The sequence below is a fragment of the Rattus rattus genome, chromosome 5 (genome assembly GCF_011064425.1).
Source record: "Rattus rattus isolate New Zealand chromosome 5, Rrattus_CSIRO_v1, whole genome shotgun sequence".
Classification (NCBI taxonomy): domain Eukaryota; kingdom Metazoa; phylum Chordata; class Mammalia; order Rodentia; family Muridae; genus Rattus; species Rattus rattus.
This window is the reverse complement of record NC_046158.1, coordinates 143179580-143251264: the sequence shown is the minus strand read 5'-3', so window position 1 is coordinate 143251264 and position 71685 is coordinate 143179580. Positions and strand designations below refer to the sequence as shown.

Here is a 71685-nt window from a genome sequence, read left to right as displayed (position 1 = left end):
CGCCACCCTTGTGTCTACTATCTATGCAAAGGCCACTGCCACCCTCTCAGACTTTCCGCTGTGCCCTGCCGTCCTTGGTAGGAATGAAAAGAATGACATATTTTTTAAAAGAGATGTTCTGCTTTGAGGTTTGAAAGTATCGATGGAGTTTTGGTTAACAGGAAATTACCCAGAAAATCAAATCATCCAGGCTCTCCTTTGACTCCAATGTTCTAGTTCATCAAGGTTCCATTGTGTTTGTTCCTACAAAAATAAGTCTTCTGAAGACACTTAGACGCAAGGAGATGCCGCCTCATAATTTATTTGTCTTTGTTGCCGTTCCTCAGGCACTTTGGCAGAGATCGCAAGAGCAGACAAAGGGAGACGTGAGCAGCAGCCGGAAGACAGGACCAGAAAGGTTTCGGAAAACAGAAGCGCACGTCTTCCATTATGAGACAGCCTGATGCTGGGAGAGCATAAATTAACTTCAAAACCTCCCTCACAAAGGAAACAATGGACAAATACATCTCAGGTAGTTATCCCTTTTGTGCTAAAAACAAGTGATTTGGAGAAAAACCACACAGGGCTTGATAGGTTCATCTTAGTGTCCTTTTCTTTATTTCTTCCTGGTTTTAAAGTTTTAAGGAAAGAACAGAGAACAAGGAAGATGTCTCCGTCACGTCAACGAACACTCATTAGGTGTTTAGTATGTTGCCACTTTCTGTGACTTTTCCTGCTCTTAAAATTACTTTCTATGGTGAGAAGAAAACTTATAGATATCTCATTACTGATTCCAAAAGTGGCCCCAGGAAGGCCATTTCTTCTCAGTTTCTTTTCCTTTAAAAATCATTATGACTATATTTAGGGGTGCAGCTAGAATTACTGCACAGTGTTTTTCCCACCTTGAGCCCGAGTCTTCTGTGTGTATACAGGGCAGGGAGTCAGCTCCAGTCCTGGCTTGAAAGTAAATGGACATTAACCTAGAAGGAATCACAATGTTTCTGGGGATGGATATGGCTGAGCCAAAAACATCTTTATTCAATGTCACCGGAAGAGCTGAGCAAAGTTCCCCCACAGACCCCTTTGGGTTTTTGTCTTGCTATCTCATTTATGCTGATCTGTGTAATTTTCACATGAGCGCATTTAAATGGAACATTCTAGATGACGAAGTGAGACCCAGAAATAGTCGGTGAAAGCCGCAGCTCGTAAGCCACCGAATAGACTCGTAGATGGCTTGTGAGGCCTTACAACTTTCACCTCCGTCTTTACGAACGGATGAAAAGGCTCTTCTGGCATCTAGAAGATCCCAAATGTCTGCTGTTGTGTTTATACGACTCACAGTATAAAAGGTATCTCTGGGGATTTGGGAACAGAATTTAAATGAACTGAACTCTAAGAACATTCCAGAAGCTCAGACTCATATTTAGACTCTGCCCTCTGCTGCTCTTTCTTCAGAGAATGGCAGAAGACAGTTTCGAAAACACCTGTTTGTGGTGGGGGAGCAGATCTTGAGGGTTTGTGGACCTGCTTGGGATTCACTCAGTGCCTTCGCTGGCCGGCTTCACTTTGTTCAGCTCAGACTTTATTTAACATAGATTTTGGCTTTGAAAAGCTTAATCTTTTCAATTAGTAGCTGAGCTCTCCCCCGTGGAGATCATCCAATTAAAAATCCAATTCATAGGTCAGTGTCTCTGGCTCGTCTTTTATTTGGTGCTTATCAAAAATTGTCCACATCCGCCAAGAGGCTCACGGGGGGGAAAAGCACTTTAAAACGTGCTAGCTTTGGGCTGGTGCGATAGCTCAGCAGGCGAAGAAAGACACATGCCGTGGAGAATCACAACCTGAGTTTGATCCCTAAGACCCACATAGCGTGAGAAGAAGAGAATAGATCCTCACAAGCTGATCTAGAGGGACGGACACACACACACACACACACACACACACACACACACACAGAGCCCGGGAGCAGAGGCACAAACTGGTATCTTAGTAAGGAAACTATGGAGAGTCCAGAGCGTTTAACATTGCATCCACCTGTAGCCCACAGGCCGCAGGGCACCTGTGACGATGACGTTCTAGGGTCATTGTCCCAGTCTCCAGGCTCCTGACTGGGCTGGAACAGGTGACAAAGCTAGATGCTCCCCACTGGGGGCTTATAAACAACCAGAAAGCTCTTGCTAAGGTAACCCACTTCTTACAAGTGGCCAGGAAAGGAAAACTGAGGTGTCCTCTCATGGGACGCGTTTGCCACAGGGCATTAAACAGAGCCAGAGATTACTGTGGCCCTCAGCCAGAACACACCCACGAATGGGGCACGGGCGAGAGCCCTCCATCACCAGAGCCCCATTGTGTGGGCTCCGTCGTTATTTTATCTGAGAAAGGTAGAGCTTGTGGGGTGGGATACGCTACTGGCTTTACAATCAACTCTTCGGATATTACAGGTGGATTGAATAAAATGATCCGCTGCGGAGCAGCAGGGAGTCTAAAGGTTGAAATTGAATTGACTGCTACCCCAAACCAAGATGCTGGGGTAGGTGTGGAAGCTGTATTATTAATCACCACGGTGGGCTCTCCCTTTTGGTTTTCTACACAGCAAGAGGAAAGGTAGCTTTCAATTACAGACACATGAATTTCACATGAATACCTGGTGTACACATGCAGATGGCAGGAGTAGAGCCATCACCTTGTAAAAGGTGCAATTACAGAAGTGGGTGCCGTGGGGGGCGGGATGGACAGCTCACAGCTGTGGGTGTCACAGGGGCATGGATGGCTTGCCATCGTGAGGGTCCCAGTTGGCTGGTGCTCTGTGGATCTTCCCCTCCTTCCTACAAACTCCTGAAGTAGCTCTGACCAGCACATATTGAACATCTGCCTTCAATACAAGCACCTGAGGTGGCTCTCAGCCATTTTCTGCCCTGGAAGTCATGGGCATAAAGGGTAGATTGTGTCTGGCTTTGAGTGATATTCTGGAGGTCTCTAATGTCAAGATTAGTGTAGCATTGGAGAGCCTTTTCTAACTATGAGTTCTTCAGCATTGTGTGTCGCTGGAACCTTCTCTGTTAAGCTTCCAGACTTCGTCTTGTATACCTACAGATTACTGTGATGGAGTTAATTCTAAGAATGGATGTTGGTTCTCCTTACCAAGAAGGACGTTTGCTTTCAGAGAAAAGAGGAACTCTCTTTAAAATCTAATTTGAATCTCACCAAACCTCCCCTGGGCTTGAGGCTGGCTCCGAGTCTCCTCCATGCCTCAATCTCTCCTCCAGAGAAAGAGGGAAGCATGAGAAACACCTCCCAGGTTGACGGCATCCATGTGGAAACAGTTGTGGCCATTGACACCCTAAAAAACAAAACAACAACAACAAAAAAAAACCAAGAACCACAAAGGGTGTCAGTTAAGAATTCTATATTGTAGATTAACTAAAACTTATTAACGAAGAAAAATAATTCCTGAAATCTATTATAAAATAGCCACCCGTGTTTATTAGTTTATACATTAAGATGAGAAGCGTGCAAATCTGTTAGTTAATCCGTTTTGTACTAATAATACTAACAATGCTAAACACACTGCACATTTTTAAATAGAAAGCAACACTTTCCAAAACAATTTCATGAAAAGACAAACGCAGCCCACTGTGCTTGCACATGTATTTAATTTTTTTTCCTTCTTTCCCATTTCTTTATTTTACTTTATGTGTGCATGCATGCTTTGGATGCATGCGTGTCTGTGCCGTGTGTGTGCAGTGCTTCAGAGGCCAGGAGAAGATGCTAGATCCCCTGGAACGGAGTTAAGTGAGCTGCCGTGTGGCTGCTGGGAATTGAACCTGGGTTCTCTGGAAGAGCAGTCAGTGCTCTTAAACCCTGAGCCATCTTTCTAGCCTCCTCTCTTGAATGTCTGTTGCCTCTGGAAGGTGCCCCTCTGCATGGATTACACACTGGTTACTTCTCTGGACAAGTGGTGAATCTGCTTCCTGAAGGAGCTTGGGGTCGAGAGGCCACACAACTCCTTTAAAAATTTCTGTATCATTATTTGGGGGAGGGGGTGCACTGTGTAATAGGAAGTGTTAGGTCCAGGCCTTGGGAGGAGGAGCAGAGCTGCCCTTTGGACACAGCTGTTGGCCTCTAGGTTCCGTGATGGTGCCTCCACCATGTGTACACAATGCTGGCAGTTTAAGGGAGGTCTGGGCTCCCATATACAGCTGGGACAGCCAGTAAGCATCAGGACATCACTCTCGGCGATGGAGGTATCCCCCAGCAGTCCTCCAGGAGCTCCTTCACAGTCCTCCCACATCGCTGCTGTAGCATATTGGACTTGAGACTCATTACGCATCTGAGTGTTTGTTTAAAGACTTGTACTCCCAACTGAGAGCAGCTCCAGGACTGGAATCCACTCCCAGTGGACCAGCATATCTCTGCCCATCCTGAGAGTTCCAGAAACCCCCTGGCCACCAGATAGCTTCTTCCTTGGTTTGCCTTGTGGAGGAGTCAAACCAGATGTGCCCACAGCAAACAAATGAAGCAGGTGCATTGAAGAGCTAATGAAATGGCCAAGGAGCATGGGTCTCTCTCGCCTAGCTTGACTCAACCAAAAATGGTGGGCAGTTTATCAAAGTGACTTGCACCTAGGGGTACATCTGGAAGCCAAGCAAAATAGTCCCTCCCTTCCTCCCCCTTTCTCCCCTTCCTTCCTCCCCTCCCTCCCACCCATCCTCTTCTTCTCTTCCCCCTCCCCCTCCCTTCTCCATGCACCCCCCATCTCTCTCCCACGGACCATTTGTTCTCCAGACTCAAAGCGCTTCAGAGCACCTCACATGTCTGCAGGTGCCAATCAAAAAGAAAAATAGAAGAGGGGTGAAAAGTCACATTAGAATTCATAGAAGAAATGAGATTGTTTTTGAAACACCAGCAACTGCATTTCTTTGTTTTATTAGCATAAGCAAATTATTAATTCAGCCCAGACAAGGCATAGATCTTTGTCACATAAGACACCATCCATCCCACCAGAGACCTTCACACATGGGCATGATGATAATATCTCCCTCCATTTGCATAATTCTTTGCACTTTTCTCGGCCCTGTCATATACTCCATGGATTTAACTCTGGTAACTATGTGGAATAGAGTTTTTGCCCTAGGTGAAACCTGCAAGAAAGCACAGGGGTTTTACCTCATTACCGCTGTGCCCCCAACGTGAGCAAACACTTCAGATTCAGCCAGTAGCACCTCAGGAAAAAATGCCATTAATATTTAACAAGTAACATTTTTATTGCATTCCAAAACTTAAACTTTTTTCTCTCTCTCTCTCTCAGAACTGGCTTTGGAGAATGCAGAAATCTGGGCCTAACTTGGGGGAGTGACCTCGTAAATATGCTTCCTGGTTCATGGGACTGCTGTTGGCGAGGTGCCTCAGCACACAAGCACATGTACTGGTCCTTTGATTCTGATGTTGCTGTGTGTTGCAGACAGACAGACAGACACATACAAGAAGGTCCCGGTGTATCCTATGATCCACTTCACCTGTCCACAGGTACAGGTCTACTTAGGTCAAGATACAACAGACCTCCAGCTTCCAGAAGGCTCCCTCGTGACTCTCTCAGCCCATTACTCAGAGATAGACATTTTCTGGCTGTCACCATTGCCACAGATACACACACTTGCAACACACACACACACACACACACATCCTTCCTTTTCATGTGTATGTGTTTTTGGTGTGCAAATCTGTGTTTGCATGTGTGTGGATTGTGTGCATGCATGTACATGCTAGTGGAGGCCTGAGATTGATGTTGGGAACTGTCACTGGTCCTTTTGTTATGCTGTTGCTGTGTATGTGCAGACACACAGACACCACTGAGGGCTCTCCCATTTATCCCTTGAGGCAGGAGCTCTCAGGCAAACACAGAACTCATGCATAGGGCTAGTTTTGCTAGGCAGCGTATCCTGGGTGGGGAGAGGTGCCATCTTGAATGTCCTGGGCTGGAATTACACCCAGGTTGTCACATTAAGCCTCTATTTACATGAGTGTCTGGGAACCTGAACTTTGGTTCTCACATTTATCTGCCAAGTGTTTAAACTGCTGCAGGCTGGGCTCTGGCCTGGATTAACAGGAGACAGAAAGCGGAGTGGCCATCTTCATCTCCACCTGCTTCCTCGTTGTGGACACAACCTGACTGACCACCTCGCTGTCCTGCCTTCCCTAACTGGACAGTGTGTACCTTCAGACTGTGATCCAAAGCAAACCCTTCCTTCCTTAAGCTGATTCTGTCATATGATTGTCACACCAGTGAGGAAAAGTAGCTCATGCAGATGGATTTCCACGCACCTGGCTTTGGAAGCCGCTTACAGAGGTGTGTGGACAGTCGTCTGGGTGCCACGGGAGATCCTCACCAAACTGGATGCCGTGGGAAAAGTTGTGCAAAGGTCAAGGAGGCCTCTGCCTCCACCCATCTGTCCTTGGGACCCCGCAACCCAGCCCTTCGGGGCAGAACTCTCTGAGGAAGCAGCAAATCCTCCTCATCCTGTGTAATTTTGGAAAGATCAGGAAAGTTCTACAAAGGAGGATTTGGTAGCTGAAGTTGATAGCAAAGGAAAATAAATGAATTAAAGAAAATAATCATCACTTCTCCAGCATCAACACAGTCCAATTCCATGATAATTCAACCCAGACAAAGAGAACGTCAAACCCAGCCCTGGGCCACTCCATCTGGACGCTGTGATACTGACGGCAGCAGACCCTTGAAGATGGCAGACCCTTGAAGATGGAGGGGAACCTGACAAAGAACCCAGTTCTAAGCACCAGCACTGGCTGAAAAGTTAGGCGATACCAGAGTAGGCCCAGGAATTGGGCAAGACTGAGCCCAGTCTGTCTTTCCTCAGCAGTGAAATGATTTGGGGTGTTGACTACCCATTTCTCAACCTTTGGTTTCCTTGTACATAAAAATGAATGGGAATGTTCTCATCGCCCACAGCTAAAGACACTCAGAACTCTGGCACTCAGCAGCACTGCCCAACAAAGTCAGTGTTTGTTCTGACTTCACAGAACATAGCTCCATGGTCCCTCTGGGGAGTAGCCACTTGCTAGTCGGGTGATGCTGGAGCCATTGAGGTTGGTCCACAGTGACACGGTTGCACACGTTTCCGCCCATGGGACATGTTTACTGATGTACACAGGATGGTGGGAAAGTCTACAGCATCACATAGAATGAGTTGCTGTGGGTGTGTGATGAGCCCCCTTCCCATAGCCAGATCTCTGTAGAAATAAGGAAGAAACAACAAGATGTTCAAGCTGCACACATAAGGAGATCAGGGAGCGGTGTCTCAACAGCGAATGCATATTTTCTCAGAGTCTGTTGTCACCTAGCTAGTCAATGATGGCCGCTTCTGAGACTGGGAGAGGCAGGACCATGTGCTAACCTAACGTAGTAGTCACTGATCTGTAGCCACACAACCATCTGGGATGCATCACGATATACCAGGAGATTTCACCTTCAAGAGCCCTGGGACTCTCCTCTATTAGTGGCAAGTCTCCCCTAAAACATGCTGGTCTTATATTCCTATTCCTGACTCCATTCAGTGAAGCCAAGACTAGAGGAGGAAGGGGCAACCTCTATCAAAACCTTGGACATGGGAGCCAGCCTGTGGGTGGGCAAGTGGGCATGAGAGGAGTGATGACCAAGTTACTGTGGACAGAAAGAGAGTGAGAACTTGGGTGGTGCGGTCACTAGTTTTTGTTGGGTACATGCAGGGCTAGGAGAGAGGGGACCTTCTGAGGAGTCCCTGTGGGTCAGGCTGGAGGCGCCTGAGGACATGGGGACACAAACGTATTAGAAAGGGGAGGAGGTGCATGCTCAAGCAGCCAGGATCTTGGAAGGACATGTGTGTTTTTACTTGCACTGGGGCGAGGGAGCTGTGCTTTGAAGATGCAGCAAGGGGAATGTGTGAGAACTCAGGGCTCTGGTGGAAAGTTGGCTTTCCTGATTGGAAGCAGCTGTGTGCCTTTGACTTCTTGGAGGAGTAGAAACTTTGGTGTCTTTATGGAGTTAGAGGTTACTCCAGATGACTTCCTGCCACCCGGACTGGATCATAACCATTTTTCAACTTGCTCAGGCATCCAGAACTTACACAGGTTCTAGATGGTAGCGGAACATCCCATCCCTCTAAATCAAAGGCACAATGTTTCTCTCCCCTGCAGCACTTTGACGATTGAATTACCCTGAGAGACTCTCAGCATCCAGGCCCTACAGATGTGTTTCTTTTCTTTCCCTCAGAGCAATTTGGGTCACTCAGGCTTCTGAGCAGAGAAATTGCCATGTCAAGTTCTCCGTGATCTAATTCTCTGGAGCCCCAGGGCAAACAGAAGCATCTTGAAGGGTCTGAAGGATTGCTGGATAATAATCAGGTTAGGAGACAATGCTTTGAACTTCTCTGGATGCTCTACTTTTCTGTCAATTAGGGTGAAATAGAGCACCTTCCTTTGAATGATAGATTATCATGTATGTACATGTTTGAGCACGTGAATTTGTACATGAAGGCCAGAAGTATGTGTGAACAAGTATATGAAGACCAGAGGCCTACTCAGGGTTCGATCCTTGGGTGATACCCATCTTTTCCATTGAGACAGGGTCTTTCGATGAATCCCACCAAATAGGTTGGCTCTGTCTTCTCAGAGCTGGTATTACACGCACACCATGTTCAGCCATTGATTTGATTTTTTCTTTTGCACTTTTATGTATGTGGGTTGGAAGATGGGACTCAGGTCTTCACACTTGCAAGGTAGTCTCTGTTGGCTGGGCTATCTCAGGCCAGTCTCTACTCATTGGGCTATGTCCCCATCCTCCAGGGTTCAATTCTTTAGCAAATTATTTTAAAATCATCTTATATTTACAAGGTAAGTTGTAGAACCAACACGGAACTCCCAGAAACTTTTCATCAGTTTCCTCTGCTGATAACATCTGTTTCTCTGGGGTGGATGTGTCACAGACTGGATAGAACATTGATTCATCCCTGTTGACTGAACCATACAACTTCTCTGTCTTCCACTCGTTTTCTCCTAATGTCTTGAGTCTGGTCTGGCCTTCATTTGGTTGCCATATTACATTTAGGTATAATGTCTCCTTAGACTTAGCTAGTCAGTGCCTTCAGTTTTGGATTTGACTTTTTGTTTTGTTTTGTTTTTATTTCCTTTTTTGTTTCATGACAGTGTTAGGCTTTTGTTGCCATTACACATGACCCAGGGGGCCTTTTAAAGGGGCAGAGGTTCATTTTGGCTCACATTTTAAAGTTTTCAGCCCATAGTTCTCTGTCAATTAGAGTGAAATAGAGCACTCTGAATGATAGATTACCATGTACATATACGTTTGTGTGTGTATGGGCCATTACTGTGGCTCTGTAGAGAGGCAGAAGGACATCACAAAATCCCTTACTTCATGTTGAACAGGGAGCAGAGATGGAGACATGAAAAAGGCAAGGGTAAAGGTCATAGGACATGTCCTGGTTATGAACTCTGTCCCTCAACCAAACCCCCACCTCCTTACTCCACTGAATCCTTATCACACGGCCATGTTAAAAACCAGTCAAGGACCCATCTACTGACCAATTCAGAGATTTCCTGAGTTAGGTCTCAGATTGGATCTTGGGACCAAGCCTCCAGCCATGAATCTTTGCACGGAAGTGACCTTGACAATGGCATGACCTTGAACATTCTGAGGTAGTATGGCCATCTCTTTTATGCACTTTCCCTCAGGTCAGGTTTTCCTGGTGTTTCACCACAACTGACGGGTCTTATAGTTTTTAGGGAAGAAGATAACAGAGGGGACACCTCCCTTCATGCTGTCAAAGGTATTGGCCTTGATTCCACTGGGTCACTTTGGAGACATGGGGGTCAGCATGAAGGGAGCCAAGAAGAACACATGCCCAGTCCACGATGCCTGGGGGTGGGGGATAAAGCAAGAAGGTTTGAGGGATTTCTCACCTTTTCAGGTGATAATGTCAGCTTCAGTTTCCCACAAAGACAAACCAGACTGAGTGCTGTCCTCAAGGAACCCGAAATCGGGGGCTCGATGGCGTCTTCACCTCCATCCCAGCAATGCTCCAGTCTCTCTGCTTTGTTCAGCAGCTCCTGAACAATCGTCTCTGCTCAGAGCAAAGGCTGAAGCTCTTGGCACCCGGGGTGTGTGGGAAACCAGAATATGAAACAGCATAGCAATTGCTGGCCAGGGATGAACAGCCCAGAAGACAAAAGGCAGAGGATTAGAATGACGGGCCCAGCATGCGGTGGGGACAGCAAGCCACAAGAAGGGAGACCCTTTGTGTAGCAGAACGACTCTCAGGAGGACAGTGAAGGTCATCCACTGCGGCTGTCATTAACCTCCGGGGCCACAATGGAAGGATCCATGCCAAGCAGCCCAGTTTCCACTTTTCTTGGTGCAGAAACAAGCAACTTTCCCACCAGGTCTCCTTCCGCCTAAGTTGAAACCCAAGGCCTCTGCTACATACCAATATGGAGGCAAAGTCCTAGCCCCTCCAGATACACAAGTCATGCAATATTCTTGGAAAGCATGAGACACATATAAAAGTCACTTTGCAAAATAGGAAATTCTGTGCAAATGAGAGTCCCTAAATGGAAGGACAGGAGACCTCGTCATCCTGACAGCCACTCACTAGGGTGGTGTGTCAGACCCTCAAGTCATCGTGATTAGAAGGTGCTCTGCAGGGGACATATCTCTATACTAGAGTGGCCATCAGAACCCAACCGACAAGTCATGCTCTACCTTCACCTATTGTAAGAAGTGAAGGATCTTTAAGTGACCAGCCTCCTCCCAAGACATACAATCTGTCTGACTACGTAAACTTCAAGTCCAGTGTGTCTTCTTTCAGGAGATAGTCCAGTGACTGTGCTTCACCACAACAAACTTCACTCTTTCAAAGGCATCGAAGTCAGGTGCTGCACTGCACACTTTAACCCCAGAACTTAGAATTCACTTCTCAGACCACTGTGGAAGGATAACCAGCCCCATTCCAGGTTTCTTGGTGCAGAAACAACCCTTTCTTTCTCACAAGGTCTTCTGCAACCCAAGTTGAAATCCAAGACCTTTGGATTTCATATAAATATGAAGGCAAGGTTCTAGTTCTCCTGCTGAAGAAGGAGGCTTGCTGTGAGTTTGAGGGAAGCCTGGGCTACAGAGTGAGACAAAGATGTGTAAACAGTTGCACTTGTAGGCTCTCCTCTGCTCACAGTAAGACAACAGCCTGGTAACAAGCTGATGTAAACTTGGTGGGGTTTGGAGTCCCCTGGGAGACCTGCCTTAGCTCACTTGTGAGGGAGTTTCCAGAGAAGGTTAGCCTAAGAGGGAGGACTCATCTTGAGAGTGGGTTGGTATCAAGCACAGACCACGATACCTGCACTGACCACAGGAAAAAGGAGAAAGTGAGTGGACCACCAGTGCCCTCTCATCTCCCTTTACTTTCTGAGGCTAGAAGTCTTGTGGTAACTGCCCCACCCGCCATGCCATGAGATAGAACACTTTCCTTTCCTTGGGTTGCTTTTGGTGGGTGTTTTCCTTCAGCAACTGGAAGAGTAGCTAATACTCATGAGCCAGAAGCTTCTAAGTTGCCAACCAATCCTCTTAGCTTAGCCTTAACTCAGAATACTGACATATTTTAGCCTCAACATGGGCAAAATGATCTCTCGCCAGGATATTACTTCAAAGGCTGTAGTGCAAGCAAAAATGGGGGTGGAGAGATGATTCCGGGGTTAAGCGCATTTGCCACTATGTCAGGAAGAAATGCGTCCATATGGCACAGCTCACAAATGCCTGTAACTTCAGCTCCAAGAGGCCCAGTGCTCTCTTCTGGCCTCCAGACTTCTGGAACACCTGCATACATGTGATCACATATGCACTGGCATGTAAACACACACACACACACACACACACACACACACACACTAAAAAGTGACACGGAGTACTTGTCTGGGTGCTTGAGGTACACTTCCTAATGAACAGTCTACCTCCAAATGCTTTAAAACTTACCTCATTCTCACCGTTGTCACCCAGGCCTTTGCTTTTGGGGTCTCTTGTTCTCAAGAACTCAAATGAGATTGCTTGAGGTAGAAGCAACAAATATGCAATCTGCCTTTTCCCTTCACAAATAACTATTTCAAGTCAAATTTTCCTATTTGTTAAAGAAGACCTCATGGTGTGTCTGGAATTGTAAAAGAGACCAAGTTCTTGTTTATTGGTGAGGGGCGGGCAGAAGAAAGACCCAACAGTGTTGCTGACCCAGTCTCTCAGGACTTGGGAAACTCTCCAAAGCTGGTCAGACATTCTCTCAGCTCTGCACTCCTCACCAGGGCTGCACAGAACATCTAGACCTGGCTTAGCAAGGCACAGTGCATTGCATTTATTCTTAGTAAGGCACAGTGCATTGCATTTATTTTTGACACTATTTTCCAGGGAAAGGTCCAAACCCTAGAGAGACACTAGCCAGTTGTACTGTGTGTCTGAGACAACAGGAAGACGCAGGGCCAGCTTCTGATGAGAAACAGAAGCTTCTTGCCTGGGTCAGATGGAGCCTTCAGGAAGACACGGCACACAGAAGGAAGGCTGATCTTGCATTTTGGTTGCCTGATGACGTGACAGTCCTTCCAAGCAGAGTTCCCGTGAGGATGCCAGGCACACCGACTTCATAGGTTATCGTCACAGATGGGAGTGGCTGGGCACAGCAAAGTCTCTTCTGCCTGAGTTCGCCTGGGTGGTGCTCAGTCCCTGTCTTCCTAGTTTGTGTACCCAGATAGCAATGCTCAGTAAGGCTTTGCTATCTAACCATTAGAAGCTGGAATGGACCAGGGTCCCGCACCATTGCGCAGAGACGTTGGGTCAGATGCTTCCTTGTTCTGTTCAATGTGAAGTGTTCACGGCATCCTGGCTCTCTGCCCATGATATTTCACCAGCCATCAATGCCAAATACACAAGGATATGGCGACACAAAGTGTGTTCTGATGTTGTCAACTGTCACTAAAGGAGCAAACCTGTCATACAAGGATCCCTGCAGCATGTCGCCATGAAGAACTTCCTGGAACTAGGGAGATAGCGAGGTTCTTGCCGCACAGAATGAAGACCAGAGTTCAGATCTCCAGCACACACATAAAAGCTGCATGAGGCAGCACAAAGCTATGTAATCCCAGTACTGGGGCGGAAGACACAGTATCAGTCTCTGGTGAGCTCCCATCTCAAACGATAAGCCATAGAGAAAGACAGCAAATGTGGACATGTGGCTTCCACATGTGTGCACTCACATGTGCACAGACAATGGACACATTCTCACGTGTATACCACACTCACAAAACATGTAATCTCCTCACCATGTTCCCAAAACTCCTATGCAGAGGGTGCTTGCCACATGATGGGTATGGGGACCAGAGTTTGGATCCTCAGACTCCTTTGAATGCTGTGTGTGCCTTTGCAGCTTACTTATGGTGAGAGCACTCAGCTGTGCAAGCTTGCTGGCTAGGCTGGTCCCATCCACTGGGCCAGAGGACAACTGAGAGACTGCCCCAAAGAATGAGGTGGCGAATGACTGAGGAAGATTCCTGATGTCGACCTTGGCTTCCAAAGCATGTGCGACACTCAACGGCCCCTCCATACCCCTCTCACGCAACCACATGCATGCAAACATGCATGCACACATGTATACCACATACATGGGGGGGACCAGTAGATTGGATTCCATCACAGGAAATAAAATCAAATGAGAGGCCATGGGGCAGGAAGGGCACATCTTGCTCCACTCTTACTTAACGGCTCTGAAGAGTGTTGCCATTGCCATATGCACGAGCTGAAGCTGACCCAGTCACTTGCCTTCTTGAAGTTTCTGAGAGATACATTGGCCTCCCTTGTCCCAGGCTTCCTCATCATTCCCTGCTGGCCCACCTGAACTCACCTCCTTTTGGTCTGAACCCTCCCCACCATGGTCTCATTTAGACCGTGTTTCTCTCCCAGAAATGGAGGGGTTTGAAGGGGGCAGAAGTTTGCTTGTCATCTTAATAGCCTATATTTATTTGGAACGTCACATTCCTCTTGAGAAGACAAATTCTTTCTGTGCTGAAGGTATGCAGCAGGCTGTTTATAACGGGTCCTGTAATTAATTGGTTGCTGTCACTGGGCGCGTGTCTCCCATCCTCTGATTGGAATGTGTGAAAATCTCAGACGGGCCCTTGCGAGGCGGATGTTTCTGTCATGTTCATCTGAAGAGAGCAGACCTTTCAGGCTAGATCTTCAACACCTCGTTTTTAAAACAAGGTTTCTGGCATAGGTGTTGTCTCCCTACACAGCCCCATATCCTCTTTGGAATCTGGATGCTTCTGAAGGCCCATTGCTCTCCAGAATGGGTCCCAGTGGATCTGAGAATTACTGTTTCCCAAAGTTTATTTAGACAACCTCTGGCCTGCTTTCTGCTTTATGTAAGTGTTTTCTCCTGAGCCCCACGCCTTGTTTTCCCAAGCGTCTAAGGCTACTGCTCAACATGGTCTTACTCAGGATTCCATTGTGGGCCAGAACAAAGGCCCTGAGTCAACACAGCCTTAGCTGAAGCGAAAAAGCAGCTCCAGGCCCACCCAACCTTTACCCACAATGCTTTTCTGTTTCTCAGAAAAGTCTTGTGAACATGGACCCACGGTGAAAGACAATCTAAACATGTCATAGCCAACGGCGCTTGTTCTCAGTGTAGAGTTTAATCTCATCACATCCACTTTGCAGAGACGCTTCCTGGATCCTCCAACTTTCCAGTAATCATTCTGTCCCCCCTTCACCCGAAACACAAAGTTTGGGTGAAGGAGCAGAAAGGGCAGTGGTCAAAAGGAAATGTCACGGGCAGTCCTGTGCGCCCCAGTGACAAGCCAAAAGGTTGACTTTAAATTAATTGAATCAGTCAACTCAGGAAGACAGAAGCCCTGGAAAACCAATTACTCGATATGCCAGCTCTTTAAACTGATCTGATCAAATCAGTGGGTGAGCCCAGGTCCTGCCTGGAGGAACCCATGCAAACATCTATTTTGTAAAAACTGACATTTTTAAAGGAAATCTGAGGGACAGATACAGAATGGTTAAGTCAAAAAAAGAAAGTGTAAATAGCATAGAATCCTTTTTCCCTGCCTCTGCCAACTCTCTGGAACAATTTGTCATTTAATTTCTTTGAACATCAAAAGAATTCCTTAACTTGAGATATTTTTCCAAAAACGTTATTAAATGACATATTTATTCCAAACAAACAATGAGCTGGAGGGAAGGCCTTCCATTATATATGTACCAACTAGGATGTGAATCTCAAATTCCCCCCAAAAGCCGGAGTCTTCTCTGCTTTCTTCCCCTTGACTCCTCTCTCCCTTGCTTCTTTCTTCCTTAAAAGATAGATTGCAGGCACATTAATGCTCACAAGAGTATGTGCCACTGTGGCTCCTTTAAAGAGTTTTTTTTAAATTACATTTACACACGGGATGAAGGACATATGCCACAGCTCGCTTGTGGAGGTCAGAGGATGATGGCCTGTAGGAGTCGGGTCTCCTTCCACCAGCTGGGGTCCAGGGACCACAGGTCACAGCCAGAGTTGATAGCAAGCTCCTCTACCTGCTGAGTCATCTAGTCTGCCTTCCTCACTTGACTTCTCTAGGTTTAGTGATAGCCAACTGTATATTTTCTTTGGGGGAAAAGCATGTCTCCAAGTTCTTTGCCACTTGAGAACTTTTGTGGTTACAGAGTTTTGGAATCTGTCTCATGTGGTGGACATCACCTCTACTGGATACGCGACTGCAAACGCCTGTTCTGTGTCTCGCCTCTTCGCTCAGTTTGAAGTGTCTCCCAGTGCATGGGGCTTGGAGTTGACATGGATCCTGTTAGCTGTTTCTGCCTTTGTTGCCTGCACGCTTTCTTCTAAGAGACTTACGTCTTCAGTTTCATAGCTCTTGTAGTATGTCAGACCTTTGATACAATCTGTGCTCATTTTCAGCGTAATGCTTTTATTATTTTGAGAATTTTATGCACAAACGCAATGTGTTTTGAACATATCCACTCCCGTCCCTCCCAGATACAATACTACCCTCAAGCCCTACTCCTTCCCAACTTTCTGCCCTCCTTCCTTCTTTATTAGCCCACTTGCTCCAGTTTGTGCTGCCCAGACACTCTTGGTTGTGGCATCAGGGTTGACCTACCAAGAGTCACATACCCTCAAAGAAAACGGATTCTCTTTCCTGCAGAACCCATTAACTATTAACAGCTCCCGGGCTAGGGATGGAGGGTTGTGAGGACTTCCTACCTCCAGGATGGGCTGCTGCTTGGCTTGATCTTGTCCAGGTCTTACACAGCTGTGGTGAGGTTGTGAGTCTAGCTGCCCCTCATAATCTGGAGTTGTTGCTTCACCTTCCTCCTCTTCAAGCTCTGACTCATACAGTCCTTCAACTCTCTTTTCCTTGATGGTATTTGAACACTGGGGGAGTGTGGTGGGCACAAGACAGATGTCGCATCTATGAATGAGTACACCGCAGCCACTGTGACCCGGTGTGGGTTTCTTCATTACCCACCATTTACAGCACCAAGAAGCTTCTCCGATAGAGTCTGAGAGTGAAGCCAATCTGTGGCTCTATAGAGGTAGATTGTAAGTGTGGTTTGATTATATATCCACTTAGCAAAGTAAAGGTAGGAGAGTCTTCCCTGGGGCTTGTGAGCTCCCCAACCATGGGCTTTTGGGCAGATTTACAGTACCAGGCATGGGTTTCCTCCCATGGAACAGCTCTGAAATCCAGTCCGGAAGTGGTTACTATAATGGTCTGAATGAGAATGGCTCCCATAGGCTAATATATTTAAAGGCTTCACCCCCAATTGGTGGAACTGTTTGGGAAGAGTTAGGAGGTGTGGCTTTGTTGAGGGAGAAATGTCAGCAGAGGTGGGTGTTGGGGTATCAAAAGCACATGCCATTCCCAATTGGTTTATATATAAGCTCTTAGCTATTGCTTCCGCACCATGCCTGCTGCCTGTGTGCTGCCATGGCTTTGGCCACAATGGGCATAGACTCTAACTGGAACTATGAGCCCTCGCATTAAATGCTCTCTTTTGTAAGTTGCCTTGGTCATGGCATTTTGTCATAGAAAAGTAATAAGAATTTAAGTATAAACAGAACTAAAAACTGCTTTAAAAATAACGAAGACATATTCTTGTAATGTTCATGCCACTCTTGTAACGATGAGCATACCTTGCCACACTGGTCATTACTATAACTCAAAGGTTGAACTGATTCTGGTAGGTGGTGTCAGTAAAGGTCCAACTTCATCCTCATGCACATAGATATTGAGGTCTCCCACCATAATCTGTTGGAAAGATTGTCCCTTTTCATTGAAAATTCTTGGCACTTTTATCAAAATAATTCACTCATCTATCTCTTCAAGCCTTATTCCTTTTGTGGTTTGTACCCTAGGAACTCTCACCATATTGAGATTTCCTCTTTTGCATTCTCCACTTCATGGATCCCAGAACATCTCCACATCCATCTAATAATGGTACTACCTTATCATGGACACTGAGAACAGTGCATGCTTTTCTTGTGATTTTGTACCTCGGTGTCATTGAACACGTTTCCTGCTTACTTGCTAAAGTTAATCTCGGTCAGTGTCCACAGGCAGTATCAGCCCACGTTACCTGTGGAGTGTCACAGCAATCGGGATTTGGTACCCGGCATGCTGTGGGCAGACGATGACCCATCCCTCAGCATCCCTTGGGATCATAGGCTTTATCTAGTGACTCCTCTAATTCCCAAGGCTGTTAAAGTCTCTGTATGCTCAAGTCTTTCATACACAATGGCACGGTAATTGTACGTAACTGATGTGCACCCTCTTGCCTATTTTAAGTGGTCTAGATCATACTACCATCTCACACAGTGTCAATGCTACATAACTTGTTGTCATTCTTATTGACCGTAAAGTAATGATTAGAAATGGAATGTCATTCGTACACGGGTCCCACCATGGCATTTTGGAAGCATAACTTGATTTTTAGGCCCAGGATTCATAGCCAGTGGTATTTTCCAAGGACAGAGCATCCAGTGTCTCACATTTGCTTGGGTTAGACCATTAACTTGGGGGATTACTGAGCTAATGATATACAGAGGAGATTTTAGACACGGGGTGGATGTGTAAGATAGACTTTAGGTATGGGGAAGTGGTAAACGTATTTTGCATGTGGGATGAATATTCATTTTGGGGAAACGACCAGGGGAAAGACCATAGTAAGTGAAAATGGTGGTTTCTTAATTGTTGATCGATGCTGGAGGGCCTAGCTCATTATGGGTAGGGTCATCCCTGGGCTGGGTAATCCTGGTGAGGAAGCCATGATGTGCAAGTCAGTCAGCAGCACCCATCCATTGGCTCTGCATCAGCTCCTACCTCCAAGCTCCTGCCCTGACTTCCTTTGACAGTTAAAAAAGAATGTGGTAAGATAAGAAAGGAAACCCTTTTCTCCACAATTTGCTTTTGAGAAACCCTAAGAAATCCTGTCTATCCTTGGTCTGTTTCTCAATTCTTCTTCTCTCCAGGCACAGGGTCCCTCAAGGTCTAGATCACCTAATTCAGATTAACAAGTTAATGGCCACCAACCTCCATTTTGTCTAATAACTCCATGTTGAGAGGCCATTGCCAGGTACCTGGGTTGAACACATACAAGAGGAGATGAATGAGTCAGGTACCACAAGAAACAGACAAGTGCCAGAGATGTTTCTGCAGGGTGTGAACTCACTTTCAAATTCTCTGAGGTCATGACTCACCTGCCTCGTATCTCTGGGATAAACCTAGGCTAGCCAGGAGTGGGAGGGGCATCCTGGCTACCATAGAAGACAACAGTCGGGTAGTCTATCTTTTAAGCAAGTGCATCTGGCCGGGCAGTGGGTGGGGAGTCCCTGGCATCTTCTGATGACGTTGCAGACTCTCAGCCTCTGTGCCCAGAACAGTGCTTGTAAGGAGTCAATTGCAAGTAGAGAAAGGTTCCCCAAGCCCAGGAGAGTCCCACAGGTTCTTCAGGGAGACACTAGTTCACCTCAGGTGTTAGCATATCTTACCCATGAGCCCTCTTATTCACATTTCAGATGTCAGCTTGGCTCTGCAAAATCATTTGATGAGCTACCAATATTGATATATGCTTTGGTCCTAAAGATGGCAACAGGGTGAGACTGACCCTCGCAAAGGTCCCATGCTAGGACAGGGACATGTGACCACAGAGACAGGGAAGGTGAGGAAACTTAGGAATCCGGCAGCAGACAAACATAGTTCTGACATGTCCAGTTACTTCGTCTTTTAGTTGCTGGTTTTCCCTGGTGGTGAGCACTCATGGACATCTGCTGTGTGTAGACTGTAGAGGGAAACGATGACTCAGCAGGTGGAGTCTTCTACAACAAGCAAAACCTACTTCCAGTTTCAACCCTGGTCAGGGAATGAGAAATGCATCCTTTGCTACCTGCGTTTCCCTCAGTACTCCTGTGATGGAGACCTTACCTCCCGTGCCTGTTGGTGCTAACGCACAACTCGTGGTCTGAGGTAGGCTGCTTACAGGATCACATGTTCATGAACGGATTCATTCCATCCACAGTCTTGATGTTCTAGTTAATTCTTAGATTTTGGAAAAGAAATAATTATCTCCCACCTCTACAAGCTAGGGTTGTTTTGGGGAGTTGGTCTGGTAGCACCTGACTTCAGCCCGTGTCCTGCATCATCTGCTCAACAGGGAGCCCTCTGTGGGCAGCGGTGGGTCCTTGGATGATGGGAACACAGGCTGTGGAGGCGACTTGCTGAGTGGCTGTGAGACACACCCCAGCAGCCCTTTGGAACCAGCACGAAGCAGTCTGTGTGGACACACCCTCTCCTGGGGCGCCCCTCTGGCCTTCGTCCAGAGTGGAGGGCACTAGGCTGAGATCCCTAGGTCTCAAGTTCACAGTTGTCCAAAGGCAACCACACTAGGAAGTCCATTTGTTAGAGCTGCTCTCCTATTGGCTGCCTGTACCTGCTCATTTGCATGCCAAATGTTCCCTCTTCCGGTTTCTCTTTCCATTTCAGCGCCTGGGCAGGAGCTGGGCCCTTCTCTGCCTCTACAGAGGGGTCTAACCCTTTGGACTTATTTTTCCACCCACTGTCATCTCTACCCCTGGACTTTGTCCAGGACTAATGTTGCCTTACTACGAAATCGTAAGGAGGCTAAGTGTTTGCCAGATGGGCAAGGGCTACCTCCGAGGCTAGATAAGCAAGGAATGCTGTTGGAGCTAAAGATTGCCACACCATCATCAAGCAGAGGCAGGAAGTCTTCAACAATCAACATGAACATGGACCTTGTAGCAGAAAGGATGATGGTATCCACATGTGGGGTTAATCTGAGGAGCATATTATTACACACATGTCATTCCGGTTAAATCCTTCCCAACAGCGTGGTGAGCCACTGAGGCGTTGCGATTGCTACCATTTTCTTCCCAAGGAGGAAGGTGAAGGCTTGCAGAACTGAGCCACACGCTCACATCCCGTATTCAGTGCGGCAGAGTTGGAGCGCTGAAGCCTCTGCCCACAGTATCTCGAAAAGCAGGTGTCAAGGGGCAGCTAAAACCTTAATCTTTTAGTACACAGTAATATCCAGTTAAATGGGTGACTGTCACGGTTTGGGCCCTTGTATTTAATTATATAGTTTCTTTTTTGTTTATAACATGTGAGACTGGTTTCCATTTAGGTAACTAATGCCATCTCTTTCTAAAGCAAACATTTTGAGGAGATTGTTTTTAAAATCAAGTGAAAGACAAAAGCATCATGAACCCAGGATCAGGCGAGCATTCAGTTACATCATAAGTCCAGAAAGACTGTTGAAGACTGCCATGTCCTAAGACCCCCGAGACATGGCTTTGCCTCCGATGAATGCCTCCTTTGCAGCTGGAGATCCCACTTTCTTCCAAGTGTGTCTGTCTCCTATTGTTCTCTAGCAGTTCTGTCTTTTCCTTTAGCTCCCTGGCAAACCATGGACACTGCCACACCTCTACAAGCTGCTGGATCCTTGATGATTGATGGACTCATCTCTGGTGGGGGGAAGGGCGGCTAGCCGAAGTCATGTGACATCACCCTGATGTCCTCATCTGTCATGAATTAATCATTTATTCACGGCATTGGGGAAAAGGCAAGTGCCAGGTCCTTGGACATTGGAGTCCGTAACACTTAGGTTAGAATGGCACCTGAAGGCCCTCCACTACCCTTCTAGCAAACTCACCTCCTCCTGAGTCTCAGTCTTCATGCCTGAGAAGTGGGAGGTGGTCAGGAGAGAGCTGAGAAGTATATACTAAGCATCAAGTTTAGGGGTAGGGCTTGGGGTGCAGCAAGGATCAAGTAGGTATGATCTATTATGGCCCCTAATGATGGAAAACATTCTCACCAATCATCCCAGAAATTGGCATTTTGTGTCTGCTATGAAGAATGCTGTATCAGTTACTTTTCTTGTCATTATAACTAAACATTTGACAAGATGCAACTTAAGGGGGGGAGTGTTTATTTGAAGGATTCAGCCTATTATGGTGGGGAAGGGTTGGTGGCAGAATTATGAACCAGCTAATTACATTGTGTCTGTAATCAGGAAGAAGGCAGGGGACATACCTTCTCTTTCCTAAACATCTAGTCAATGCCTTCTGGGCACCATAGAGGGGCCTTAAGGTTTTATAACCTGACCCCATTCAGGTCCTTGGGGCACCTGCCTTAAACTTCTCCTTCCTCTTGGGATTTCCCTTCCTATGCCTTAAAAGTGGGGCCCTTCTCTTCACCCCGCTGATATCTCTCCACCCAGGCTGTGTCCAACCCCTTCCTCCTTAACACTCATCCAGATGTGCTGGTTAGAATATGAGGTGTTCTTCCCAAGGTTCATGGGCCGAAGGCCCCTGTTTCCGGGACCATCAGGGCTCCCTTCCAATCAAAGGGTTAACATACTGATATATTCACAATTTGATAACAATGTCGGGAGAAGTTAATAACCGGGGTGGGAAGACCTGGCTCATCGTACAGATGACTACAGACACAGCTTTGAGAGGAATACTGTGTCCTCGGCCCTCTCTCCTGTTGGGCTATTGCCGTGAGGTGGGTCCCTTTGTTGGTGCCTTGTGTTCTTTGCCATGATGCCCAGCTTACCACAGTGGGCCCAGGAGCATCGGAGCCTAGGTACCATGCTCTGAAACTTCAGAAATCATGAAGAAACAAAATCCTTATGTCTTAACTTTTCTTCTCAGTTCTCTGTCGCAGCGAGGCACAACCAAGACGCCAGCCAGCCCTGGCATCGTGTTAATTAGATATTTGTTTTTGTCTCCCTGTCTCTCTTGCACAGAGGTACCTTTTGTTCTAGCACGGTGCCAGCTCTCTGTAGGTACTTAATGAAGAGTTGAATGAATAGGGGAACAAACACAGAAGATGCCTATCCAATCGATGTGTTTGCATGGTGACTCCGGTTGACAGCTCTGTAGACTAAGCTTTTAATCCTAAGATTTTAAGAAAAATAAAACCAAACTCCTTCTCTTTCCTCCCCGATCCTTCACAGAGTCTGGCAGGCTCCCAGACTCTGAGAAGGTAGCTGGGCAAACCCTGCCCTCTCTGGATTTCAGAACTTGAGTTATGACTTCCAGACTGAACAGCATCATTCCTTTGTTTAACTGCTGTCCTGCTGAGGCCATTGCTCTGGTCTTTTGGAAGGAAATGGGTTTCACACGAGAAAATGTGGAGCTCATTAAAAGCACAATTGTGAAATTTCCTTCAGAAGAAAACTTGTCAGCCCCATCGCTTGAGACAGGAGCGGCTTGGTCTGAGTTTTAGGAGCTCTGAAGCCAGTGGCCATGCAGGATCCTCCCATCTTGCCTTCAGTCACCACCCCCTCTCCTCCTTCATTGACTTCTTGGAAATCAGCAGGCATATTTGGTATATCTCTGTCTCTTTTAATTAAAAAAAATTATTACTTCTTTGGTAAGAATGCATTTGGACCCTATTCACCATTTTCCCCAAACCCTCTAGATCTACCCGCTTCCCTCCTCACACAACTCATGTCCTTTGGACTTCCCCATCAAGTTCAGTCTGCACTGCTCTTATACTCTCGGGTGTGTGGCCATCCACTGGAGCCTGGTTGACCTACCAGGGCCCACATCCTTAACAAAAACTGCCTTTGTGTCTCCCAACAGCCCATCTTTGCCAGTAACTCTTTGGCTAGGGGTGGGACTTCCTGCCCACCTCAGCATGCCCTGCTGGGACTTTGTCTTGCGTGGGCTTGCATGGGTCTTGTGGGTTGTCACATCTGCTGTGAGTTTATATGTGTCGCCGCCCTGCTGTGTCCAAAAGACGCTTTCTTTGTCACCCATGGTCTCCAGCTCTTACACTCTTTCTGCCCTGTCTTCCTCAATTATCCCAGAGCCTTGGGAGGAGGGGGCGTGTTACCAGTGTGCCATTTGCTGCTTAGCATTCCAATCTCTCGTTCTTGTCACCTTGGAAACAAACAAACAAACGGAAGCCTTTAAATAGTGTTGTACAAACAAATAAAACTACCCACCAAAGGAATATTTCAATAGCAATGAGTCACCTATACCCTATACATTCCTCTATTTTTAGCCACTCACTCTCTGATGTTTAACATTGGTGACTTAGGTGTGGGTGGTTCCCAAACTCTTGTTTGACTCACCTAACATTTATTTGCAGATGGATTTCCCCAGTTCAGTATCAGTTGTAAGATTTCATTTCCTGGTTTGGTAGTACAGAAGTGGCCCCAAGCCTTCATCATACCTCCCATATCACCTGATCATTTCCTATACATGCCTTCCCGGGTCCCAAGGGGTTGGCTATAGAATGCCGTAGACATGGCAATAGATGAGATGGCCAATAGCATCTTCTACCTATTAAGGGCACTCCCGGGTAGCCCTGGGAGAATGAAGGATACAAGCCTCAGAGCTGGGTCACCTGTGTCTCTTTCAATGACACTTTGGATGCTCCAGTAGCCGATATCCAGCTGTGTCACTTTTCCACCCAGCCAATGGATGGCCTTGTTGACTATCACTACTGCATTGGAGGACATTTACAATGTCCGTTATTGTGTCAAGAGACAACTAGGGCGAGGTGTGGTGGTGCACACATGTCACCTCAGAAGGAAGGTGGTGGAAACAGACAGTTACCAAAAGTCTGAGGTCAGCCTGGTGTGTATACTAAGATACTGGATCAATGAAACAAATGAACAACGACCAACACACCAACCTTGAGGTTTCTAATCTAGCAGAAGAAGCACATCCCCTCACCTACAGTTGCTGTAGTGGCTGCCACTGCTAAGTAAACCTTATTAAGTGCCTGTTTTATTTGTTCGAAGTGTGAACTCAAAACCTTACACACATATACTCATTTCATCTGTGCAATCCTCCTGGGTCCTTTTTTTAAAAATCATTATCCCATTTCATGGATGGGGAAACAGACTGGGAAAGATTGAACAGCTGGGCAACGGGGGCTCCGAGAACTGGGTTTTGAATTGGCTTTGGGTAGGGTTTCATGCAGGAAGGTGAAAGGCAAGAACCATGTGCACTGATATTTTTATTCTGCAAGCAGATCAAAGCATCTGGCAGCTGCTGGAATCAAATTTCCAAAACTCCAATGACTGGTCTCATTGAGGGGACACAGGAATGCACCAGTATCTCAACCTCAGAAAGATGAAGTTTGTGGAAGAAAAAATCTTTTCGATAAAAGCCAGTGCTGCTTCAAGGTGGTGAAGCAGGCAGGTGTGTGTGTGTCCTGTTGACTTAACTTGCTCAGAAGCAGCCTCTTGTTAATCTGCTGAAATGCCTGAAATTCCCACCTTCAGCCAAGGTGCCAAAGGTGTCAGCAAGAATGTACAAGTGCTTGAGGTAAGTCGAGAGGAGTGGTGTGTGTGTGTGTGTGTGTGTGTGTGTGTGTGTGTGTGTAGCACATGTGTGCACATCTATGCATGAAGTCTGGATTAGAAGAGTGGTGTGTGTGTATCTGTGTGTGTGTGTATGTGTGTGTGTGTGTGTGTTCATCCACCCACATTTACATCCGGGTAAAATTTCCTGGGAGAACTGGAGCAGACTTAAGTTGGAGATGTTGTTGAAGGAAAAGTCTCTAATTCCCAAACAAAAACTGCTCCCTGCTGACTTTTCCCCCTAAGGGCTGTTTCCTCATCTGTGGAAAGATGGAAATGACCCCATCTGGGTATGGGTACCTTTGCCAGGGAGTGGCAAGTCTGTGGTTAGCTCAACACTGCACCTGACAGCTTAAGGATATCAGGTAGCCTTTCTCCCTTCCCCTACATTGAATCAACTCCTAAAACAAAGAGTTTCAAAGGAGCATGCATGGTTGGCTGGCCAAATGTGTAAACTGTAGACATTCTAGACTCTTGGCAAGTGCTTCTCTTTCAAGGGCGGTCGTTCTGCTTCCTGCGACAGTTTTCCCTGCTGGATGTCCCTGGGTTCCAGATAACTGTAAGGTGGGATAGTCACAGCCGGATACTTCCAAATGCAGTGGAAGTAATCCAGTTGGGTGGAGAACGTAAAGAGGGAGACATCTTGGCTGGAGGATGAGAAGATCCATGGAGCCATGAGGGGGTTCAAGGACTGATGCCTTCATCTGTCCCTCGTACTGCATCTTCCCCTGCCCATCCCCCTTCTCTGTTGGTTCTATTCATGGGGTTACATCTCACCTTACGGTGTGTATGGCTACCAGAAGCCCCAGGCTCCATCTAATGCTCCTAAAAAGTTTATGGAAACACAATCATCTTACCTCTGTCTTTCTGGGCTCAGCTCTCAGGAGTGTCTCTGAAACAAGCTCTCTTCAGAAGAAACTCTGTGAGCTGTGAGTCCTGTTGCTTGATAAACATCACAAATAGTGGTTGAAACCATGTAAACTTAGTGTCATGCACCCTGCCGGTCAGATGCTTGAAAACCAGGCTGGCAGGAACACACTCCTTCTGGATTCTGCCAGGGAGAACCGCACCTGCCCTCTGCCAGTTCCTGGAGGTATCTGCAGTCTTAGTTCTTGGACTTCCCTGTCCATGTCTCCCTCTATGTCCTGCCTCCTGCTTCTGCCATACAAGACATTTATGATGATGTTGGGACCCACAAGTAATCCTTTACGTTTTCTGTTTTGTGGTGGTCTCCTTTCCATTTTGGAAGACTTAACCACAGGTTCTGAGGACTAAGATGTGGATCTTTGGGAGAACTATCATCCTGCTCATGTCCCAGGGAACAAGATTCTGATTGGTGGGCGCAGAGTCTCAAGCTATGCTCTGGAATATCACCTAGACACAGAAGAGGAGTGGGGAAAGGACATGTAAGGATGGGACACTAAAGGTTACTGAGAGCTGGTGTGCACAGCAGAGCTCACAGGACAAACGATGCAGTTCTCAGGGATAATATCTGCTGGAGCTGTCTTATTTCTCCTAAAGATGGCCTAATTTCTTTTAGGCTTCAATGTATGGGCTTAACTAAAGTCACTGTGCTCTCTCTCTCTCTCTCTCTCTCTCTCTCTCTCTCTCTCTCTCTCTCTCTCTCTCTTTCTCTCTCTTTCTCTGTGTGTCTGTCTGTCTGTCTGTCTGTTTCTGTGTGTATGGGAGTCTTTGTCTGTCTATGTCTGTGGTTTGGGAGATAGAACTCAAGTATTCCCACATACTAAACAAATTATTTGCCACCAAGATATATACCATGCTTTAAAATAAATAAATGATAACTTGGGGAACTCATATGGAAGAATCAGGGGAAGGATTGAGAACCCCAAAGGTGATAGGTACCCCACAGGAAGACCGACAGAGTCAGCTAACCTGGACCCTTGGGGCTCTCAGAGACTGAACCATCAACCAAAGAGCACTAGACATCACCTCCCTCCCCATATATAGCAGATGTGCACTCTGTCTCCATGTGGGTCCCAAACAAGTGGAGCAGGGGCTATCCCTAAAGCTGTTTCCAGTCAGTGGAATTCATTTCTCCCAACTCGGCTATCTTGCTTAGCCTCAGAGGGGAAAGATGTGCCTAGCCATGCAGAGATATGATGTGCTAGAGAAGGGGGGTACTTAGAGGGGCCTCCACTCTCTTAGAGGAGAAGGGGACAGGCTTGGGGAAGGGACTGTGGGAGAGGTGACATCGACCTGCATGCAAAGTGACTACATTAAACTAAAGAAATAAATACATAGAAATGTTGGGGTCTCATCGACACCCAGGCTTCCTTGAAGTGATGATGCTCCTGACTCTCTCAACATGTTGAGTAGCTGGTTTTACAGGCAACAGCACCGAGTCTGGCTTGTGATGGGTTTATTTCACTGAATCATAATTGTGATGCACATTGCTTTTAAAGCAAGATGTCTGGAGCTGTAGGTGGGTCTTGGGATGAACTATCATGAGTACAGGATACAAAGCTAATCTTTCAGAACATGGAAAGGAACTTAATTCTCTGACTTCAGAGCAAGTCCCAGACATCTACTGCTCTTTGGGATGGGTGGGGGAAGAAGTTTTAGGATAATGGAAAACTACAAAATATATTTTGTCCCTGTCTCTTAAATCCCCCGAATTTAAGGGAAAACAATCTTCAAAAGAGTCATAAAGTACAGGCAGGGGGCAACTGGAGGGGACGCTTAGCTGAGATAAATTGCAATGTTCTCAACCCTGGGTTTTGAATCAACCCATGAGAGCTACAGTGTCCATGAGATGGTCACACATCTGTTGCCTGGGAAGAAGCAGATGCAAACCAAGGCTACTGAGGCCCGCCCTTGGCTGAGGCTCGGCAGTGTCCTGAGAGATGAAGGCTCTTGGGGCACACAGCGATGGTACTCAAGGAAGATCTAGGAATACTGATAGACCTCAGAGGGGAGAGGACGATTTATTATTGTCCTCTGTAGAGACACGTGGCTATTATTCCCCATTTTGGCCTCTCATGAGAGATTGTGAGAAGCAGGAAACTCAAGGAATGCAGAGCTGATGACTTGCCTTCAGGAACACACTGGATAGAATGGAATTAGGTTTCAACTCGGGGTATGAGTTCAAGACTTAGCACTGCTGAATGGGTATGAACTCTGCCCTGGAATGAGGTAATACTGAATTCAAATCTGAACTCAGAAATAATGGGGTTTTGTTGGCAGCCCAGACAGTCTAAACATTTTGGACCAAATAAAACCCTTACTGCCGGTTTAGAGATGAACCAAGTCACATGCTTCCTTTACACCTTGTTCAGTCAGGAGTCCTTGAGAATAGGCCATGTTTCAGCCAGGATTTCTCTAACTGAAAGTGATAAAAAAAAAAATCCACAGATGTTGTGCAAGAAAAAATCATGATTTATTGGAAATAGGTCACAAACAGTGAGATTTCAGGCCCAGCTGGATCCAGGAACTTAAATAATGCATCAAAGCTTAAACCCAGGGTCTCTATCTCTTGAACTCCATTTCCTCTATGTTGGGGTTGATCGTACTTAGTCTGTTTTGTTTCAACATGCCTCCCAGGACTGTGGATATGAGCCATCTCTTCTCTATAGCAACACTGAATAGAGAACTTTCTTAAGAGCTCTAGTCAAGTCTTGACTAATTTGCCCAAGATGGTCACATGTCTAATCCACACTTGAACTTGGTAGCCAGAAGGTTGTGTCTACTTTGTATCAGCTGTCCAGATCCCCATCATATCTCTGTGTTAAAATTTCAGACTCATGGGATTACAGAGGACCTACCTGAACCGAATGGGGAACAGAGTCTTCTAGAAGAACCACTAAAGGTAACTGTAAGGAGAAGATGTTGGGGTGGACAGTAAACAAGGCCAACCACTGTGGCGTTCAAGGTGACTGTTAATAAGTCCATGACTGCATTGTCGGTGGTATCAATATAGTGGGGGACAGGTTGGTCTAACAGAAGGAAGGAGGACCAATTGCTCCACCTTCCCTATCACAGACCTCCAGGTTGTTTACAGAACAAGAGAGTATGGATAAATCCTTTGATTGCCCAAGCCAGAACTTCCTAAGCCTCCCTAGGCCAGCCAGTTCCCAGAAATAGATGGCTAGCTTGGTGAAGTTCTTTATACCAGCTTATCAAAATATATTGCTTGGCTAATTTCCACAGATTCTGAAGGTCGATTTCCAAAACTGATATGACTCTCCCTTCCCAGTGCCAACTCTCTGGTCACAAACGCCACTGTCTTGGGGACACCTCAATCATCTCGTCCCCAGTACTTTCTTCCAGCCTCCTCACCTGGTTTTATGGTCCATCCACCAGAGCTCAGCTTTCCGGGGGTTGGTGGCAGGCAAAGAAGCTTTGTGACTCTTGCCGCGCCACCAAATCATCTGAGCCCCAAGTTACATCATGTTCCGGTTCAGATTACTTCTCTTTGATTTAACAAAATTAATTTTAAAAAGGAATGCTCTATCTCTACCACACAAGGAAAGCCAGAGTTGATTGCCATAAATAAAAAATGAGAACACAATTAAGAGTAGAGCACAATGTCATTAAGTCCCAGCTGGACTCCAGCTCTGCCCAGGGCCCAGCCACTGACTACGCTCCTTGGCCACAGAAAGAGTAGTACTGCTGGTTGGAACATTGTGGAGAACAGGCCTACTGATTTCCCGAAACAGCAGTAAGAGTAGAAGGCTAGGAAGGAAAATGCCTTTGGCATTTCCACAACGTGTCCATATCACCGTGAAGACCACTTCAACTGCTGTCTCCCCTGAGGGCCAGCTGCCTCCTCTCTGCCCTCCCTGTTGTTCAGTGTCTTGTGCTCTTAACCAGGGTTCTCCACCTTTAACCTTCCTTATCTCAGCTGGAGTGAAGACCCAGGGCACACGTCCATCCAGGCCGAGTTTGCTTTGGCCCCACCCACAGAGGTCAGTGAAGACAACTGGGCTGTCAGTGCCCTGGACGGTGGCAGATGGGTATTGTAACTTCGAGGAAAGAGAGAATGAGAGGTATCTCCCTTGACCTGGTGAAATCCACAATGACTGTTGGGAAATGGGACCTTGGAGGTGACCAGGTCTTGAGAGTGAGCCTTCAAGAATAGGGTTAGTGAACCATCTTGTAATAGTTAACCATAAATAAGGCCCCAAGGAGGACCTTGGCCGTCCACCACAATCTACCACTGATGAAGAACCATCCATGAACCATGATAGGCAGGGGACATGGTCGGATTTCTAAGACCTCAGAATTGTAAGCAGTATGTTTCTGTGTATGAGCCCTCAGCCCAAAGTGTCTTTTGACACACGGCAGTCCAAAAAAAAAATATGGCCTTCGACCGGAACCCATGGAGGCAGGGTCTTCAGTCTCCTTCTACTTACAATCTCCTTTCTCCATGTCAGTGACTGGCATTGGCTGTGAGGCCTCGGTTTCTCGTCGTGTAGGATCCCCTATGGGACTCCTTTGCCTGGCTGGTTTGGGCTTCTTCTTGAAATGCAGACTGAGCCAGTTAACAAAGGTTGTATCCCATTCACGGATTGCCTCATGAGAGCCACCCGTACCAGCTCTTTGGATTCTATTTAGAATTTACTTAGATTTTAGAATGCCAATCATTAGACATACTGGGGGGAATGGGAGGAATGACTTTGAAACCCACGTTTTAGGACAGTAGTCAAAGGTTTGCAGACCCATTAAACTACAGCGGTACCCTGTAGCAAGGCACCTGTGGACAGTTGTAAGACTTTGGAGAGAGGTCCCTCACTAAAGGGGCCAGCGAGGAAATGGGACTCCCCAGGAACCGCTAACTCACACTGAATGGAATCTTTGTGACTTTGCTCTGGTACCACGGCCCCACCTGACACTCAGAACTTTCAGAGTCAGGGAGCTGGCTCGGTCAGCCATGAATCAGAAGAGTAAAGTACACGGAGGGCCGTGGCACAAGGGCCCTCAACAAGGGTAAGGCCCTTGGTGAACAGAGCCTTTCCTTTAGACTGATTTCAAAGGAACAAGAAGCTGGCAGCCCTCTGGGCAGCCCTTTCGTGGTCTTGGTGCTCCTGAGGTGGGGGTGTGGTTGCTTTGGGCTGGGCAGGGGGTTTCAAGTGTGAGTCTAAGTGTAAGTGAGCAGTGTGCAGAGGGTGGCCTTCAAGCAGCTGTTGGGACCTTCACCCCATCCACCCACAGGGAGTTCAGCGTCCCGGCCTCTCTCTAGCCCTGGGTGAGCCTGGGGCAAATGTGCCTCTGGTCAGCTCCCCCCTGCGCTTGGAAAGCGACCCCCGTGAGCACCAGGTTCAAAGGCCCGGCGCCGCAGTTCCAGCCCCTCGGAGGGGCGGGGAGGCGAAGGGGGTGGTGCGGGAGCCAGAAAAGCCCGAGCCACAGCCGGCCAGCCCTGCGCAGGGATGGGCAGCTCGCTCTGAAAGTTCGTGACCGCCTCAGCCAACTAACTCTGAGCCCTGGGACGCGCAGTTCAGGCAGCGGCAGGACTCGAAAGCTGTACCCAGTCTCACTATCCTTTTGCGGTCACAAGCGGCCACCCTCCAGGCCCGGTGCTCCCGCGCCTGATCGGGGTTCATGGAGCTGGGGCTGTGGCTCCTTCTCGGGCTCACAGTGACCTCCGCTGCAGGTAAGCAGGAGGGGCGGGGCGGCGCGCCTCTCCACGCGGGAGTGCACACAAAAGGAAGCCAGGCGCGGGTCTGTGTTGCGGGGAAGCTAATGAAGTCTGGCTTTGCAACCTGAAGTCGCCCAGGGGCGGGTAGAGGGGCCTGAAGACAGAAAGATAACTTCCACTGAGTCTGGGAGTTTTCAGTTTGGGAGGCTTTCTTTGGGCACTTTTCAGAGACTATACAAAATCGAGTTTCACCCAGTGAAGAGCAAACAGCTTTCAGCAAACAGCTTTTCAGCAAACTTCTCAGGGACTGAAATAACTCTCAAGTTTTTACTGAGTGCGCATGGAGCTTTGTAAACGTTTTAAGGCATTTGGCTTAGTTTGGAGATTTAGGGGGAAATGCAACCAGTCTCCAGACATTGCAGAAGTTTGGTTGAATCTCATTCTGGTTTGGGGGGCGGGGTAGTAGGTGCCAAGAACTCTCTGTCAGCAGCTCAGGAGCCCTTCAATCCTCCTCCTGCACGATTTGTGCCTTGCCCCCAGCCTGGGGGCTCTGGCAGAGCCAGTGTGTCCCAGGGACTCCCTGAAGCTGGATCAGAAAGGGACTGTGAGGAAACTGTGGCTGGCCCTCACGAGAGCATTGTGTCCCCAACAGCTGCACTGCCTGCACAGCCTGGAAGTGCTGGGCAGGAGCGGGGACCAGGCAGGTCTGGGGACCAGGAGGAAAAGAGGGTGCCTGCACACCACCGACCTCGGCGCTGCACGTGCTTCACATATAAGGACAAGGAGTGTGTCTACTACTGCCACCTGGACATCATCTGGATCAACACTCCTGAGTGAGTTGGCCTGGGGGTTGGGGGAGGAGTGTGGCTCTGGGCCAGGTCTGAGGCGTCAGGGTTTTTGCAGCCCACCTCATTCAAACCCCTGAATCTGCCACAGTGCAGAGTTCAGCTCTTGCAGTGGCTCCCGGCAGCGTGAGTCCTATCACGGGCCAAGACCAACCCACCTCCCCTCTGAGAACCTAGCCCTGAAGGAACTCAGTGCTGGATTTGAGATGTGGTGGGGAGTGGCTTTAGAAGCTCACAGAGTTCTATGCTCCTACCCTAGAGGCTCATTGGGCTGAGCCTTGCTCCCAACCCTCTTTGGAATCCAGTGAGAGCAGCTTTGGGGTGGAGGGAGGGTAGGAAGGTAGGTTTGGCAGACCCAGATGGCATCCATCACATGAAACGGCTTCTTCCATTCTTTCCCATCTTGGATGCCAAGCCAGATTGATACTTGTGGCTTATATGGCTGCCACTCCCTAGGGCTGAGCCCACTGTTTAAGCCATGACCCCATTGGGCCTTGCTGTTCAGCCTTAAAATCTCTCACAAATTCTAGTAACAGGTGCTGATATAGCAAAGTGTCTCTGGGTATCACCTTTGATAAGGAGCACCTTCCCTTGGGGGCATAGAGAAGGTTCCACTGTCTTATCTTCCATTCAATTCCCACTGGACCTCTGGGGTCCCCTCTGTGCTGAGACATGACTTGTAAGCAGCTATAGGGCATGACCTTGTGGTCACCATCTCACAGGTTGTCTCTTGGATCTCTCGAATCTTGGTTTAGACGTCGCTAAACTCAGTCCCTTGGGTATTCTCTGCATTTCTAGGGGCATCCACTTGAACTTGCCTAGGTATCTTTGTCTGGGAGCTTGGAGATGGCTCAGCACAACCCCTCAGCCTGGATCGGCAGCTAATTATCCTCCTTCATGGTTTCCTTTCTCTGGAAACCCATTGGTGTCAGAGTGCTCTGGGTCATGGCTTTGAAGAGTTACTCACCCACCTAGACATCTCAGTAATAAAGCACACAGGACAGGGGGTACTTTGAGGGTCTAGTGTCTTCTGAATCTGTTGACAAGACCCCTAACCATATCCAGGTAGGTCTGAAATCTTCCCAAGTGCGTAGAGTGGCAAGCAGAGCTGATTCCACTGATGAGCCATCCAGACTCCTGCACAGGTCCTGGGCTTAGGTAGACCCTGGGTTTCTTTAATGGTGGCTGCTACTGTCCTGAAGCTTTGTAGACCCTTACTGAGTCAAGAGCTTCCTGGGACTCCTCAGTTCTGTAGATGATCCCAATGGAGCCATTTACTTCCCAGCTCTGTCTGATGAGACCCTTGTACAAACTGTCAACCACAGTGGGGAGACAGGAGGGTTACAGGGGTGAGTATTGGGTGGCCATGGATTGGTGTCTCTTCTCAGAGTCTCAAGTTCATCTCTTCTTAGAACCATCACCACGCTGACTGCTGCCCTTGATTTCTAATCATTTAGACACCATTGTGATCCCACAAATGAGCATTCCAGAAAGGGGAACCTGGGCAGTCAAGAGGCCCTGGGTCCTGGTCTTGGCTAGAATCCCACGCTGTAAGTTTAGGAGAAGAGAAGAAACTCAGCAGGAAGGGACAGAGTGGAGTCAGGAATTAGAAACTACTTTAGGTCTCTACTTGTCCTCCAGTGTTCTGAGCACTGCTTGGGCAGGAATTGAGTATCTGGGACATGTCCTAGAGGCTCCATAAACACCCAGAGATATTTGAGGTCCTGTGTTGGAATTTTGAGCTGTCTTGAGAGGTGTAAAAGGATCATCTGCTTTTTCTGGGATAGCCACCTGGAGGAGTTTCTCCTAGTGTCTGGTCCATGTCTTTCTCTCTTCTCCTACCTTGCTTTACTCTACCCAGTGGGAGGGGAGGGGTGTATCGAGTGTCCCCATGCTCCATTCAACTGCTTGGGAAATGAAAGTGATAGTTGCCAGACTTTGAGTTCAGACAAGATAAGTTAGCAGAGAGATGTATCCTGGCCTTACTTTCTTACTTTCTCTGTAAACACACACACACACACACACACACACACACACACACACACACACACCGTTCAGTTCATCCTCTTCCTCCTCTCCTTCCTTCCCTTAAGTAGACCATTTGATATCTTTAAAATATTGGGAACAAGGTTGCAATGAGAGAAAATGAGCTCTGGAGGCCTCCAGTAGAATAGAAGAACCTGAAACGGTATTGCCTAGCTCACAAGGTCTACATCACCCCTCCTCCCCCGCCCGTCTCAACCCCTCCTCTCCCTCTCTCTCACATAATTTCTGTACTAAAGGGGCCTAGTATTCTCACTCCCCAAGTATCCTCACTAGGCTGTGACTACTGCTGGTCCCTGTGTCTGGGTGCTCAGATTGAGGGAGGAGCCTTGAGCCTTGAGCCTTGATCCTAAACCAAGAACCTTGAACTTGGGGAGTTTCTGCCTTTTCATGATGCTCCCCTTCCTGTCCAATTGGTTTCATAGAGATCAAGTCCACTGTCTGGCTTTGTCTTTAAAGGACACTTATGTGGACCTTCTGAAGGTCGTGCTGAGTGGGCTTGGTTCTACATCCGAGGCTCTGAAGGAGTGATGTTGGAAGTTACCATCAAGCCTCAACCTTGTCCTCATGGGAAGTTAACAACCCTTTAGGTTCAAGAGACCTTTATGCTCCCAAGACTCTCCTACACAGAAGCTCCAAGATTCTGTGGCTCCTCCAGGTCTGTCATACCCTGAGCTATTAGACTCTACGCATACACTCAGTGTGCTATAGATGGTCCATTGATGTTGGCTGACTTTTGGTTAAGCTCTGAACCTGGTTTTGCTTTCCCACTTTAACTTTTGCCATGGCTCTAGTGTGAAGGGCATTCTCGCTCTCAGGAGGCCTCTTTGTCTAGAATGGGTAGCCCTTTTCAGAGACCCTGCACTTTACTGCACTGTGGAGGTCCATATCTCCCCAGGTGCCTCACCCATAACTTTCCTCATGGTCTCAAACAAAGCCTATAGACCCAAAGGTCCACACTTGACCTTTACCAGTTGGACTTCTTAGCATCTGAGGTCACAACTGACAGATGGCACAGTTTTTCCTAAAACTTGCCTCAGCCATGCGAGGAACCCCACTTCCCACAACTTACAGACAAATTCCCACACTGCCAACACAAACAGAAACAAATCCAAACCAAGGAAAACCCATTCCTTCTAGTCCTGGAAAATTCACAAAGCCTAAGACAGTGAATGGGGAGGTAGTGCATGGGATGTCATGTCTGTACACACTTGAGTGGGGAGGTAGTGCATGGGATGTCATGTGTGTACACACTTGAGTGAAGAGGTAGTGCATGGGATGTCATGTCTGTACACACTTGAGTGGGGAGGTGGTGCATAAGATGCCATGTGTGTACACACTTGAGTGGAGAGGTGGGGCAAAGGATGTCATGTGTGTACACACTTGAGTGAAGAGGTAGTGCATGGGATGTCATGTCTGTACACACTTGAGTGGGGAGGTGGTGCATAAGATGTCATGTGTGTACACACTTGAGTGGAGAGGTGGTGCATGGGATGCCATGTGTGTACACACTTGAGTGAAGAGGTAGTGCATGGGATGTCATGTGTGCATACACTTGGGTGGGGAGGTAGTACATGGGATGTCATGTGTGTACACACTTGAGTGGAGAGGTAGTACATGGGATGTCATGTGTGTACATACTTGAGTGGAGAGGTGGTGCATGGGATGTCATATGTGTACATGCTTGAGTGGGAAGGTAGTGTGTGGGATGTTATATGTGTACATACTCACATGCTTGGGGCTGTGTCCTACCTTCAAGGCAGGTGGGGATTGTACCACTGGAGTCCACCAGAAAGACAGAAGCAATAGAGTGTGTTTGTACAACCTCTCGGATATAGATACTGCAATGTGATCACAGCCAAAGGCCATGAATCAGAATTCTGTCTTTGCAAGGGTCTTGAAGGCTGCCAACTCGCTCGATGAAGGCCATCTAGGTTGTAGGAGGCAATCTGCTTTGCTCAGAGGATACTACATATGTGGTAATGACATCTGAAAAAGATCCTTACAGCTGCTTCTAAGTTGGTGTTTGACTGGGCACTGAAACAAAATTAACCCTCTTGGGACATTGAGTCCACATGCCCCACAGAGAAAGTCCCTTCTGAGGTAGGTGGATTGGAAATAGTTAGTTCTGAAATAGCAACAGAGCAAGCAGGGCACCCAGCAAAGAGCCTGATGTGTGCTTTCTTCCCCACTGCTGTACCAGGGGACCCGACATCTGTTAGTCCCTTAGGGACATCTGAGGGAGCCACTGTGATGCTGGGATAGCGACCGTGTTTCCCAAACAAAACATGAGCCACATGGCTGACAAGCAGGAATGTATTTATGGAAAGAGCGGGGCGAGACACTGAATCGTGACTGTGGTATGGTGGGGAGAGCGGAGCTATCTTCCCTCTCTGCTTGACCTTGAGTTCGGACCATGCTCTCTGTGTGGCAGGAGGTGCCATCCACTCCCTGCTTCCCCTCTGTAGGGCACAGATTCTGGTGCACGTGTGGGGCAGTGACAGGGGGGTGTCCCTGAGTTTCTTCAACTGACACCTCCTAAGGACGTCCAGCCTGCTGCCCAACCTTCGCCAAAGCATGCCACGCTGACTTAATCCCGCAGGAATGACATTTGTTTTGCGTTTTTTCTTTCCCCAAAAGAAGAAAAGAGTAGACTGATAATGATAATAATTAACACAACATTTGAACTTGCATTTTAATGTCTTTTACTGCAGAAAGGCACAAGTTGTGCTTTCAGCATCTGTGATCTTCAAGAAAGGCCTTTTAGCAGGTTTCAGAGAGCAGCTGCCCAACTGTTACAAGATCCCAATGGAATTTAGGGGTCGGGGGTCCTGGCTTCCTGCAGGCTAGAGCCAGCTCTGCACCCATCGTGGCATTTCGGGATACCAATAAAAGTCACCCTGTTCTGTGAGCCAGCCCTTGGTGGGACCATGTCTGTTGTTGCCTTTGAGGCAGAAAAGACAGTCTTTGTGGCCATCCTCGTGTTGGGAACAGGTCATGAGTGACTGACGGGTCCACAGTGACAATGTGGATTGGTCACGCAACCCTTTGTGAGAGCTGTACAGCTCTGATTGTGGTGTATGCATGTGTGTGTCCTCCACAGTGTTCAGGAGGCTGAGTCCTTTGCCTGGGGTTGGAGAAACCCTCAGCTCAGTAGTACGGTTTCTGGAGCTTCCCTCTCAGGTTCCCCCTGTCTATCTTTTCTAGCACAGGCCTCCATGCTGTGTTGAAACTAACTCCTGCATCCATTCACTTGACATTGTGTGTGTGTGTGTGTGTGTGTGTGTGTGTGTGTGTGTGTGTGTGTGTTCTCACATGGGTATGGTTACATGTGTGACTATGGTTGGAGGCCAGAGGTCGGCATCCTCAGTCATTCTGCACCTTAGTTTTAGAGACGGGGTTTCTCACTGGGGTCTGGGACTCATGGATTCAGTAGGATTGACTACCCAGAACATCCCAGGGACGCCCCCGTCTTGTCTCCTTAATGCTGAGATTGAACACACCACCGCATCCAGCTTTTCACGCCAGTGCTTGAGATCTAGACTCAGGTCTTCGTGTATGCGCGGCTTCACTGACAGGGCCATCTCCCCAGCCCCAGAAACATCTTTGTGGATACCATGTCTTCATAGCAGTGGGGTGGGCTCTGGGACATAGTTCTTATCTCTGCCCACTTCTGTTCTTTACATGGGTGATGTCCATTCCTATACACAACTCTTTGGAATAACACATCTGCCCCTTTGCAGGATTAGTTTTATAGACAAAAAGAAACACACAAGCAAACTCACAAACTCCATAGTGTGCCTACATTTTATTCCGGAAGCTTAGGGTTGACTTGATGAGAGGAACATGACTCTGTTAGCCTTCAAGAGATGTGGGTGAGCCCTTGTGTGTGAGCCTGGCATACTGGCAGGTTTAGTTTGATGGCAGAGATGCTGGGATAGACAGGTGGGTCTGAGGGATTCACAGCCCATTGGCTCTGTCCTCTGAGTGGGAGTTTTCTTTTTCTGACTGTTGCTTCACACTCCGCCCTTCCTTAAGTCCATGCCCTCACAGGCCGCTCACTGCCTGGTGTGATCACAAAGAGAGATGGATTTGCTTAAACCCATCCTCCTTTGCTGTCCAGAGTCTCATAGCATCTAGAGAGAGAGGGGCCCTGGGGTTCCCTCATGCGAATTTTCACAACCAGGGGAAGAAGACCCATGTGTCATTATAGAGCCTAAACTCTAGGGTCACATCTTCTTGTTAGAGATTACACTTCGAAGAAGTCTCTCTATGGGTCTGAGTTCTCTGTGTGCCTGTAGGAGAGTGAAAATTCTGTGAAGGTAACTGGGAGAAATATCTGGTCAACATAGTGCTTTGGAGTGGTCACCTGCAAGGCCTTGAAGATGTAGCCATCACAATCCAGGACTATTTCCCATCCCTTGCTCGGAAGACATCAGTGACTACAGAATTCCTTCTAAAGTTGACTTCTTGGTCTCTCTCTTGGCCAGGAGGACCCATAAGCAAGTGCCTACCCTCTGTCCCTCTCAGACGCGTAGCATTTCCGGATGCTGTCTTTTCTGTCTACTGGTGTCCAGTTAACATAAAGGTTTCCAGACCTTGGGGAAAGGTGTGTCTGGCTGTCCCAGTGGCTGATAAGTAGCTAGATAAAGCCACCTGTGTCCAAAGGTTGTTGCAGGTGGGGGTGGGATTTTTGTCCCGCCCTCTTCTCTTACTTCCTGTTGCTTCTCTTTGTTCTTGGTAAATAATCAGAAGGCTTGGGGACTGGGTCATGGTGCTCCCTGAGATCCCTGATGTCGGTCTGGTGCTCCCTGAGGTCCTGGCACAGGCTCCCTTGGCACAGTACGCAGCACCCACCCATTTCAGGGTGAGGTAAGAGCTCTGTTTGGACTCTCTCTGTTAAATCTCATGGAGAGTTGAAAGGAAGGTATGGCCTGCCTTCTTGCCTGGGAGAGTCTAGTGGAGTCCAAGAAAGGGATTTGCAGCTGACAAGTCCTGGGGTTCAGAGCTTCCTACCTCATCTCAGTCCAGATCCAGGCCCCGAAGTGGTACAGGAGACAGAGTTGCCAGCATTAATGCAGAAGAGGCTGTGATCGTGGGCTGCCGAGAAAGAACTGTATGGTACGCTTTCAAGAAGGACGCTGGCCAGATGCAGTGATGTCAAGTTCACAGTTCTGACTGTTCCCAGTCTGCCTCTTGAGCTTGGGTTTTTCCATGTACCTGTTTCCACGTCCTCCTTGGGAGTCTAACACCGTACTCGTCAGCTTTGAATTTGATTAACTTAGTTCTTAGAATATTTGGCAGGAATACATTTTACTTGAGAGCCTTGGGGTCCAACTTCAGAGTAGGTTTGAAGGTCATCCCCAAGAGGCGACTTTCCCCCGGACTTCCCACTGGCCAAAGGCCCCCAGAGTCAAGGAGGAAGAGAGATCTTGCCTGGGAGCAGAGTCAGCCTAGGCTGGAATGCAGCTGAACCCTGCCTGAGGCTCAGCCGCAGCTTGATTCGAAGCAAGAGCGCTTGGTAAGAAAAGGTTGTGACCTTGCATGACCCCAAGGGGGCATTTGGGTTTCCGCTAGATGAAAGGGGTGTTGCAGTTAGGAACTTGGCCTTAAATCTGAAGGCCTTTGCAAGTCCCTGACATCTCTGGTGTGGTTTATTCCTACAAGAATTTAAAACAAAGGAAGCTGGGAGGTAAACAATGTTTCCTTAAGGAGGCTCCCTGGCCATGTCTGGAACCGGACTGACTTCAACATTCCAGCTCTCAGTCCCGAGCTGCACCCTTGGTGTCTCAGGATGTCTGCTGGGGAGCTGTTAGAGAGTCCAGCCCGAGCCGGAGGAGACCCTGTTTAGCCACTCCTCAGCTTTCCAGTAGTCCCATGTCGCATGAGGGAAATGGCCTGCTGTTTTTCTCTGTTAGGACAGCAGCACCGAACATGAGGAACGCAAACGTACAAAAATCCACACGTGCACGTCTGCCCCTCAACTGCTCGCAAAGGGAAAACCGACCTGCAGAATGGCTGGTCGTGGCGGATAACGGGTTGATTGTCTCCGCACAGTACAGGAGGCTAAATTCCCAGCAGCCCACAGGTCTCCCTAGCATAAAGCGACAGGACAGGACCATGCTGTTGCATCCTCCTCAGCCCTGGTACAGAGTCTTAGAGCCAAGAGCTCTTGAACAACTCGGCAGCACTCAGCCTGGCCTTCTTTTGTGGCCTTGTGAGGCAGACTTAGCAGGAGGCTCTAGTAAACAGCGACAGAGCTCCACATCCTGACCCACTAAGTCAAAAACCAGAAACAGATTTGGTTCTTGAGTCTCTTAGAAAGGCCCAGAGACAGGGGTGGCCAGAGGGACAAAAGGCCTATGGTAGACGTGGGAAAGGAAATTGCTTAGCTGAAAGTTCGAAGCCACTAACTTGAGGATACAGAACTGACTTCCATGTGTCTCTCGTGAAACAGAATGGAGGCTGAAGACCAAGGTGCTTCTTAGGACAGAGGCACCAACACCTTAGCACGGGAAGGCAAGGTATTTTCATAAAGTTGGAATGAGGGAAAAAGTCTATACCTGCACAATACGAACAGCTTAAGTGCTGGCCTTGTACCTGCCCGATTCTTGCCGTTTCCCTACCTGACTTCTCACGGGAGGACAAAGCCTGACTCTCTAACAGAAACCAAGTGTTTCAGTTTTGAGCGAAGCCTTGCATTTCCCAGCACTGTCAAAATGGCACCGCACAAGGCCACATGCAAGGTGTTGTCATCAGTGTGATGACATTTGATCAAGCCAAGTCACCAAGACCTTGTGTGTCCTGAAAAGGAGCCAGGCAGGCCTCATTCACATCCTGCAGGTAATTTAAAGAGGCATGTGATAGCGTCGGCATCTTGAAAACCCCCTCGATGGGGACCCTCTCCCTCCAATCCCTGCTCTGATCTGCCTCTCTGGGCTCCACGTCTGGCAGCTCTTTGAGCCCCATCTGTCCGCAGCTTTGCATAAAGTTGTAATGAAGCCAGGTCAGAGAGACGCGGCTTCTCAGGCCTATATCTGACTTGGAGTTCGTCAGGGTCATGTGGGGCTGGAGAGAGAAATTCTAGCTCCTTTGATGCCTTCTGTGGCACAGCAGAGGGGAAGCTACCCACTCCCAAGGGCTCTTTAGATGTCCCGTTTTCTCCATTATTTCTCTTAACTTTTCAGGGGTGAACAGAGCCGTTAACTCTTAAGCTTCCTCATAAACATGCCAGAACATTTCCTACCATCCTCTGTTCCTCTGACCCCTGTGTGAGGAAGAGCAGGCGGCTTCTGTGTTCCAGGGAGCTAGGAGACCATGGTTAATGTGGCTTTTGGGTTTTATGGGAGTTTTGCTTGTTTGTTAGTTGGGTAAAGCTTTCCAAATACAGTTGGTGAGATCCTGGGCACCTCTCGGACTGTTGAGATTCCTGCTGGGTTGTGGTGTTCTTGTCAGAGCCGTGTTCTGGGGGCTTTCTCTGGGGATTGAGCAGTTGATGGTGCTCGTGTGGTGGGGAGGGTTCTTGAAAGATTCCAGGTGGGGTGTGAGGTTAGGCGACCTTTACAATTAGTCAAGCAATCTTCCACTTGTCAGGTCCTCCAATGGGGAAGAAACGCACCCAGGACCTCAGACAGTCATCAGTTTGGCTGGAGCTTGGGGTGTCCCTACGGATTGGTCCCTCCAGTCTCGTCCTTGCAACCTGCTCTGATTAGCATGACATATGTGTGGCCACAGTGGTTACGATGAGATGGAGATCCTACACTCGGAGTTCTCCTAGGGAGGCAGACTCTTACCACTAACTGTTTGCTTCATGGTCACTATAGCAACCATCCAAAACAACCTGAGACGATTAATACTGCCAACTTGATGGTCTAGAACCACCTTGTCCAGTTGAGAATGCTGTTCTTGCACACTCGTGAGGGAGATTACAGATTGGGTTAAGCGAGGTGTGTAGACTCTCCCTAAATGTGGGGTCCTGGATTGGATAAAAAAGCAAAGCATCAGCAGAGAACCAACAGATGTGATGTGCCAGCTGCCGCATGCTCCTGCTTGCCGTGCCTTCTGCGCTGAGAGAGACCACGTCCCCAAACTGAGCTGAGCGACAGTCTCATTCCGTAAGTTGCTCCAGCTGGCTATTTGATCACAGCAAGGAGGAGAAGAGTTACCAACACAAGGAGGAAGGATTTCTTCTGTTCACAGTGTCAGAGGGCGTGCTTGGCATTGTAGAGGGGGAAGACATGGTAGAGCACAGCAGATCATGTCCTAGCAACCAGGAAGCAGAGACAGAGAATAGGAAGGGGTCAGAGTGAGACACACCTCTCTTCAGTGACCTCCTCCACCTCCTCCTTGTCCTCTTCCACTGTGTCCTCCTCCTCCCCATCCTCCTCCCCATCTTTCTCCTCCTCCTTCTCCTTCTCCTTCTCCTCTCTGTCCTCTTTCTTTCCAACCTCTTCCCCATCCTCCTCCTCCCCATCCTCCTCCCCTCTTCCTCCTCCTCCTCCCTCCCCCACCTCCCATCTTTTCCACCTCCTCCTTCTCCTTCTCTTCCCATCCTCCTCCCCCATCCTTTCTCCTCCTCCTTCTCCTCTTCTCCCTCTGTCCTCTTTCTCTCCAACCTCTTCCCCATCCTCCTCCCCATCCTCCTCCCCATCTTTCTCCTCCTCCTTCTCCTTCTCCTCTCTGTCCTCTTTCTCTCCAACCTCTTCCCCATCCTCCTCCCCATCCTTCTTCCCATCTTCTCATCCTCCTCCTCCTCCACCTCCTTCTCCTCCTCCTTCACCTCTTTTTCCTCCTCCTCCTCCACCTCCTCCTTCTCCTACTCCTTTGGTTTATTCAAAACAGGGTTATCCCTGGTTATCCTGGAACTGACTCTGTGGACCAGGGTGGCCTCAAATTTAGAGATCTGCCCCCACACCCACCGCTGGGATTAAAGGTGTGGCCACCACTGCCCAGCTCAGTATCTTCCAATACCTTCTATGGACTCCTAGTGGTGCTGTGATGACCTCATCCTGTGACTTCAGCCAGAGCTTAATCCTTTGATTAGGCCAGAGCCCTAATCCCCTAGGGTTTTATAATTCAATGAAGTTGAGAATTAAGATTAATTACCACAGCTTGGCATTGTAGTATTGTAATCTCAGCTTCTTGGGGGAGCGGAGATGACAGGATTGGAATTAAAGTCGATAGGATGATTTGAAGAGCTGAGTAGACAACTTAGTGAAAATAAATGGTAAAAAGAAAAAAGCAGAACCATGTTTGGGGGTGTGGGTTAGTGGTAGAGTATTTGTCTAGTTGCATGAGACCCTAGGTTCAATGCCCAGTATTCAGAGTGGGTGGTTAGTCATCGTGTCTCCCAAAACAGATGGATGGGGGACCAAAATCATAGAAACCTACTCAGCCAGTTGGGAGTCCTGCCCGTTTAGGAGACAGTGAGGCAAGACCTTACCTTCTTGACTTGGCAGATACTTACTGAGGGGCTGCGATGGAGGACATGAGCCAGACACCTGTGCAGAGCTGAGCGGGCAGACACAGCCAGGGGCTGAGCTGGACAAAGTTCTTCTGCTTTGACGCCAGGAGACTGTGTCAAGGCTATTCGCCAAGGATACCATACCTTCAGAAGAAAATGTGTCCCTAAGTCTTGGAACTGACAATGGGGTCAGTGCCCAATAGTGAGGAGCACTGTTTGGGAATGTCTTCAAAGTCAGCACTCAATCACAGCCTGGGACCCTCGGTGTCTCATGGTTCTAAATTTTCTACAGTCTTTAGTTCTTTCTGGGGGCCATGAGGGCCTACCATGGCTCTTCCAACATTCATCTGTGAGGGTTTTCTACAGAAGAAGCAAAGGAAGCTCCAGGTGCTCAGTGCCCTGCTCCAATGTTTACGAAACACAAGGGATGGATGGGATTTTATGCACTAGCAACTTTACATGTTTCCTGTTTGGGGACAATGGACATGAGGAACCTCAGGTTCCTGTCCCATTTCATCCTTGGAGGTTGGAAGACCACCCTGTGGGCTGTCTGGCTCAAGGCCTGGCCCATAGCTGATTTCTACGATGAGTAAAGGATGAAGGATGAATAAACTCAAGGCCTCTGGTTGGTTCACCCATTGACTGGAGCTGGGCTTTGAGCAGAGGAAGGGAAGCAGGCAGTGTGTTTGCCTCCATCTGCTCAAGGACGGTGTGAGCTCAACTTGAAGTTCTACCATGGGCACATGGAAGGAGAGGATTATAGCAAGTCTCTTTGTTGTCTGTGTCCCACTTCTTTAGAGAAAGATATCTCTGCTTGGACACATGGCAGCCTTCCTGTGATATCTGAGAATGTGCTTGCCACCTCATAAGTACAGGGTCCAGGCTCAATGGGAGTTTGTTATAAAGAGAGAGAGAGAGAGATACCTATTTAGGCGTGACTCATGGCAGGAACTTATTGGAAGGAGACAGGACACCCTCAGATCAGAAGGGATAAACAGCTCAGAGAGCAGGGCTGCTACAGTGTGGGGGACCTGGGGACCTGGGGATCTGGAGGGACAGCTGATAACTAAGGCGAATCAGAGCCACCTGGCACAGAGCAGCCCCACAGTGCCTTTGGATCTTGTGCTCCTTCATTAGGAATTTTTTTGGGGGGGCAGGGGAGAGAGAGAGAGACACTGGGTGGCTCATCTGAAACAGGGCTGGAGAGACTGAGGCAGGTAACTGGCAGGATGAGGAACACTGGAAACTGGATTCAAGGAGACAGGAACCTCTGACCCTGGCCTCAGGTGCTGGATGGAGAAACCCCTACTTTCCATTATCGACAGTGGGATCCCATCTCCAAGATTGTTCTCCCACACCATCCTATGCATCTGTATACAGCAGGCAACCTACAGATGCTTGTGGACATGAAGAGAGTAACTACCTGGCACTTCTGCATCTTGTCATACTGGGGGAGAACACGATTGTAACTGGCTAATGTTTTGGAGCTAGTGCAAACCACGGCAGAGGCCACCTTCCTTGCCTGAAGAAGTAAGCAGAAGATGATGGCCCAGTGGTTCCATATAGGGAAGGCTTTAATAGAATCTGAAATCAAGCCATGGCCAGACAGCATACCAGGGTCTCAGAGCTGTTTGTCTGCAGGGTGGAAGGTTGTATCCAGCAATGGCTGCTGGCTCCTGACTACCTACTACCTAGTGGAAACCATTTGTTTCTCCTCTCTTAGTCAGGCCAGCATGGTTCCCATAGCCTCTTGAACTGCACGCTGGACTTCTCTGGTCTGCCCAGTCTTTTTTGCTTGACTGCTTCAGAAGGAAAAGCATGAAAAGAAGGAGGCAGATCGTGAACTTGACACATGTTCTGAGAGAACAATGAACATTCCCTACTCTTGGAGAGATATTCAACCAGAACTTTAGTTTTTCTAGCTTAAAACGACAACTATGTTTATGAAGAAAAAAATAGTTATAGGTACAAATTTTGAGAATGTTTCACTCTGCCTGGCTGACTTCATTCACATTGTGAGGGAGTCTGCTGACCCAGGAGCTGTAAATTCAGGCGCTCACCTTAGCCAGATCTTCAACCACCAAGCAGAAAGTGACAGACACTGAACTATTGCAAGCATAGAAGCCTTGGGTTGGGTGGAACGTTTCCTTGCAGCCATCACAAGGCCAGCACTGCCATGGCAAGATGCAGGGCAGCCGACCAGACAATCTCAGTCAAGCAAGAGAAGCTGAACAACACACTGTTGGATGGAGGAAGCTAGCCATGCCAATGTGCTAATCTGTTTGTGAATCATTGCTTCGTAGGCAGGTCCTCCTGACTGCTTTACGGTGTTGCCCAGACCCTTCTCCAGCAAGTGTTGCTTGATACCATTCAGTGGGAAAATGAGGAACAATTTTTCCTTCAGTTTGATTTACTTTCCTAATGGTTTAGAACTCAGCAGATGAAGCCCCTCTGCTTGTTCCCAGCTGGATCCTTTCATCTGTGCCCGCTGTTTAACTGTCACAGGCAGTTGACAACTTCACAGATAGAAAGGTGGAACTCGCTCGTTTATCTAGGAAAAACCCTAGGACTGGGAAGTGTGTGTGTGTGTGTGTGTGTGTGTGTGTGTGTATGTGTCTATGTATCTGTGTATGTCTGTGTGTGTGGTGTGTGGTGTGTGTGTGTGGGTGTGTGTGGTGTGTGTGTATGTGTTGTGTATGTGTGTTATGTGTGTGTGTGTGTGTATGTGTGTGTGTGTATGTGTGTGTGATGTGTGTGGATGTGTGTGTGTAGTGTGTGTGCGTGGTGTGTGTGTGTTTGTGTGTATGTGTGTGTATGTGTGTGTGGTGTGTGTGTGTGTGTGTGTGTATGTGTGTGTGTGTTTCTCTAAAGTCATTCTTGTTTAAAAACTTCTCACAGAGAGATAAATGAATGGTGTTCCGTGTGGCTGTGCAGATGAAGATGAATGCAGGCGACTTAGGAGCTTAATATTTAATAACATTTATAGATGACATTTGGGAAAACTTGAGAAACAAAGACACTGTGATAAATAAGATTCTGGCATCTTCGTCACTGATTAAGTAATGAGTGTTCTCGGCACATAAGTTGAGGGATAATTCACTACACAAGCACACAGAGCACTAGACGCTGCATCTGTAGGTAGGATGGGGAGCATTTTGTTTATCCCATCCCTTCATCTGCTTCCCTTGTGTGGAGCTCTGGGATATAACTGACACCGACAGATGGAAGGACTGCCTGTCTCCACAAAGAATTGCATTATCTAAACCCAACTGCTGAACAGTAGGCAAGACACAGTGGGGCTGGGTGTACTGGTCCAAGGTTCTCGGCGAAGTTCATTCTGTTTTCATGGTTCCACTATTAAGTATGTCCTGTTGGCCATTCAGGGATTGGTGACAAAGGGCGGTAACACGAATGAAGTACAGGCTCTTGTGAGACGGGTGTGGTGTATGGCCTGCCTGTCAGGATGACGGAGGGCAGGAAACAGAGCTGTGGTCTTGGAGCTCCTTTATTGCTTAGTCACACATCACAAACACAGCAAGTCTGATGAGTGGGATTTTTCTACTGATGAAACGCACAACTCAAACCAATTAAATAATCAAAGGGTCTGATTTTCATTCATTGCTAACTCGTTGCTGGACATTTTCCCACGAAGCATCTCATTCCAGCAAATGCCTGACAATCGTTGTGTATACTGAGAGGGTGGGGTGCAGGCCATGTAAGTGGTTTATAACTTAATAATGGAATTACCAGGTAATCTCTCTGTACCCTGTGTACTTTTTCTATGCCTGAACATACAGGCTTGATGTTTCTCCTTTATCAGTTTTTCATCGCCCAGTAGCATGCGAATGCTGGCAGGAGTGGGTGTGTCTATCTTTCACACTTAAAATAACCCTATCGGTGCGGTGGGTGCTTAAGAGTCCATGGAGTTCTTTGTGATGATGCTTTCTGCCTGCGACTGAGCTCATTCAGATGCAAAGAATCTGGTCTTGTCAGGTTGGGATTCCCTCGCAATTTAGCAACCAAAGGCTCAAATTTTTTTTTATTTTTGTTTTTAATTTCTTTTGTTTTTATTATTTTATTTTTCTTCCTATAAGGTCTCATTCTGTTGGTCACCCTAGTCTGGAATTCACCAAGAAGCTGAGGCTAAGGTCTAACTGAAAGACTGAAAGTAATTCCCCTGCCTCAATTCTTATTCTACTTTGACTTTGTATTAAGTCCATGGCTAGTATGAAAGAAGCAAAGGATTTGTTCTCCTCCTCCTCCTCCTCCTCCTCCTCCTCCTCCTCCTCCTCCTCCTCCTCCTCCTCCTCTTCTTCTTCCTGCTCCTGCTCTTCCTCGTCCTCTTCCTCCTCCTCCTCCTCCTCCTCCTCCTCCTCTTCCTCCTCCTCTTCCTCCTCCTCCTCCTCCTCCTCCTTTCCTCTTCTTTTCTTCTTTTGTGGCTTTGTTTTGCTTTTTCTTTTCTTTTTTATTTTTTTCAGACAGTTGACCTCAAACTTGTTATGTAATCAAGATTAGCTTTGGTTGTTCAGTCCTCCCATCTCTTCCTTCCGAGTGATGGGATTAGAGGTATGAGCCCCCACACCCAGCTATGCTACCTGCTCCTGGGGAGGAAACACCCAGACCTGCCTCTGATTTGGAGGGCCACTGCTTGCCTTCTTTGGCCTTGCATCTTCCACCCTTTGTGAGGAATCTCTAAAACTGAACGCATCTTTTTCTAGAGAGTGTTCTCAGGATTCCGAGTCTTGGATTCCCCTACCTTAATGTCCCTAAGCCCATGGGGGTATTATCTAGTGTCTGACACTGGAGGACACAGCAGGCTCAGACATGCATTCCTCTGCCTACAGGGAAGGCACTTGTAGGATGGTGATAGGTAGGTCTTGGATGTAATCTGGGCGTAGTTGAGGCTACCTTGGTGTGGGATGAAGCAGGAAGGAAGAGAAGCCGCAGTGGTGTTTGGATGCCAGATTCCATCTCTAAGGAAGACCTGGGACCTTCATGTAAGCTGGCTGTTCTGAGGGACTGTGAACGCCATTTTTACAGGTTGAGGAACAGGATTTTTTTTTAACACTAGCATTTATCAAACTGACTAGTAATTTTTTAACATTTAGACCTGGAGTTGGTGGGCCTTCATGTTGAGCTCTTGTTCCAAACCCTTTACGTGTTCACTGGGATAAGATTGTACCGCCAGCTCCTAAAAGCCTTCCATCCCCTGGGGAGGGGGATCAGCTCTGTAAACACTCTTTGAAGCTGTCGGGGGCGTTTGTACATGGCGGGTTTTTTTTTTTTTTTTTTTTTTTTTTTTTGCTTGAGACTGCAGGAGAAGTGCTAACACGTCTCTATTAACAAACATCCAGTCGCCTTATTCCCTTACTTAAAACACTTTCGACAGAGCAGTTTCCTTCAGCTGAGTGTCTCTACACCCACAGATGCATAATCAGGTGACAGCAATTTCAAAATTGCAGGTCTCCATGTTGATGGAGAAATGGGAGCTTTACCGTTTTCCTCACGTGTAATTTTCACCAAGGAACGGAGGACTGGCTTTAATGTCAACACTTGGAGATTTACTGTAACCCCGTTACTGGAAAAAAATATACCTTCAGCCAAATCTGCACCCACAACAATGGTCACATTATCCTTCTTCCCTCCCCCACATCCTGGTCCCGAGAAAGGATCCAGCTCCCAATAGGACTGGACCCTCTGTCTCCCACCACCTTGCTCAGCAGCTGGGTCTGCCTGGGTTAGCAGGGAACTCACTCTGCTGCCCCTTAGGGTGCTCAATAGGGAGGAGTTGAGACAAAAGCGAGAGGGGCTGGGTGGGGTGCTCTTCCCTGATCTCTAACCCAGCATGGAAGAAGTCTGTTCCAAGCATCTGGTCTCACAGGCACCCTGCCTGACTCTCCTCCACAGCCCCCAAAAGGCTTCCTGGTCCTGTGCTTCTAAGGGAAAGAACTTCAATTTGATTTCATTCTGAAAGCACAGAGAGGATGTTAGGCCACCCTTTGAGGTAGATAATTGGTGATACTCTGTGGGCCTCAGAGAAAGAGGGATGAACAAGTAGGCCAAGACTTACTGGAAAAGGGCCTTTGGCCCCATAAGTTTCCTCAAGTTCTTAGTAATTTGTCCCCCAGATCATGTCAAGTTACATTAATGAATTAAGCATGTGGTTTTTAACTTCTTCTCACTCAACTCTAGAAGACTTTCCTCTCTGGAGAATGAGCCGTGGTTAGGCTGTGCTTGCTCTTAAAAGTCAAATTTAAACGTTTATTGCTCTAGATGCCTCCCAGTGCCAACTGTAACCATAAGTGGTCGATCATTTCAGACAGTTTTTGCTGCACAATAACACCTTCCCATGATGAACTCCACTCTGAGCCGCCCCACTGAGGCAGTGGCGACAGCTCCCGGAGAGCATGGAGTATAGCCGGTGGTGTTTGTCCCTTTGAGGACGCCACATGCAGGGGCTGGGGTGGATCTCTAATAACTGTAATTTCGTCTGCCCCATTTTCCCCAGGGCCGGCTGTGAGGCCCGCTGTGTGCCCTGCCATTCAGTTCAGTTAGTACTAAAGTTACCAGGGATAGCCACGGGAGAGGCACCAGGTCAGGCCCCAGACAAGGACCAGCGAATGGGTCAAGTAAGTTATCCTTGGAGGGAGCCTTGGGAAACCGGTTTCTGGCAGGAAAGTCCAGTGGTTCATATGTGTGTGTCTGTGTATGTGTGTGCGTGTGTATGGTGGTCCACCTCAGGTGCTTCTCCTTAGGAGCCATTCACCTTTTTATGAGACAGGCACAGGCAGTTGGGCTGGCAGGCCACCAAGCCTCGAGGATCCTGCTGTCTCTACGTCCCCGTTATTGGGACTATAAACACAAGTTACCACACCCAGCTTCTTTATGTGCCTTCTGGGGCCTACTCAAGTCCTCATGCTTGCGGGGACTTTATTAACTGAGACTAGCTAGAGGTCCACGCTCGGACTCAGGACCTGCTGTGGAGGAGGTAGGCCTGCGTAGTTTCAGCTGGAAAAAAAAAGGAGAAAGCCAACTGTGTGCTGGGAGGATCTTGGAGCCTGGGGCATGTGTGGAGACGGCAGCCTGGCTTCAGGTACCTCAGTGAGGCTGAGGGCTCTCCTGACTGCATAGGTTTGCCTCAGCGCTGTAAGGCTGCTAGCACAGTCAGCCCCTCCCTAGGCCTCCTGCATCTCTTGCCATGTCAACAGTCCATTTCCGTGTCTGGTTCACTCTGAATGGTTCCCAACTAGCATCCTATAGTGGGGTGCTTCACCCTGGAGTGTTTGAATAGATTCCCCCCTCACATTTCTCTGTACTCTGCAGACAGACTGTGCCCTATGGACTGTCCAACCACAGAGGAAGCCTCCGGGGAAAGAGGTCCTCGGGGCCAGTTCCAGAAAGTTCCCAGTCTTCTCCACAGACACGCTTACGTTGTGCCTGTGCAGGGGTGGATGACAAGGCCTGCGCATACTTCTGTGCACACGTCACCAGGTATGACACAGCTTCTCGTCCCACTCATGTCTAGGGACAAACCACCAGTGGGCAGAGCTAAGCCAGGGCCTTCACAAAGGTGGGTAGAGGGTAGCCTAGCCAGGTCCTCAACTTTCCTTGCCTTTCAGAACACAGGCCAGAGCCACAGCCCATAGCTGTGTGAACAAACCAGAATGAGTTGGGAGCATTTAAAGACTGAAGACTCCACCCATCTCCATGTGCATTTATAGCTTCTTTAAAAACAGCAAGCAGGAGTTCATATTCTTGCTACTTCATATAGCAAGAAATGGTCTTTCCATCTTTGGCCTCTTTGGCCTGGGCTTCCATTTGGTTTCTGTGTGTCTCTTCTCTGAAACTGCATGGTCTTCTCAGCTGCACAAAGAAATACATAGATCCATTATGAGCAGTAAGCCACCATAGTTGTCCCAGGGCTACCTGGACCACTGTTCCCTAGATAGGTACCATGAACCTCTTGGCTCCTCCTCTTTCTCTTCACATTGGGCCAGGACTCATCACGACAGCCAGGCAGAGCAGCCTATCAGCAGCCCAAAGAAAGGGCTGATGTGGATAAAACTCCTGTGTTCTCCTTCAGGGTGGGCCCAAAACAAAGCAGGCACTGAAGCTTGGGGCTGGGCTCTGCCACCCGGAGAACCTGGGCCTAGCTGCACTCTTGTTCTCACACCTGGGGTGTTGAGGACCCTGTGAGTAACTGAGGAGTGTGTTTGGTACTCAGACATCCACCCACTGAGCCTTCAGTCCTGCCGTTGGTGCCTGGCACTTGGTCCTTGGGATACACACACTAATGTGCTTGTTCGTGGGGAAGAGGAAGTAATAATTTGACACCCCCCAAAAACCAGCCACATGGAAATGCTAATCCCTGAAACCTGCTGTGTCCCCACAGTTATTCCAAGAGAGCAGAAAAGCCAGCTGCAGAAGAGAAGCAGGAGACTGGAGGTCCACGTCAAAGGTGAAGGCAGGAAACATTCATTCAGTGGGTGGAGAGCGGGCAGCTGGTCTCAATAAGTGACCAGTGGGACTCCAAAGCTCACAAGGGTCCCCGCCAACAGACAGTGATACCTCTTGGTCTGTCAGCTCTGGGTGTATTTGGTCCTTGTCACCTTCTTGGTCTTGAGCAACCCTTTGTGGTTTTGGAGCACCTTCACCCTGTGTCCCTCTTAACTCCAAAGTGGTGACTGCCAGCTTGGCTCTCACTGGAATGGCAAAACAGTTACCTGCCATTTGCTTAGTTCCCCCAGGCTGAGCTCATCAACCCTACCTTGTCCTCTACTTTTGCAAACGAGGGATTCCTATTGCATCATTTCTGCTTGGTAGAAGTGAGTGTGCCACATGGGCAGTACCCCTGCCCCCACCACTCCTGGCTCATTTTGTTATTGTTTTAATACCTGCATCTTTTTGTGTTTGCTGTGCATGTGTGTGTGGGCATGGGCGCGTTTGTTGTTATTGTTGTTTTTTGTTTTGTTTTGGTTTGGTTTGGTTTGGTTTGGTTTTTGTTTTTTGTTTTTTGTTTTTTGTTTTGTTTTGTTTTGTTTTGTTTTGTTTTGTTTTTGGTATGAGAAATCCCGAGGGCTTCCTGAAGTCATTATCAATGATTCAGCCACACGTCTGCAATGGGACAGCCTGGAAGTGGCTTCAGATCCTGCAGGGGATGATCAAGGGTAGATTAATCTAAGCCCTATACTCAGGAGCTTCCCAAATCCATAAGATGACTTCCAGTGGTCTAGAGAAAATGGAAGGAAGCAGAGAAGCTGAGGTAGCAGCATGTCCTCAGAGCCTGTGCCAGAGCCCGGCTGGTCCCTACCCAGCCTGCTCTTCATTCTCCCCACCCACCGCTTTCATCACTGTTTGGTACCCCTAATCAAACTGACGCCGGTGAGAGCAGGCCATGGTTCAACCTATGCATCCCTTGTATCATTTATTAATTGCACACGCGTTTGTTTAGCTGCGGTCGGTGATGCACCTGCTACATATGCTGGAGCTTCATTATTCCTGAGGTGCAGGGGAAGACACAATGGGTCTTCTTTCAGTTTATTTATCGGCGGAAGCAGACAGTGGACAAATAGATACAATACAAACGGAGGACAGCAAAGGAAATCTGGACAGTCGATCAGGGATGGAAAGAGCTGGGGTGCTGGGGTTCGCCATTGGGTAGACAAGGAGCCAAGACCTGTAGGAGGGAAAGCGTGAGCTATGGATGCAGGAGGGAGAGCAGTTTCAGAAAGGAGGAATGGGAAGGAGGAATGTCCTGGGGCCTGTCCAAAGAACGGCCATCAAAGGCTCCCTGGACCGAGAAAGCACATGATGCCTCCCTCCCACAATGCTGCTGTTCTGATTGTTCTGTCCCATGACCAAAAGATGGGACTGGGGTGCTGGAGAGGCATGCAACTGGAAAGTGCTTGTTCTACAAGCAGGAGAGTGAGTGTGATCCCCGGAACCCTCACAAGAAGCTGGTTGTGGTACTCAAGTCTGTGCCTGTGACCTTATGGCTGGGATGGCAGAGATACAGTTCCTGGGGGCTCCCTGGACACCTGACCCAGCCTAAGCAAACAGCGCCAGGCCACCAAGCTAGATGTTATCTTAAAAAAAAAAAAATGATACCTGTAGTTGCTCTCTGACCTTCACAGGTCTCTCTCTCTCTCTCTCTCTCTCTCTCTCTCTCTCTCTCTCTCTCTCTCTCTCTCTGTGTGGGGGGGGGTTGTACACATAGTTGCCTGCCACTCCTCCCTCCATCCACACACCCACTACGGCTTGTCAAGACAGCTTTCCAGAACGTTTTACTTCATGTAAAGTTCTCACGAAGACACTTCCTGCCAGAGGAGTCTTCAATTCACCCTGCATCCCTCGCTGTTTAGATGGGGGTTAGGAATGGCCAGAGTCACACTCACACCTTTGTGCTCAGCTTCCAGGCAGGAGACAGCTAGGGGTGTGGCCAGGGTCACCTCTTCAAACTGGAAGAGCTGGTGTACTGACCTGATATCCCTCTTTTCCTTTTTGTTCTCTTTCCTTGAAATAGGCTGAAGTCAAGGACAGATAAAGCCCGCCAGCCTTAGCTGGCTTTATCGGGCCACAACTGATGCTTCTTGCTTCCTGCGGTGGATTTCCCCCGGCTCTCCCTGCCTGCCCACTCTCTTCCAGGAAAGAGCGTTCGGGTTTGTGCTTACAGAGTTGAATTTCCACCTCTTTGGGGACAAGGCGGGGAATTGGCCTGAGGCAAAAATGAAAGAAAGAAAAAGACCCATCCAAAGAACCCCTGCTTACCCATACACCCCTACTCCAAGAAAGCCCAACTGCAAAAGACCCCAGCTTCCCTAATGGGTAAAATGATCCCACATGTGCCCTGGGAGCCAGATGCCTGCGGCTCCAGTTTCACAGGGAAATTGTTTGAGAGGTATGTTAAGTCAGAAAGCCACTTACTGGCTTTTGACACGACTCCTCTTGGAGAGTAAGTGGACACCGGGCTGGCTCTTCCCGAAAGTAAACACTCATCTATCTCCTTGAAGATTCAGGACACCGGTGTGGCCAGAGCAGGCCTTCCTCTGCAGCCTGTGCAAGTTAGCGAGGCCTCTGTCCGCTTGAGACCTGGGTCCTAGCTGGACACTAGTCTATGGATTTGCAGTTCCCAGGAATTAGAAACCTTTGGTTGCACTTAGTGCTCACGAGAAGAGCATCTCTCAAAAGCCAAAAGGAAAAGAAAACACGAGACCTCGGCGTTCATGAGATGAAAAAGACAGAAATCAAAACAATATCAACAACAACAACAAAACCCTACATTCTGGATGGTTTTGAACTCTAGGGCACTCAGCAAAGAGCTGGGGGTTCTGGTTCTGCAATGCCCTCTAAGGCAGAGCTCCCAACCCTGGCTTGTGGTAAGTTGCCCTGAGGGACAGTTCCAGCTCAAAGCTACTATCCGGGTATCTGCTTTCATGAATAAATGTGCGTCTTCCAGAAGTGGCTTCAAAGTAAAGCCAACAGCACAAACTCTTTGTATATTATGTAAATTCATGTTTGACTATATACAATTGGCAACAACTGAGAACCGTAACCTTTGTTCAAAATCTCTTTTAGCTGAGCTCTCTGTGTAGATGATGAGTATGGGGGTGGAGGTGGAGTCAGACTGTGAGTTCCCGTGTAGACGCCGCTCTGCAGACCCAGCTGGGATAGTCTGCTCACCTCCCTACCGGGCCTCACAGCCGTGAGAGCCTGTCTTTGGGCGTGTTCCAAGGGCACCACACGGAGACACTTTAGCTGTTGTGTGAAGTGGGACCTTAACCAGATGGTAAAGTTCAGAGGACCGACTCCTAAATTATTACAGGTGTGAACCTGCCTGCTTATTGGGGGTGTATGTGTGAGAGTGATGGTTTGCTAGGGGGGGCGGGGGAGGGGGAGGATGTATAGTTAAGAGAAGTAATTATTTATTGGGGAACTATTTTCTACTTAACTCCTTTATGGGATCTATTAAAAGTAAAAGCACTGTAGATAGGTAGACAGACAGAAAAATAGATTCTAAAATTGTGTTAAAAAAAAAAAACAACCTAAACTCATATTTCTAAGCGGCTAGAACTCGTTTAGATCTCATAAGCACTATTCAGCACAGTGGCCAGATTGTATCTCAAAGACAAATCCACTCACTGAGAGAACCCTCGGGAGATAAGTCAAATGCATAGTAAAAGAAAAATCTAAGTTTTCTCTGGTTTGCGGGCTTTTCCTTCGACACATAGTTGCACATTCGCTCCTCATAGGCCTCTGGAGAGGACAGGAGGAGTCAGAGCTCTGGAAGTAGGGTTCATCCAGCGAGGAAGGTATAGATCGAGGGGGGCAGGCAGCTATTGAAAGGAGAGGAGTTTGTCGACCATCTGAGAAGATAAACAGGAGTCTGGGAAGAAGAAGAAGAAGGAGGTTTGGATGAAGTTGGCGGCTTCCTTGGCTTGCCTGCTCTTCCCCTGGCACCTTTGCAGGGAGACAGTCACGGGCCTATTGCTCAGAACACCTGAGAATTATCTCCAGAAGTGACCACAGTGCCAAGGCCACACAGGACGTAAGAGCAAAGGGGAGGAGATTGTTTGATAAAAGGAGGGGGAGGGTAAGGGTGGGGGGAGGGAGGGCGGGAAAGGGCAAGGGGATGAATGTTGTCAAAAATACTAAAACAAATGCCATTATGAAAGCACCACTTTGTACGATCCATGCTAATAAACTTTTTAAAAAGATTCTGAAGCATCTGCAGCAGTGGTTTTCAGCCTGTGGGTCACAACCCCCTTTGGGTGTATGTGGGGGGCGGGTCACATAGCAGATATCCATATCAGATGTTTTCATTATGATTCATAATGCTAGCAAAATTAGTTATAATGTCTCACTGAGATAATTTTATGGTTGAGGGTCACTACAGCACGAGGAACTGTATTAAAGGGTCATGGTGTTAGGAAGGCAGAGTGTTGGTCTATAGGGTCTGAGTGTAGGATTCACTTCCCTGTCTCTGTGCCCCAATTTGGAATCCAATCCCAGACTGTTAGAGACCATCACCGGAAGAGAACCAGACCAAGACAAAAACACAGAAGCACCCCCCACACCCTACCCCAACCAAGAAATCCTTTGTTTGGAGTAGGTCAGCTCACTATCTAATCTGAGAAAACCCAAGAGCCTCTTATTTTAATTAAACTCATTTTAGAGAGTTTTGACTCTGATGAATTGAGAGAGTTGAGTACTAATTTATTCAGCAGGATGTGCAGTAGTGCACAGCAGGGACATGGTGTTCCTGGGAGGCACTGATGGGCCTGCCATCCTTCAACTCTTGGAGAGGCTGCAGGGCACAGGAGCGAACAGGTCAGGAGGGCTAGGAGCTTGGTGGGCACCGTCTGGTTCAGCACAGGCTGGGTTTTCCTGCATCGGGGAGGAGCTGGGGAGGACCCATTCACAAGGAGGGTGGGCGGGGCTGGCTACAGAAGGGTGAAAGATTTTAAGATGGCCGCAGCAGAAATCTAAGCCAAACTGGTACTCGTCTGAAGGGCTACCCAGGTGATCATAAGACTGGAGAGTGGGTTTGGCTACAAGCTTCTGTGCAGGGCTCATTTTAACCAACTGTAGCCTCTGTTTCTTTATTTCCAAAACAGTTGCAGCATGCGTTCCAACTACATGGAACCAAGGCTTTAAGTCTTCAACCGCCCCTCCCCCCAAAACCATAAGGCACCAGCTCCCGTCCCCCTTTTTTAACGTGTGTAGTTGTACATATGGTGTATGTATGAACACGTATGAACACCTGAATGCACACACAGGCGCCCAAGGCCAGAGATTGATGACTGGTGTCTTTTCTAGTCACCTCCACCTTATTTTTCGACGCAAGGTCTCTCACCGAGCTCGGAGCTCACTAATTGGGCTAAGTTAGCTGGCCAGTGAGCCCACTCACTGTGTCTGCCTTTCTACGTGAGAACTGGGAATCTGAACCCCGGGTCCCTGTGCTTACACAGCGAATGCGTTACTCACTGAGGCTATCCCTGTCTCCTCCTGACTATTTTTTGTTTTCAATGAAAACTTTCTCAGAGATGCATACCTTTGAGTTTGGAATGTATCTTAAAGTAATGGAATTACTTATGGTATGGTCAGAGTCATCAACACATCAACACCCACCCCCAACCTCTGGATGGTGTAAGTTTTAGTGTACAAAGCCTATGCGATTCAAGCTACCTGACCTCGGAATGTTATAACCACCCTCACCCCACCCCTGCCTTCCTCCCTTCTCCCCAACCCCACCTCACCCCGCTTCTCCCTCACCAGCCGGCAGGAAGGTTGGGAACCGTTGCAGTCTGAGTGGTATTCCATGTTAGGGAATTACAAGACTTAGTGACTCTGAACACAAGGCCCCTTCTGTTAGATGTGCCTCATTAACCCTCCTAGCATTCCAGAACAAGGTGCCAAGGCATAACAAGAGCTGGGCTGATAGACACAATCCTATAGGGCGGGGAGGCAGCCCATGACCACAAATTGACTACCTGCTCCTCCACCTTTAATTTCCCCTACCCCTCTCTCCCTGCCCTACTGCCATCTTGTGTGGGTCCATCATAAGCTACCATACGCAAGCACTCTACTGACTATCAACATAATAGGTAGGAAACACCAGTACCAGGTTTGCTGTCAGCACTGGCTGAATCTTCAGTAGGACACACAGGATGGACGGACAGCCTCTGTGGGAACATCCTGTGTCCTTTGTGGCTTTCCCTCGTGTTGTCAATGAGGAGTCCCCGTCTCATCGTCCTATCTGGATGTCATAGTGAACACCTCCTTTGCCTATTTGCCTTTGGAGTGCGTGAGAGTGTACATGGGCCTGTGTGTTCGCAGGCACATGGGGCCAGAGGTTAACCATGGGTGTTATCCCTTAGGACGCATTTCCCCCATCCCACACCCAACCCCACTCTGTCTTTTAGACAGAGGTTTTTAGTGGTTCCTGATTAGACTGGGCTGGCTAGCCAGAGGACTCCAGGGAATTTGCCTATCCCTGTGTCTTAGTTAGGGTTTCATTGTTGTGAAGAGACACCATGACCACAACAACTCTTATAAGGGCAGCATTTAATTGGGGTTGGCTTACAGTTTCAGAGGTTCAATCCATTATCATCATGGTGGAAAGTAGGGCAGCATGCAGGCAGGCATGGTGCAGGAGAAGGAGCCGACAGTTCTACATCTGGATCCAAAGGCAGCAGGAAAAGAGAGAGACACTATACTGGCTTGGGCATCTGAGATCTCAAAGCCCACACCTAGTGACACCCTTCCTCCAACAGGGCCACGCCTCTTTATAGTGTCGCTTCATATGTGCCTCTGGGGACCATTTCCCCTCACATCTGTCTTTGTGGCTCTGGGATTACAAGAACACTCTGTAATGCATGGTTCTGGGAGATGGAAGCACTTTAACTATCAAACTATCTCACAGGCCAGAGTCCTGGTTTTGGATGTATGTGGGCCCATAAAGGAGATAAAGAAATAAAGATAAGTCCAGTGTGTCCAGCACTTCACACCTTGCTGATGACTGAGAATATGAGTTGAAAAGGAGGGGACTTAGCCCAGTACTGGGGTGGGGAATCTCTTACGATTGATGAGCAACGGTCAAACAAACCATGCAGGAGGGGTGCAACCTCTGCAAAGATTTGGAGAAAATAGGGTTCCTTGTTCTTCATGAGCCATGGGGGTAGGGGGGAAGGAGTAGCAGGGTGAGGAGAGCAAGAGTGGGAAGGAGTGTGATCACAGGTGGGAGGCAGTAACCTAAGCTGACCCTGTGGCCTTTCAGCTTCTTAGGTGTGCCCAAAGTGGGAAGAGTTCAAACTGCTCACCATGTGAAAGACACAAGACTCAACGGGGAGAGATACCTGACATGTGCTGAGACGGGCTTTCTGTGGTGTCCCTCTCTAAACACCTTCCCCCAGAGCAGGCCTCCTGCCCTTTTCCTGGCAACATTTCTTAGGAAAAATGGTGGCTGTCCAGGCAGAGCTTCTGGGTTGCTGAACTTTGATGGAAGCTCTGGTCTCCTAGGACCAGGACACAGGTATTCACCTTGTGTGCCGCTGTCCCTCACAGCAGTGTTGATCAATGACCATGCACGTACATACCTAGTTCCATGACGCAGGACACTTCCATGCGCACTCTAAATATTTTACTATCGCATTCTCTTATTGTTGAACTGCTGTGGTCTAAGTATGAAATGTCCCCCATAGACCCATGTGCTTGACTCCGTGGTGCACTGTTAGTGCTGCTGTTTAAGGGGATAGTGGGGCCTTTAGGAGGTGGAGCCTTGCTGGAAGAAGTGAGTTACTAGAGTGATCCTCAAGGCACCGCAGTCTAAATTCCTGTCTGATCTCTGTTTCCTGATCCAACCACAGCCCAACTTCCTGTCTGATCTCTGTTTCCTGATCCAAGGCAATGCAAGAAGTCTCCAGCAAACACCCCTGCCACTGTGAACACGCCTCATGCTTTCTCTATCACGGTGGACTATGTACACTTTGGCCACAAACCATGAGCAGCTTGTCCCCTCTTAAGTTGCATCCTATCAAGTATTTGAAATGAGAAAAGCCGCTAATAAAACAAACAGTTTCTGTTACTGAAACCCTTACCGCTTATCATAGGGCATTGGGGTCACATGGTTGTCTATGGCAACCCCTCTGCCACAGAGATGCATACCCAGCCATAGGTAGTGTGTGAATGGGTGTGCCTGGTCGTGTTTTGTTTTTCTGACTGACTTTAATCAGTGGACCTAGTGGCTCGTGGGCCACTACAGGACTCTAAGGGTCATGAATTTCTACCCTGCATACATCTTAATCTTGAATGCTGTGTATGGTAGTTTAGCAGATAATGTCCTATTGTTAAAAGATGCTGTCCCATTCTTTTCTGGAATATTCTTGATTCGCGGGTTGCTTCTTTTCTCTGCGTGCCCTTAAATACATTAGAAGGGACTAGGAAAGAGCTTTGATGCCGTACCATTTTGTCTATGCCCATACGCTCTTCTGATGACGCCTCAATCAAAATGAACCCCATCCTTCCATCTCTGGGAGACTTTTGGCTCTGCCACTCAACAATAGGACTCTGCCACTCTCTCGGTAACCATTACTTGAATTTCTCCAAAGAGTTTGTCTGCGTTCTTTTTCTTGAGTGTGAATGTAGTATTAAAAAAAAATCGACACTAGGCCTACAGAGATGGCTCAGCAGTTTAAAGCCCTTGCTGTTCTTGCAGAGGACCTGTGAAATGGCTGACAGCGGTCTATAACTTCAGCTCCAAGGGATCTGACACCGTCATCTGCCCTCTACAGGCAGATTGGCTCTCCCATGGGCAAACGGCTCCCACCCTGGGTGGGTCTCTCTTCAGCATGTACATGGTGCTCACTTACCTTGTGAAATAAGTAGTAAATCAGTGCACGTGACCACGAGGAACTAAGGCTGCTGTTGCTGCTGCTGGTTCTGTGCAGATGTTGCCATACGTAAGTCAGATGTCCGCACCACTCTAAAAGTACACACAGAGGCTGTAAGCCCAGCCCTGTCTCTGCTGCACCGCCTCACTCCTGCCTCCAGATACCATTTCATGACCTAGCTCCATCTCATCATCTAAGCATGTAACGGGTACCAGTGTGAAGACACGTCTGTCTTCCAGGCATGACAGGGCTGTAGTTATCTTGAGATTAGAGCAGTGATGACTATCCACACTCAGGAGACCCTCACAAGATCAGATTTATTCCTGGAACCTCGGCAGAAAGCTTTACTGCAGATCACAGGCACTCATTATTTTCTGTACTCCTGTCCCAACCATAGAAGGCAACAGTGTATACAGCATATGGAAGGAGGAAGCCCACCGTGTATGTGCTTCTGGGAGGTGCAGCTGTTGGGGAGTGACCTGTGCTACCCCTTACCCATGTTAGACTTGGACAGAATGATGTCTGTGGTCCGTCACTGGTTCCCTCTCTGGGGTGAAAATGCATTTGTTTGTGCTTCTCTAATAAAAGTCATAATAATAAAAGCAACACCTCTTCCAGCTTCTCACTGCAGGAGAGGTAACAACATGGCATTGTTTTTCTTCTGCCACAGAATACCTGTTTTTTCCCAATATCAAATGCATGCTGGTTCTCTTCACCAATTCTCCAACACCACTGGGTATCCAGCAACACAATTCAATTCTGACATTACCTACCTGGAAATGGTACCTGATCCCACAAGCTAACGTCTCCAAACAAGGCCACTCTGAGTGCAGATATCAGCCATAAGTGAGGGGGTCTCCATGGTGCCCATGTTTCTGCCCAGCCCCACAAGGCACACCCCCATGTCTTAGAAGTCACCCAAATAACTACAAGAACAGAAAGCAATTGTCTCAGTTTTGTTGGTAAGACGGGGCATGTCGGGGTAGTATGGCTGTAGATATATCCTTGTGAGAAAGGAAACAGCTTGATGGCAGACATAGATAATGAAAGAAGATGTGGTAGCATGGCATAGTACACACACTCACCAACACTGTGGCCCTTTGAATGCAATGTTTAAGGGTCCCACTGATTATTGATTGTTAAACTCAATCTCAGAGAGTCAATGCATGGGGGCAGAAAGTTGCAACCCTCTAGTCTTTCTGAGGACCTGCTCCATTGAAAACCTATCCCCTGCTCCATTAGTGACTCCAGTAGTAAACAAAGGACTGAAAATCTTCAGGTGTTCAGGAGCCCTTTCTAGGAACCAGGGAACAAAGATCAAACATTTTTGTATGACATTTATTTTTGCTTTTATGTGTAAGAGTGCTGTGTCTATGTATGTATATGTGTACCATGTGCATTTAGGTGTCTACGGAGGCTAGAAGAGGGTGTTGGATATCCTTAGAACTGGAGCTACACGTATCTGTGAACTACCAGGTGTGGGTGCTATGAACTCAGGTCCTTCTGAAGAGCAGCAAGTGCCTTGAATAGTTTAAAAAATATATTTTAAAGCATACTTAAAAAAGACTTTTCTAGTTTTGCTCAAATGGGTAGATATGATATGCTTTAGTCAACTGATATCTAGAGGTGGCCAATGATTTGTTTCCAGTATTTTGTCTTAGCAATTAATACCACCATGGCTAAACTTGTAACACCATTTCTGCATGTGAAGGTCTCTCTGAAAGCTACAGTCCCAGAAGCAAGATTGATATATCAAAAGGTAACTACATCTGTACTTTCCACAGACTATGTCAGATTCACAGATGTATTGCTGTCATTGTTATCTGTAGATAAGTTTTCTGCCTGAGGCTCAAAAAGTGAAATATTTTCCCCAAAGTGATTTCACTAAAGGGAAGTTGAAATAGACGAATTATTAGGAAGAGTGTGTGTTTGTGTGGTGGGAGTAGTGATGGGGGAGAGTGAGAAATGCTCTGGGGCTAAAGAGGGGCTTAAAGAAAAGTGAAAATTTATTTTTGCTTTAAAATTCTATTTATTATCTGTGTGTGGAGTTCATGCTACATCACACATGCCATGGTGCCTGTGTGCCAATTAGGTTTCTATGGCAAGCATCTCTACCCACTGAGCAATCCTGTCAGCTCCTGGGATAAAGTTTCATAAGTAGAAGCCATGCTACAGTGGATGTTCCACATCCAGGAGTGTATGAGCATAGATTGGACTTGGGTGTTTTGTTTTGTTTGTTTTGTTTTAAGAAGAAAACACAATGTTGGGAAGGATAGAGGTTGTTCACGTATAGTAGAGGAGGGATGTGATCAAAATATATGAAATTCTTCAAGAATCAATAAATATAGCTTAAATAACAAGGAGAGAAAGAAGTACAGTCCTTTGAAAGCTGCCAAGACTCCATCCTGTCCCTGATCTAGAGTTGGAAGTCCTTCTTATGTGTGGTTTTGAGAATATGGGGGAAGGACAACTGAACTGTAGAACAAGGAAGTGTTTGCTCCTTTCCACCATTGAACCAGGAAGTGTTTGTGCCTTTCCATCATTGAACCAGGAAGTGTTTGTGCCTTTCCACCATTGAACTGGAAGTGTTTACTCCTGGGAGCAGGATGCAAGTATGTGTTCCAATGAAGTGGTCTGATTTCTCCCTAGGCACCTTTTCAGAGTGGACTAGCCAATTTGTTTGTCTAGGACAGCAGCTAATTCCAGAAGCTCCAGATTCCTATCCTAATAAGGTTCCTACTGGTGTAACTGACAAACACCCTTACCAAAAGCAACTTGGGGAGGAAAGGGCTTGTTTTATCTTATACCTCCAAGTTATGGCTGAGGAACAGTGAAGAACTCAGGGCAGGAACCTGGAAGCAGGAACTGATGAAGAGGTCACAAGGAGTGCTACTTCCTGGTTTCCTCCTCTCCTCTCCTCCTCTTCCTCTCCCTCTCCTCCTCCCCTCCTCCCCTCCTCCCCTCCTCCCTCCCTCCTCCCTCCCTCCCTCCCTCCCTCCCTCCCTCCCTCCTCCCTCCCTCTCTCTCTCTGGATTTTGTATTTTTTCACCCTAGAACATCTATTCCTGATCAAGAATACAAAGACCAATCTATATCCAAGGACATCAGATATTTACAATGCTACTTATAAACTCCTCTTTTAAATGATTTACCCCTCCTCTTCACACACACACACACACACACACACACACACACACACACACACACACACACACACTATCCCTAGGTTGAATATAAAGTGGCAAAAGGCTGGAAAGATGGCTCAATTGTTAAGAGCACTGACTTACTATTCCAGAAGACTTAGGTTCAAATCCCAGTACCCACATGGCAGCTCACAACTGTCCACAACTCTAAGATCAGACACCCTCACACAGACATGCATGCATATGATTGATAGATAGATAGATAGATAGATAGATAGATAGATAGATAGATAGATAGATAGAAACTGGGAGGAATAAGGAATCTATGTATGTGGCAGAGATAGGACAGCAAGCATGGGAAGAAGACAGAAAGGGAACCTCCTTGGTCCTTGGCAACACTTCATCTCGCCTCATCTCTGAGCAAGCTTGGCTCTGCTTTCTAGTTGGGTTTCATACAAGAAGACATTTTCCACTGCGAAATACTCTCAGACCCTCTGCTCCTGTAACTGGTTAACAGTCTCAGTGTGGGCATCCTCATCTAACTCACCCGAGAACCCACTAATTATTAGCTTTTCTTTCCCCAGTTCCAAGGGCAAGGAGAAAACGTCGTCTTTGGTTGCTCCTAAATAATCCTGGCTCCATTGTAAATGGCTCAAACTAGGTCATGTGCTCATCTGTGAACTGGGCTGGGAAGCCACGGGGTAGGGAGGGGTGTGGGTCTCATGATCAGTCTTTGAACCTAGAAGATGTTTTTCCCAGAGAAGAAAATGAGTGACAGGCAGAAAAGACCCACCGAGAGCCCACGGAGGTGCCTAGCAACACAAGAGCCTTGATTAAGACATCATTCCTGTCTTGAATTAAGTGGAGTGCTTTTTCAAAAAAATTAAAAAATAAATAAAACCCATGGTTTTCATCAATTTCTAGACTACCAATAGGAAATGTACCCTGACAGGCTTATTCAGACACTTCCTTCAAGCACGTGTCTTCCCAAGGTTTCTAAAGATCCAAAACATCTTATTTATTTCTCTCCTGGTTTCATGGTCCAAGAAATGGGCTAGGGGAGGGACTCGTCAGTGAGGAAACTCATATTGTGTTGGATGGGACAGCCCCTCTCTCAATAACAGCATAACTGTAAACCAGGAGTCAATAACATTGTTGCCACAGGGACACCCTAAAACCCATTCACCAACAGCTGGAATTCAGTCATCCCTGGGATCAATATCTTGTGTTTCCAACTGATCTTTCACATCTTAAGTATTTGTTTCATTAGCATTCATTATCAGGGAACATATTTCAAGTAAGTAAATGATTTACGTTGGGACATAAGACCTAGGAGCCAGCTCCTAGATGTAGATGAGACCAGGACTCGAGGCTTATCACTGAACAGTCTTCAAAGCCAGTTGGTGGTAATAGAGATGCACCCATTGGGTCTTTGGATGAGAACTAGGGTGGGCAAAATCTGAGGGGCTTGCTTTTGTCACTTGGTACCAAGTCAGTGTCTAAAAATCAAAAGCCATTCTTAGACTGCCCTCTTTCCTGGGTGTTCTTGAGCCAAAGAATGTATGGAACTTCTGGGTGGCTGTAAGGTCCGACATGATCCATCCCCAGTTTCATTTTACTGAGATTCTTGTCTTAGTTCAGAAGTCCCTCCCTTGTGGTTTCTTGAACCCCTATCCATTTCATGACCTTCGCTTAGACTGTTTCCTTTCTAGAATGTTCTCATCTTTCCCCAGCTCACTCACTAGACTACATCTATTTCATTCCTACCCAACCAGGTCAAAGCCTTGTGGGTTTATGTCCCAATAGTATTCCTCATGGTCATTTGGGTAGCACTGTGACCTGTGTGCTCTAGTCTCAGAGCAAAGCTGTATCTGGAGCAGTTCAGGGATCAAAGGCAGCTCTGTCAACCAACCACGATTTCCCAAATGCCTAGCACGTGTCAGCCATGGCTGAAATCCTTCATTCTCTTCTGAGTCACTTCATTCCTCTGCAACAGCTTGTACCACCTCCCCAACAAGCCTTTTTTCCTCATGTCCAACATCTTACATCCCATAACCTCTTCACAGAACTACTTACTCATCTTCAGCTAGGGTCCTGATTCTACCACAGGTGGCCTGCATGGCATGAGCATGGTGATGGTTTTCCCTGGAGAAGACAGGGCAGGGTGTCACATGAGGACAGAGACACCATTACTAATTCACCAATAGCCCCTGGGCAAGCTTACCTTGCCTTTTGGGTTATTTCTCATCCTCCCCATTTGCCAAGGGTGGAGCTAGTGTGTGCTCTGTTTGCTACTTAGGCAAGCACATGGTACATGGTTGATACCAATGAATATCTATTGAGCGAATGAAGACACAGAGATGAGCCCAACATAGCCCTTGCCTTGATGGACTTGGAGTCTAGTGTGAAAGGAAGCAAGAAAAAAACATTGCCCAGGTGCTAGGTGATTGGTTACTATGCAGCCAAGATATAGGAAGGCTCCTCTGCCGAGAGGTGCAAACACCTGTGCCCTGATGAACTTGCTGGCCTAGGCCAGTTATCTTCAATGTCTATGTCACATATGTCTCTTCGTGCATACCTATAGCATGTCTCAGTGGTGTGTGTGTGTGTGTGTGTGTGTGTGTGTGTGTGTGTGTGTGTGTAATCCTGTGGTTAAATGTGTGTGAGGGGTGCAGGGAGCATATTTACACATGTTTGTGTATATCACAACACTCCTGAACTGTTCTACTGTTCTTCCTCAAGAGTCATCCACCTATTTTGCTGAAAGAGGGTCTCTCACTGGCTAGGTTGGCTGGGTATCCAATCCTGGGGCTCTTCCAGTTCCACACCCTCAACTGGAATCACTAGTAGCAGCCACCATACCTAATGTTTTTACCTAGCTCCTGGGGATCAATCTCAGGTTCTTGTACCTTTGAGGCAAGCACGGTGCCACTGAGATATCTCCCCTCTGCCCATGTTTGTAGTGTTTCCATCTGAAGACTGAAAAAGTTTCCCTGGGGCTTCTAAGAGTCCCACAGGCCCTGGGGACTGACATCTGCCCAGCTGCCTGCTGTGAGAAACCAAGGCACATTGAGTAGATGAGAGGGTGTACACACAACCGCAACCAGCAGCTACTGGGAAGGGGCATAAAATTCTTTGCAAAGTAGATTATTTTTCTTTGTAACTGTGTGGAGTTTGGCACAGTACAAGTGGCAAAGTTAATAATTTGAATTTCCTCATGATTTCTTTTAATTTTGGATTTTATTAGGGAGGAATTATTCATTTGGCTTGTACGCATTAAATTTTATTCAGCTCGTATGATTGCATATTAATAGAGTTACAGCTTGCTCACTGCCTTAATGCTATGTTTTCAAGAGACTTGATGAAGAATTTCTCAATTTTGTTATGCAAGGTTGTTTTTGCTGTCCTTTGCTTTGTTTTGAACTCCAGGGCCAATAGACTCCATTTATTTCAGCCCTCAAAAGGCTCCAAGACAACAGTAACTTACCTTGAAGGACATGCCTCAGGGGGACAGTGGCTCTGGGTGGCCACCCTTGTTTATTATCGTCTTTGGGAAATCAAGTAGAATGCTGAATGTTATGCTCTGCCTCTGTCAGCAACATGTTGTTTTACCGTAGGTCATCCTGTAACATAGCAGCATAGTTTTCACTATCACATAATTTTTCCTTGGCTGACTTAGGGCTGGAGAGATGGCTCAGCAGTTCAGTGCACTAGCTGCTTTTGTAGAAGACCCAGGTTCAACTCCCAGTACCAACATGGTGGCTAACAGTCATTTACAATTTCCTTCCCAGGCAATTCGATACTCTCTTTTAAACTTCATGGGCACTAAGCATGCGTATGGTACACATACATACATGCTGCCAAAACGCTCACTTATAAAATAAAAATGAATGAGTTTAACAAAGAAAAAAAGAAAAGAAGAAGCACCCCAACTTAGAAAACAAGACCTAATTCCTGCCAAAGTTCTTGGATGACTTAACAGAATATATGTCTATTCCAATGTAGATGGGGTTCTGTCCAGGTCTACCTTGTGAACCAATGAGCTTCTTGGGGTTACTTACAGAAGTGTAGGTGATTTCTGATCAGCTATGAGTCCTATGTGTTGGGGTTTAAAATCTCGGCTCATGTCCAGACAGAGCACACCAAACCGACATGATTCCACATGGAGAGGTTTAATGAGAGAAGAAGAGTAGAAGAGGGGAGAAGTAAAGGCCGGCCATGGGCGTGTGGAGGGAAGGTGGGGATGGGGAGAGAAGGAACAAAGGGGAGAGGGCAAGAAAGCAGAGAAGAGAAGAGAGAGGAAGAGCAAGACAGCAAGGAGGGGCCAAGCAGCCCCTTATATAGTGTCAGGCACAGCTGGCTGTTGCCAGGCAACTGTGGGGGTGGAACTTTGACAGCATACCAACACTACCCACCACAGCAAAGATAACTAAGGAAAAGCAGCATTGCCAAAGAGTCTCTCTTTGGCCAGACATTGACTTCCTATATAAGCACAGGGAAATGTTTGGCCTTGTGATGGTCTTTTGATTATTGACACGCCCATGAGCCTTTCCCCTCCAACCAAATGAAATATTTATAGGGTCACATCTGGTGAGAGTCACCTCTCAGCGATCACTGACCGTAGGTATTCTGATTCGAGGGGTCGATAATCACAGGCAACCTGGAAGACAGCTACACATAGTTTACAAAAGTAATGTTCCTCGCCTCCAACACTATAGGTCTTGGGGTGGTTCTGCTTAGCTGAGACACACTTTGGTGATCTCTGCTGGAACTGCTGGGTGTCTGCAGGGTAGCTTTGCCTGGATCATCCAGTGTGACCTTGGCAGGGTTGACTTGGCTCTGCCTCATGGAGTCATTCATCTTCCAGAAGGTTTCCTTGGGTTTTTCCTTAAGGTTGAGACAGAGGCATTGGAGAGAAGAAAGCAAATGGGCTGTGGATCCAAGAAGCTTCCACTTTGAATTATTCAAAGTAAGTGGCAAGGCATTCCATCAAGAGGCATGGGAGGAAGCTACCCCCTAGTAGCAAGGACAATCACATAAAGGGCATGGGCATGGAAAAGAGGGGAATTGGTAATTAAACATATTTGTATCTGTCACAGCCCAGTAGCAACTGTAGCATTGTGTGTCCTATTTTAAGGGCGTGTTTAGCCCCTCTGGGAACTATGGCTCTACTCCACTCACAGTTTGTTTGGTCCTTATTGCTTGGTCATGCTACCTTGCTACTTTGACCTTAGGGCGAGGATACAATGTGGAGATGGGATGGAATGGCCTCTCCCAGCCTCAGGCTGTGCAGGATCAGTGTGCAAATACTGCCCCTGGTGTTCAAGAAGTCCTGACTACTGGTGAACAATACTTTCTGCTGTCATGGTTTAGTATGTCTTTAACCAGCTGTTGTTTGAGCGTGTGAACCAACCTCTGGGCTCCAGTTTCTTTGGGAGCACACTCAGGAAATGGCAGCCATTCTTCTAGTGTTGGTTGGTGCCCAGGGCCCAGAACCAAGCTTATTTTCAGGGGAAATATGCCTAATAAATTAATTAATGATGCAAAACCATCTTTTTTTTTATTTGAAGTGGGAAGAGGGTGTAAGGAAAAAAAGAAAGGGAGATTTGGCTGGCAGTTTGGGGGTCTACTCAGGAATAAAGTTACACTGTAATCCCCTTTCTGGCGTCAAATGTCCAGGCTGTTATACTGCTAACAAATGAGTAAGCCAAGGCAATGGAAGGATAAGGACATAGATTTTTCTCATAACTTTGAAACACCCCATTCTCTGTTAGAGCAATTAAACCATGTGGTCACCGGACAAGAAGGGGTATGAAGGGGTTTTCTGCAGACACTGGAGTATTTGAAATAGGACACTGTAGCCTAGGAAGGAGTTTCTGGGCATGGGAATTCCTAGGCCCAGATGGTGGGAAAAGTCTGAGAGGACCTTGGGATTTGGGACTTCGAAGCAGCTGAGCGGCAGCTGTGGGGTCGGAATTGGAGCCAGCCACAGGTGGCGACACCTGTTTCTCTTACCAAGTTTCTCCCACTCCTGTCACTGAGGCCTAGTCTTTATCCCCTTCCCAGGGCTGAGGAATGTGGGAGAAGAATGGGGAAAAGACCATTTGCTGAAAGGATTAGGGAGATGGGTGTTCAGCCTGTAAGCCTTCCAGGACTCAGGCCTGACAGCCCGGAACAGCAGAATGTTTCCTGTTTCCAGTGGCGGCCTATGGAGCCATCCCGTGATGTCACTCCGTGCACCTGCAGTGGTTGAGTGGTCAACAGCGTGATGTGGCCTCCACAAAACTCAGAGTTTATAATTGCTCTGACAGGGCGTGGACTGGACCATCGTTTCGAATTATCTATGAAAAAGCAAATTAGGAGCCTAATCCTGCTTGCACGGGACATGCCCACTTACCGGAAGACGCTCCCTCCCTGCTATCCACAGCATCTGTTGCTCTGTTATAAATTAATAAGGCAATTGCCAGCGAGTCCTGTGGTGGGTGGCTTTCTCTCCGTTCCTGTTTTAAAGCCACGCACAGGGACTGGGGAGGCGGTTCCGCTGATAAAATGCCCACCGTTCAAACAACCAGAACCCGAATGCCCATTCCCACCGTCCCCCTAAAAGACAGACGGGGTGCCAAGGCACTGTAAAGACCACCACTGACCGGATTGGAGGCAAGCTGGTCCCCAAAGCCCATCGGTCAGCCAGTGTCTGCGATTCACGTTTGGTGAGAGACCCTGTCTCAAAAAGTAAAACGGAGACTAATCAAGGAAGACACCAGGCATTGACCTCTGGCCTCACAACCGCTGTCCTGTGTGTGTGTACCCACAAGAATATGTACATACTCCAAGGCATCCAAAGGACACCAAAAATAGTGATGTGACCATAAGCAAAATCACAGACAATAGCTACTCACCGGGCTTCCTGAACCACAAGATCTTCTCCACCCGTAGACAGGCTGTGCAGACGAGCTCAGCAGAAGTCAAGGGCTTCTGTCTCTATTTTTGACACGCAAAGTGAGTGTGGCTATGAAACCAGAGGCCTCTTCCCAGTAGGTAGCACCAACATGAAGGTACCTGGAGAACCAGAGATGACAAAGGACTCCATTGCTAGACCCACCAGGCTGAGTCCTCCTGAGGATCAGAGAACAAAGACTTAGGATCACAAATCACTACCAAGGTCAGGTTGCTGCACACAGGGTCATAGGCATGAACTAGTTAAGAAAGAGGGAATGCCGATATGGCTGTGGCGTGGAGTGAGGCCTCATCCCCAAAGGCCTGCAATGCGCACCTGTCCCTGTCCTAAAG

General features: G+C 47.7%; 1 protein-coding gene across 1 annotated transcript; it reads left to right on the top strand.

The window, feature by feature from the left end:
* The first annotated feature begins 31043 nt into the window (after positions 1-31043).
* Positions 31044-37313, top strand: Edn3 (endothelin 3). Its single transcript, XM_032904680.1, has 3 exons — positions 31044-31529; positions 32167-32347; positions 37117-37313. The coding sequence occupies exons 1-3, from the start codon at positions 31478-31480 to the stop codon at positions 37250-37252; spliced, it is 369 nt and encodes a 122-aa protein (XP_032760571.1). The 5' UTR covers positions 31044-31477; the 3' UTR covers positions 37253-37313.
* The last annotated feature ends 34372 nt before the right edge of the window (positions 37314-71685 follow it).

Excerpts from the sequence above, each read along its gene's own strand:
- Edn3 (XM_032904680.1), top strand. The coding sequence starts at position 31,478 with ATGGAGCTGGGGCTGTGGCTCCTTCTCGGGCTCACAGTGACCTCCGCT. Across the intron at positions 31,530-32,166 it reads CACAGTGACCTCCGCTGCAG|CTGCACTGCCTGCACAGCCT; the intron begins GTAAGCAGGAGG and ends TGTCCCCAACAG. Across the intron at positions 32,348-37,116 it reads ATCTGGATCAACACTCCTGA|AAAGGCACAAGTTGTGCTTT; the intron begins GTGAGTTGGCCT and ends CTTTTACTGCAG.